At 45.1% G+C, this 62048-nt stretch overlaps 2 protein-coding genes across 2 annotated transcripts; both read left to right on the plus strand.

The window, feature by feature from the left end:
• Positions 1–5048: 5048 nt before the first annotated feature.
• On the plus strand, positions 5049–14959 carry LOC134489900 (vomeronasal type-2 receptor 26-like). Its single transcript, XM_063292772.1, has 5 exons — positions 5049–5339; positions 6393–6602; positions 8761–8988; positions 11194–11320; positions 14049–14959. The coding sequence occupies exons 1-5, from the start codon at positions 5049–5051 to the stop codon at positions 14957–14959; spliced, it is 1767 nt and encodes a 588-aa protein (XP_063148842.1).
• Positions 14960–31618: 16659 nt separating this feature from the next.
• On the plus strand, positions 31619–45191 carry LOC134489901 (vomeronasal type-2 receptor 26-like). Its single transcript, XM_063292773.1, has 8 exons — positions 31619–31682; positions 31838–31903; positions 36889–36904; positions 37169–37460; positions 38315–38377; positions 41769–41996; positions 43286–43412; positions 44281–45191. Exons 1-8 carry the CDS (start codon positions 31619–31621, stop codon positions 45189–45191), a joined length of 1767 nt encoding a protein of 588 aa, XP_063148843.1.
• Positions 45192–62048: the final 16857 nt, after the last annotated feature.

Genomic DNA, 62048 nt, shown 5'->3' on the forward strand with positions numbered 1-62048 from the left:
CTCTACAAGAGGACCTAAGTTGCACTCCATGTAGTAATTCATCCCATTTGAGTTCCAGTGTCATGGCCCAGGACTCAGAATCTGAAGCTGACTCTGAAGAAGCTGCTCCAGATGAACCTGTGGAATGTCAGCCAATCTCTCATTCTCCCTTCTAGGAACATGTGCCAGGACGATCAGACAAGTTTCGTTGTGATTTTCTTTTCTCAGATAACAAGCCTTACGTTACCCGTAATGTAGCTAAGTGCAAAGAAATAGCCACAGAATTAGATCTAAGTTAATGAAGAATAAATATTATGCCCATGGTGAGTTGGTTACATGCAATGTCATTAGAATTTTATGTAAGGTTTTCAATCAGTTTTTATATTATATTATATTATATTATATTATATTATATTATATTATATTATATTATATTATATATTATTATTATATTTATATTTATACAATAAAATACTAGAGCCAGTTTGGTCTAGTGGTTAAGGCAACTGGCTAGGATCCAGGAGACTGAGAGTTCTAGTCCCGCCTTAGGCCTGAAAGCCGGCTGGGTGACCTTGGGCCACTCCCTCTCTCTCAGCCCAAGAGCCAATCAGGCGTGGTACAAGAGTTCTAGTCCCGCCTGAGGCATGAAAGCCGGCTGGGTGACCTTGGGCCAGTCACTCTCTCTCAGCCCAACCCACCTCACAGGGTTGCTGTTGTGAGGAAAATAGGAGGAGGAAGGAGTGTTAGGGATGTTTGCCACCTCGAGTTATTTATAAAAATAATAAAGGCAGGATAAAAAAACAAAGTTTATTGTAATACAATTTTGTGATCCAACTCTTTTTATATTTCTGATCATTGATCGAAGGAATGTTTGTCCAGCATAGTGATCTCATTGCTCCAGTAAGAATCTGTCAGCATTCCTGAGCACGACATCCTATAGTAGACGAAGGCTGACTCTGCTGGACAGGGAGCTTGAAGAAGAAAGCCTAGACGTCACGGTGACCGTAAACTAAGTGTTGATTGTCTGCCATGGACATGGTTATTCTGGCGTATGAGCCCAGAATTTAGGGGGGAATTAGACTGGTTCCTCTGGATATATGGTTCAGCTTTATCAGTGCGCCCCAAGGTTGCAGTGAAGTTGCATGTAAGGCAAAAATGGGGAAAGTTGTTAATGGCAGAAGGTATCCTTTAAGATGGGTAGTTAGGTAAAGAGAAATATACATCACGGGAAGAGATGAAGGGGGCCTTCCTGCCTGTGAGACTTGCTCACTGTAGGTGGTGGTTCTCCTAGTCCCAGCCATAAAGGTCAGGCATTGGGAGGAGGGACAGTGTGGAGGGGAAGAAGCCCATTTTGGGTGGGGGCAGAGAGAGATCACATATAGAAGACCTGACCTTTGTTGTTCTGGGGGATCGGACTTGAGTTTAGGAAGGTGCCTCAACTTTACCAAAACAGGGTAGGAAGGAATTCAGATCTTCCCACTGATAGTGAAAGCAGTTCAGTTGTCTTAGCATATTGCAAATTTAGCATCCAAGATATAAGTTTGGCAAGTAGAAGCAAGTCAACCATTCTTTTACTAGTCCCTTGAGGGAATAAATAAACCCAGTGGAATTATACCTACGGTCACACAAATTTATTTTCCCCGCTGCCCATCTACTTAGCTCTGCTGGGAGCCCAGTATATACTGCATGCATGTAAATAAAATTATGTTGTATATTCAATGTGATTTGGTTGCTTTAGCTTAGCCACATTTTGACCACAACAGTTCACATGATGCCGTGGCCCCCAGACTCTCAAAGATCCCCCCCCCCAGAGGTAAGGAGGGCACCCACCCTCCCGGGGTTCCCAAAAGCCCTGAAAACCTGGCTTTGGTCCCAGGCCTGAGGTTAATATGTTGGGCGGGGGGGCTGTTATGCTGAGTTGTAATGGCTGCTTTTAGGCTGTTTTCTTTGTTTTTAATTCTTTTATCTTGTATTAGATTTTGTTAGCCCCCCAAAGTCTATTGGAGTGGACAGTTGTTTTCTTTTTTGTTGTAATTTTTATCAAAAGAAGATTTTACAAGTCTTTCAGAAACGACAGAAACATAAAAGGAGAAAGCGAAAAAGAAAGCAAGGGTAAAAGGGTAAAAGAAAAAGTGAAAGATAGTCAAAAGGAAAGAAAAAGAAAGATATCTAAAGAAGCAACTTCCGATCTTCTTGCAGCAGTTACCAACATTAGCAATTGCCATCTCTACCCTCCCATATTGCAGTTCCCATATCATAGTTCCCTTCTTCCCACAGACAAATCCAACACTATCCAAGGGTAGATTCGAGATGTGCAAAAACAGATGTATTTCTCTTTCAGTGTCGTTGCAGGAAATGGGGTTACAATCCTTTTCCCATGATCTTGAAGGGAAATGACTGGGAACAGATACGAGTGAGAGAAGACAGAGACCACATGTTTCCTGGTGAAATTCAAGGGAGACTGAAAGGGGGAAAGGCCCTTCGATTTCAGCATTCATTTTTCTCCCTAGAAGCAGGACAATCACCCATCCTTTCTATTTCATCTTAGATCAGCTATGGGGTCATCAGCCACATTCCTGAGCAGAAACAGCATTTCCCTTTCTTCCACCGGCTGAGTCCAAAACAAGAGCCTCCTCACTTGGCAATTGTCAAACTGCTCCTGCATTTCTGGTGGATGTGGATCGGCCTCTTTGCTCCGGACAATGAAAGCAGAGAAAGGTTCAGGAGTTCCTTTGTGCCTCTGGCCATCAAGAAAGGGGTTTGTGTTGCCTTCTCAGAAAGCCTCCCTTCAGTGAATAAAGTGAAAAGAAAGCCCATCTTTCCAAATTTTAGCAACACTAAAGTAAAACTTGTCATTTGTCAGTTGGACTTGCAACTGTGGTCATAAGCGAGGACTACCTATATTATTTTATTTGTTTGTTTGTTTGTTTGTTTGTTTATTTATTTATTTATCCCTGCCCATCTCCTCCCATTGGAGGAACTCTGGCCGGTTATATTATAACCTTTAATGTTTTAAGAATAAGTTTCTCAAGTAAAGATCAAACTTTCCTAAATTGTTCCCTGGTTGACTCTTAAAGTAGAACTATGCCCATGAGTCCCACAAAGATATTCCTCCAACTGTGCATCCACAGATAAAGTTAAAAAATTAGCTGTGATTCTGTACTTTGCTTATAATTATCACAATCATGTTAATTTAGTCTACTTCCACCAATACATGTGGGATTCCTCCCTCTTCCCCTAGGACACTTTTCTGAGAAACATTTACTAACTCCTCATACTCAAAACCTGAAAATCTGGTCCATAAGTACCACCGCCTCTGCAGAGATGAGCGGGTGGGATTAGAGAAGGGAGGGACTATGCCTGTTTGAAATATGTGGCCCCTTCTAGATCTGGTGCCAGGCCGGACTCCATCTCTACTGATAAAGTCAGAGTAGCTGGGCTGTTTGGTGAGAGGTTTTTGTGCCCAGTGAGCGAGCTCTGACATTAACGGCAGAGGCGTCTGTGTCTACCTACAGCAAGTACTTCCATCATGGCATGTCAAGTGCTGCTGCCTCTGTTTCTACTGGTGTCCCATTTTCCCTGTGGGATGCTGAAAATCAGATGTCCCTTGAATGTGGTCAGAGAGGAAAAATCCAATTTCTACAAGCCTGGAGACTACCTGATTAGCGGAATCATATCTACAGTCAATACTCTATTTCAACCATATGTTTTTTTCATGCCACCAACCAACAGGTTTAAAAGGTGATTATTGTGGGGCACTTGGCTCTGTAATTGATTTTGTCCTCTCCATGTCCTTCTTCAAGTAGGGAAAGATCCTTATTTCCTAATTCCTGGCCTTTCTCAAACAGGTCATTCTTTTGTTTTTTCCTCCCAGTTTGATTTAGGAACAAAGCATTTGGGTCACATAATGCACTTTCAAATATTGCATTTAGATCTCTCCCCCCCTCCCTCCCTCTATCTATCTATCCATCATCTATCTATCATATCTCTCCACCTCTCCACCTTTTCCATGTATGTTTGCAGTTTCCTGGTTAATTCAATTTTGTTTAAATTAAAGGAATACTTTAAAATGCGTCAAGGAAGACAGGATGCTCAGCAGGCCCCAGGGATGTTGTGTGTCAAGACTATGACAGAGGCAGCACCATCAGACTTAGAAGAGGCTGCTGCTGAACTGAATGCATGCACTTGCCTAAGAAAGAGCAATTTACCGTATAAGCAGAGTAATGTGCAGAGAAGGCCTCTGGAGCTGTAGAGCTGACAATTATAGAGCAATAAGGTAGAGCTATCACGCAGCAAAGCATTCTCCTACTTTGTTTTATTTATATTCACCTCCAATCAGTTTAAATATTTAAGGCAGTTAACAAGAAATAAAATCACAATTACAAGCCTATTTTGCATAATGATTCCTACAGCTAGCTATCCACAAAAAAGGGATTAATGTAACCAGAAGAATTCATGTAGCATCAGAGAAATCTGTTTAGATATGTGGGAATGGTTGGTTGTACAAACATGAATCTGAAACACAGGTAACCTGCATTGACTAAGAAGCTTGTCCACTTGGATATTTTTTCCTTTGCCTTTGAAATGAATTTGTTCCTTTTTCTGGAAGGGCTATTTTCCACATTATCTCCCTAACTCATAGTTTTGAGGAAAAATCAGCTCTGGGGCTTTCTGTGAGGATCCTTTTGCCCGATATAAAGAAGATCTCTACCTGCTCTTTGTTTGGGGAAGAAGCCCCGCTGATGTCAAGGGGACTCTACTTGTAGTAGGGCAATCCAGAGAAGACGGCTCCTAAAAAGGGCTTGTAAATAAATGATGGAGCGTGTTCATTCTTTTATAACAGAGGAAGCAATAGCTGACAATATTTCCTGCACTGCAGTATAGCAAGTAGGAGGTACTTCACCATAACTTTTCCACTGATGTTTCAGGCTGTGATTTCTGAGGCCTCCTGGGTATAGTTCTCAGACTGAAATCCAGTTGAATGCTGATAAGGGGCCTAAGGGACAACCTGCAGAAAGTATCAAATCCAAATGAAGAAGACAATCTACTGGTATCCCTTATGTTGCAGGATGCAGGATGCAAGCTACTGGCACGTCTTGCCCTTCTTCTTTGCCATTCATGAAATCAACCAGAATCCAAGGCTGTTACCCAACATAACCCTGGGCTACAACATCTATGAGAATTATTTCAATGAAAGAATAACCTATGAAGCCATGCTGGATTTGCTCTCTGTGGGGCAACAGACGATCCCAAACTACAGGTGCGGAAGGCAAAAGAGTTTGCTGGCCGTTCTGGAAGAGACTGATTCTGAGCTCTTTCATCACATTGCAGCTATGCTGGGTACCTACAAGATCCCACAGGTATGGATATAAATTGAAGCTAAGTCCATTTTGCAAATTCTCCAGATCTGTCCAGAAACAGACCTTGGTGGATATCACCAAGTAAACCTGGAGGCAGTGGGCAGATATTAAAAGACTTGTAAGAATATTCTTTTCATAATGTTTTGAAGGTTTGCAAGGATAGAAAATATGGGTAGATGTAATGAGTGGGATTGGTGTGACCTACTTGTCACTAAGTTTCCTTTTCTTTTTTTATGTAGTTCTTTAGTCGTTGTTGTTGTTGTTTTTATCTTACAAATTATTGCTCCCTTTCACTGCTTCGCATAATGAAGCTTACCCAGAAAGGGAATAGTATGACGGGCATGTTATGTTCATATAAGTATGTACTGTGCAACCAGCGTCTCTCTCCTTTTTGGCTACTGAATTGGATTCAGTCTAACAACATAAGCACTCTCCACCCTTGAGTTGGCTGAAAAATATATTGGCACAAAATCTGCATCCCCACTGCTTCTGTGGTCTTCCCCTCCAGTCACTGTAATCACTTGTCTCCCCTTCAGAAAAATGGGTGACCAAAGAGCTTCTTCCCTCTTATTCCAACCCAACTAATGACAGCCTGAAGATGTGTAATTGAGAAATAAAGGAGGAACTGCTACTTTAAGAGAGGCTTTCCCAATTTGCATCTAACAGTGAGGAGGAAGGAAGGAAGGAAGGAAGGAGGGAGGGAAGGAGGGAAGGAGGGAAGGAGGGAAGGAGGGAAGGAGGGAAGGAGGGAGGATATTGGCTGTGTTTTCAGGATGCTTCCTTTGTTTCATCCCCACTCCATGATTGATACAGTCTTAAGTTGTCCTTAGATGTCCAATGTTAAAATTGTGTTCTCCTTCTAAGGGTACCTTCAAAGGCATAAAACCGTTACATTTTATCACCCATTTCCCTGGAAGAAACTACACTGACTTGGAAAGGGACCAGCAAGGGGACCTCAAATTTCAAGCTAGTATTGTTTTCTGGAATATTTCTGGCAGTTGATTATTATCTCTAAAAGCAAGACAATCACCCAACTTATCTATTTCATCTTAGATCAGCTATGGGGACATCAGCCACATTCCTGAGCATAAACATCATTTCCCTTTTTCCTATCGGATGAGTCCGAGACAAGAGCCTCCTCACTGGGCAATTGTCAAGCTGCTCCTGCATTTCCGATGGACGTGGATCTGCCTTCTTGCTCCAGACAATGAAAACGGGGAAAAGTTCAGAAAGACGTTTGTCCCTGCAGCCATCAAGAAAGGGGTCTGTGTTGCTTTCTCAGAAAGTATCCCAGTGCTGAATTTTGATAAGGAAAAAAACTTGCTTTTATACTTGAGAAACAGTGAAGTAAATACAATTGTCTGTCAATTGGACTTGAGCACTGTAACAACACTAGGATTAATAATCAAAATAATGGAAAGGAGAGAAAAAATAACTGTAGGGAAGGTGTGGATTACAACAGCTTTGTCAGATGTAAGTGTGAGATGGCTGTACAAGCTAGTTGATCTCCAGCATAAGCATGTTTTTTTATCATTCGTAATCAAGACAAACAAAAGAAGACCATCCAATCACATGCTTTCTGATTTCTTTGCTTTTGAGGGGTTTGCAAAGACAGCATTTCAGTGTTCCTATTCAAGCCCTGTGCTGTCAAAGAAAGTTTGGGGAAGATGCACAGAAAAAGAGAACTGGGAAATCCCACCCCATGATGTGGTCGCAAGAATCTTGTCCGAGGATGCCTACAGTATTCCTGCTGCAATCCAGGCTGTGTCCTGGGCCCTTAATGTTGCCTCTTCCTCCCAACTGAGACAGAGGAGGATGCCGGTTGGACACGATCTGGCACCCCAGGTGGTACAGCCGTGGCAGGTAGGACTTTGCCTCCAAGTTCCACCGATGGTCCCCCTTCAATTCTTCCATTCTCCACTGGGGGTGGGCAGGGCTGGAGAGAAGGGGAGAAATGTTCTGAAGAACGCTTCCCCATCTCTAGGGTTTGTTCTGATGAACCCTGGAGAGAGGAAGAGACTCTGCTGCTTCCCATCTGGAATCCTTTGTGTGGGTTGGGATGTAGTGACAACAGGGATGGACACCTCTACAGAGAGAAAGCTTCTTTCCTCATTTGCAGATTAAAGTGGCACAAGGATGCCACAGCAACCCTCAGGTTCTCCCTCAATCACCCAACCTCGTCTTTTCTAGTCCCCAACCCAAAGAATTAGTTGTCTCTGTGTGCTGGGTTAAGGATAGATTTTTCCCCCTTAAGAGTTCCTGCCAAAGCAAGATGACATCAAACCAATGCAACTTTTCAGCCTTTTGTGGGGGTGGGGGGCAAAAACATAAGGTAAACTGCTTATCTGTGGGGCCAGAAGTGTGGACATATCCAGCAGTGTGATCGAGCCTCCCATATTCCAGTAACATATGGTACTTACCACCACCATTTCAGTTTTCCATTTTCCTACTCAGTTAGGACCAGGTCCCAGGTTCCTTCTCTTTCTCTCCATCCATTCTTCTAAAACCAAATATTGGGACATTTAGTCATATATCAGCTCTGCCACTTCTCCCAGCCTACTTCTCTTTCTCTTCCCTCTCGTTTGGTTTGATAAAGCAATGGGATCCAAAGTTGCTGAACCCAGAAGGAGGGTCTATCCCCAGCATCCTTGAACTGGCAGAAAAGAATCCTGCCATGAACTTTTCTGCCCCCATTGCTAATCCCTAGCCTACCTCTGTTGCCTCTGACCTGATGTGTTCCTAATGATACAATCCGGATTGTGCCTCTAAAAGCATTATGAGCAAAGTAATTGGCTGATCCCTCCTACTTTGCTCTCCTCCTTCTTTTGCATATCACCAGCCTTCCTCCAAGGACAGCATTGCAGCAGGAATGGGGTGGATTTGGATGCAGGACTCTGTCCATCATCTCAGGACTCTGTCCATCATCTGTCAAGGAAATGCATAACATGAGCAGATTAGGCTTAAGCGATGGGATTGGCCTAGCACACATTCATCAGTGATTTCAGACAGCAGGAATCATCCCACAATTTCAGTTTCACTGATTTCATGGGATACCCTGTGTGAGATGGAGATCGTGAAAGATGGAGATTCAAAGAAATTGAAGTATAGCATCAGAAATTACAAAGATCTTATGCGAGAACACTGTACAAAATGGTTTGTATTTTCATATTTATTCTGGGAGAACAAGTTCTCATGGGCGCTAAGCTGCTCAGTGACAAAAGGTAATTCATTCAGGTATCTCACAAGGCATATCTAGACAAGATCTCGCTTTCTTTTCCTGAATCTCTTTCCAAACAGAAGCACTGAACTGAAGATGAGTTAGTCAGACCAATCCCAATCTATAATAATAGTCATAAAAATAGTGGGTCAAAGCTCAGACTGGAATGGGTGAGTTACAGGTGTAAGTTCCATGTCTTTGCAGCTTCATCCATTCCTGAAAAACTTCCAGATTTGCAACCTTTCTGTGCATGGCGTTTATTTGGACAAGAATGGAGATCCTGCTGCTGACTTTGATATCATGCACTGGGTGGTGTTTCCCAACGGATCTACTGCTGGAGTGAAAGTTGGGAGTGTAGAAAGAGAGGCCTCCTCAGACGTCAAGGTCTCTATTAATCAAAGTGCCGTTATATGGCCAACGTCATTTAACAAGGTACCTGATGCTGCTTGCTTTTGGTTTTATTATGTATCTGTATATCTTATATGCATCTGCTTAAAAGATACATTCCACTGAGTTCAGTGGGGATTCTCTCTCTGTAATGGAGCATAAAGCCTCATTAATTCATTAGATATTATGCAGAATTACACTTTCTTGGATACTATGTGTAAGCACTATGCATAATAAATCAAGGGTGTGAAATCTATCTCAATGATTTAAATTAGCTCAGGCAGGAAGCCTAATAAAGTTGTGTAGGGTTGTCTCCTGTTAGTCCAATCACATAGAAAGGTATTTATAAAGCTCCAGTTTAGGAAAGTGATAGAGGTATTTTGCTCTGTCAATCCTTCATCAGGCAAAACAGGCATCTCTATACTATGGGCTATTTTTTCCTGATTCACTCCCAGACATTTTGGCTTTCAGAACACACACACATGCACACACACACTATAGAGAGAGAGACTGCTAGAAAGAGATACTAAAAACTGCTAGAGACTGCTAAACAAAGGCTCACAGCACTGGCTACCAGACTAAGGAGATAGAGAAGCAGAGGCCAAGAAGATAAATGCCCTGTTCGCCAAAGAACCATCCAAAGTGTACTCCCAACTGCAGTGCAACCACACAGTAACAGCAGAGCCACCAACAGCAGAAACTGAACAGTACTGAAAGAACTTATGGGAGAAAAAGAAGACACATAACACCAGTGAAAACTGGCCACAGGGCCTGAACGTAGACCACAGAAATCTCCCAGAGTGGAAACCAGTCACCATCACAGTAGCAGACATCCAACAGTGGGTCAAGAACATGAAGAGCTGGACAGTGCCTGGCCCAGGCATGATCCATATCTACTGGTTAAAGAAACTAACAGCACTTCATGAATGCCTAGAAACACAGATGAACCAGCTGCTAGCAGCAGGCTCCCACCCAGACTGGCTAACTCAAGGAAGGACAGTGCTGACCCTGAAAGACCCCCACAAGGGAACAGCACCATCCAACTACTAGCCAATAACCTGACTCCCCACAATGTGGAAAGTCCTATCAGGCCTCATAGCTGCCAAGCTACAGGACCATGCAGGCCAGTACAAGAGCACAGCTCAGAAGGACATTGGGAACAACACCAGAGGCTCAAAATACCAGTTGCTCATAGATAGAGCAGTCACCTGAGACTCAAGATCTAGACAGACCAATCTGACCACAGCCTGGATTGACTACAGAAAAGCCTACAACTCAATGCCACACACCTGGATCTGTGAATGCTTGGTGCTATAAAACTCAACAGGACACTGAGGACTTTTCTCAAGAACTCAGTGTGACTGTGGAAGACAACACTGGAAGTCTACTGAAGACAACTCACACACGTGGCCATCAAGTGTGGCATATACCAAGGTGATGCACTGTCCCTGCTGCTGTTCTGCGTAGGCTTGAACCCCCTCAGCCAAATAATCACAAGGACTGGATACAGATACAAATTCAAGAGAGGAACTACCATCAGCTATCTCCTCTACATTCAGGAGTTATATTGTAGGAAGAAGGCAGAGGCTTGAGAACAAGCTATGGTAGATGCTATCCTAGCAATTGCTAAGATGGGAACAAGCAACCTTGCTTTGTTCCCACAGTTTATTGCCATTGGCCATTCAAGCTGAAGCTGTTGGTACTTGAAAGCCAAACCACATGTTACCTCTTCTTAGAACAGGAGGAACAAGGCTAAAGGTACCTGGGCAGAGGAGCCATCAGTCTCTCCTAAACTTTAAGAGGACTGTAGAACCAAATCCTGCTGGAATGGGACTACTTCTGGGTTTTTTTTCAGAAAAGGAGAATGATGTTGAAAATGATTTCTGAAAAAAATATATATTTTCACTAAACTTGGAAAGAACCCTTAAAGTATTATTCTTGAGTTTTATGATTGGACATAACTGGCATATAGAATCAGGAGATTTGGCAAGTATAGATCCTGTACCACATTGGGTTAAGTAGGTTAAACATTATTACAGTCAAGAATGAGATGGAATACAGCTTCTTTTTTGCTCCATCCCAAATCCTACTCCCTGAAAGGATCCTGGAATCCCAGGAAGTGAACCCATCAGTTCATTGATTATATTAAGACATTGTGAGATTAGTTTAGCCTAGGGCAGGACCCCACTCTGTGACTCATTTCCATTCATTTAAATAACCTCCTAATTTGCTCTTTATTTTTATGTTTAGAAGGTGCCTTTGTCTAGATGTACTGAAAGTTGTCACCCAGGATACACCAAGGTCACCAGAGAGGGAGCGCCAGTCTGCTGCTATGACTGTTCCTCATGTATAGAAGGAACAATTTCTGTGCAAGAAGGTAGGTTGCTCTAGAGCAAAACAGTGCTTGACAACTACTCATGTTCTTAATGGAAGTCTTAATGGAAGACTTTCAGGAAACAACTTCCTGCTCATCATTATCCCAACACTCCCTGACTAGTGAAAGATTCTAAGCAGATAACACAGGTGGGGTGATGGCAGTGGTTAATGAATTGATGAATCCTTGAGAAAAGGGATGGTCTTCAGGGTATGAGTATGATCCTGCAAAATTTCATAATATTTCATACCGTTGACCTCTGCCTTAAAGTAACAAGATACAGAAAGAAAAGAATTCAGTGTGACCCAATTGTCCTTGAAGCAAAACAAAAACAAAGTTGATAAATCTCTATTTAAATGCAGAGGGAATAGGGAATGGCCTTGAAGGACAGAAGGAAGAGCTGCCATTTGGCTCATTTGGACATTTTATGCATGTTGCTCTTTTGTAACAGTCTTGATGACTAAGCAATTTTCCTATCATATTTGAACTGTTCTTATGTTTACACTGCTTCTAATAAGGAGTTAATTTGAACCTTGCTTTGTTTTTCTAACTGGGCTTTCCATCACACAGCCTCCATTTTACATGAAATTGTACATGAGATTGAAAGTTAAGGGCAAGATGACGTAAGTTGACCCCAACATGATAAGCACAGAGGTATTTGACGTGATTCCCGAGGTTGTCCAGGACCCTGAACATGGTGCTTATTTGGGCCTCACTGGTGGGGCAACCATTTTTAGCCATAGATCATGGTTGGCTCTTAACTGACAAGCCAAGGGATGCAGTCCAAAAAGAAAGTGTAGCCAGGACAAAAGTTAAGATTCAACTTCAGTCCAATTAAAAACAATGTATACAAGTATTCCCCTTGCATTCAAAAACTTCCTTCTTCTTCCAGGTTAAAAATTAGTTTGCTAATTAATTTAGGAGGAGCTTTGAAGCCAAATTTCAAGATTTCAAGGGCAGCTTATAACCCTGGAAGTCCAAAAGATGGGCTCCTAAGGCAGGAATAGGGGCTTTTATTGGGAAGGCCAAGGCTTTACTTTGGGTGAGCTTTGAAGCATGCTGCCTGGGGAACCTTAGGGCTTTTGTCTAACTGACCAAACAGAACTCTATAAATCCTTCAGAGAGGTCCTTCAGAACTCAAAGGAGTGCCAAAAAAGCACCTCTTTTTGAATAATTAAAAATGACATCTTTTTCCAGGCTCTCATGATTGCCTGGGAAGTTGTTCCTGGTTCTAATGCAGGCATGTGAATGCAGCTGGGCAAATCTGGGAGAAGAGGTAGCTACTTTCATGATTCCAAAAGAGGTAGTTGCTCCTTTGTGTTCCACAGCTCCACCTTCAAAGGATTTCTACAGGCCAATGGCAGAACGGTTATGAGAATCAAAGGGGAAAGCTTTATACAGACTCTGTGCTGACTTGTAGAGGAAGGAGAAGATGTAAATATGAAACTGGATCCAGTGTTATCAAATTTAATTTAATTTAATTTAATTTAATTTAATTTAATTTAATTTAATTTAATTTAATTTAATTTAATTTAATTTAATTTAATTTAATTTAATTTAATTTAATTTAATTTACTGTGCCTTCAAGTCAGTTTTTGACACCTGGAGACTGCCTGGACTAGTCCCTGCAGTTTTCTTGGCAAGGTTTTTCAGAAGTGGTTTGCCATTGCCTCCTTCCTATGGCCCAAGGTCACCCAGCTGGCCCAAGGTCACCCAGATGGCTTTGTGCCTAAGGCAGGACTAGAAATCATAGTCTCCCAGTTTCTAGCCTGGTGCCTTGATCACTACACCAAACTGGCTGTCAATGTTAGTAATTAAGTAGGACAAAAGGTTGATGAGAGCCAAACACCGTGACACTGCATTGGAGGGAAAGAATGATGGCTTAACGTAACTAATCAACTAAACAGATGAAGCCTTCTTCTAGTCAAGCTCAACTCCTGGTGATTTCATAGATACATCTGTATTATTTTCTTGGCAAGAGATTTGCCACTGCCTTGTTCCAAGCATTCTCAGAATTCCCAGTCTGACCTATAGTCCTGATCTTCCCTAAAGGTTTCCAATCCAAGAACCAGAAAAGATTAGCCAGGTGTTGTCATCTTCTGAAGGAGTTTCTCTATTTACATCCTGCTAATCTACTACTTTCACAAATACTATCCATAAGATAGACTATTGCACCATCACTGGACTACTGTTTATTTTGCTTGCCAGAGACTTATCCAAATGTCAACAAAAGACTGTCCTGATCTTTCATTTTGAACTGTTTTGTGGATGATTCTGGGATTTTCTGTGTGCAAAACATGTTCTATGACACTGGCCTTACAAGGATCCTTGCTAGATCAGAGCAAAGCCTCCTCTGAGCAAACATACTGGATTCCACCCTGGGCAGCTGGTTACCTCTGCTAAGATTCAGAAACAATGACCAAATTCTATTTTTTCTGGCAGATCATATTAAGCACCACATTGTATCTGAATCTGGATGTTCTATAGCACCTCCTCAATATTACACACTGATTCTTCTTTCCTCCACAAATGTTCCTTATTCTATTTCTCACCAAAATTAGATTCTAATCAAGCACTGTTAAATGTGGGCTTCATCTATTCCTTTCAAAATGTTCTTCTCCAAAAACAGTTTTACATAATGTGGGTGAGATACTTGGGTATATACCAGATAGACTCTTATGACTACAAGATATGTGCTAATTAAACAAAAAAAATGGCTTCTGCTTTTCAGATGCTGCTCATTGTAAAAGGTGTCCAGATGACCAGCATTCCAATAAGAAGCGAGATCAGTGTGTCCCCAAAGTTATAACTTTCCTGTCCTATAAAGAAACCGTGGGTCTCATCCTGGCTATGTCTGCCCTTTTTTTGTCCCTAACCACTGTCTTTGTTCTATACATCTTCATTAAATACCAAGAAACTCCTATAGTCAAAGCCAACAATCGTGACCTCACCTATATCCTCCTGATTGCCCTCCAGCTTTCTTTTTTAACTTCATTTCTATTTATCGGTAGTCCCAAGAAACTGACCTGCCTTCTTCGGCAAACCACTTTCAGTGTTGTTTTCTCTGTTGCTGTGTCTTCCTTGCTGGCCAAGACTATCATGGTGGTGGTGGCCTTTCTGGCCACAAAGCCAGGCAGCAGGATGAGGAAATGGCTGGGAAAGACTCTGGCCAGCTCCATTGTCTTGTCCTGCTCTGGGGTTCAAGTGGGCATCTGTATCATATGGCTGGGAATCTCACCTCCATTCCCAGATGCCGACTTGTATTCCCAACCAGGACATATCCTGCTGCAATGCAATGAAGGTTCAGTCACCATGTTCTATGCTGCATTAGGTTATATGGGCCTTTTGGCTGCCATCTGCTTCTTGGTGGCTTTCCTTGCCAGAAAGCTGCCAGGGAGCTTCAACGAAGCCAAGTGGATCACCTTCAGCATGCTGGTTTTCTGCAGCGTTTGGGTCTCTTTTGTCCCCACCTACCTGAGCACCAAAGGGAAATACATGGTGGCTGTGCAGATCTTCTCCATCCTGGCCTCCAGCCTGGGCTTACTGGGCTGCATCTTTATCCCCAAATGCTACATCATCATCCTAAGACCTGATATGAACAACAAGGAGCATCTCATGATGAAAAAGAATGAGAGGGGCTGAATTTGGTACTTACTTTTTGTACAGTGTACACATTTGAAAATATACCTTAAAAAATTATTATAAACATTTAGTCACTTAACATTTGGGGTGATAATAAAGAATAAAGAATATAGATAATAAATAGTGTGATACTTAAATTAATTTTTTAGAAGCATATAAATGTAAAAATAAAAAAAATCTGGCAAAAATATATTTAGCAAAATTTCACCTTCTCTTCCATTATTCCCAACAATTTACTCCTACTCAGATGTTTATATTTTTCTTTGAAGATTAAAGATTATTGCTTATATCTATTTAAATCATGCCATCTGTTATCTTTCTTCAGTCTCTTAGCTCTTCTTCTTGGAATCTGTATTCTAAATGTTTCCAAAATATGTCCTCTAACAAATCTTTTTTTTTTCTAGCCATGTGAGCTTTGAATTATGGCTCAGTGATGAAACTGAGGTAGCAACAGATCATCTTCTTTTATTTACTTAGCACCCTCTGAATTTAGGTATATTCGTGACATGAAAACCACTGATATGAGTAAGTTTTATGGAACTGTCCTGGGTTGAAATAAGAAATTGAAATAAGAAATTGAATCAATTATACAAATTGATTCAGGTTGAATCAATTTGTATAATTAGTCTTACAAGTGCAGTATTGCTATATGTTTCTTTAAAGTCATACAGTTGTAATCGAAATTATTCAACCCTCTTTGCAAATCAGGTTGATTGTCAAAATGTACAGACTTTCAGCTGTTTGCAATGAACAAATCAAACAAAAGCAATTGAAGTAGCTCAACACAACGAATGCTTCAAGTGGTGTCCCCAAATTCAACTGAAAATGCAACTTATCATGACTTCTTCAGTCTCAAAATTATTCAACACCTTCATGGCAAGCATCTTCAGTACTTAGTGGAGCATCCTTTTGCTGTTATGACCTGCTGCAAATGAGATGCATAGCCAGACACCAGCTTCTGGCAGTGTTCCTGAGGAATCTTAGCCCATTCTTCATGAGCAATGGCCTCCAGTTCAGTAATATTCTTGGGTGTGTGTGTTGCAACTGCCTTCTTCAAATCCCACCAGAGATTTTCTATGGGGTTCAAGTCAGGTGACTGTGATGGCCACTGTAGAATCTTTCAGGACTTCTTCTGCATCCAAGCCTTAGTGGAATTTGAGGTATGCTTGGGATCATTGTCCTGTTGGAAGGGCCAATGATGCCCAAGCTTCAGCTTCCTTACAGATGGCATGACATTTTCTCCTAGGATTTCCTGATACTTCAATGAATCCATCTTGCCGTCCACACGCTGCAGGTTTCCAGTGCCAGAGGATGCAAAGCAGCCCCAGAGCATCACCAAGCCACCACCATACTTACCTGTAGGCAGAATGTTCTTTTCAGCATATGCTTCATTCTTCTTCCTCTAGACATACCACTCTTCCATCAGGCCAAAAAGTTCCATTTTTGTTTTATCACTCCACAGAACAGAATCCCAAAACTTCTGTGGCTTATTTATATGATTTTGAGCATATTGGAGCCAACTTTTCTTGTGCTTTTGGGTCAGTAATGGTGTACGTCTTGGGAGTTCTGGCATGGGAACCTTCTGTGTTTAGCACGTGCCTTACTGTGCTCACTGAAACCTCAGTGCCTGTTGCCACCAAGCCTTGCTGCAGGTCTTTTGCAGTCACTCAAGGGTTTCTCTCCATCTGCCTTCTCAGAAATCTGGTTGCAGCCACTGACAGCTTCCTTTTTCTGCCCCATCCAGGTAGTGTCACCGCTGTTCCTTTAACTTTGAACTTGTGAACTACGCTTTGAATGGTGTCTCTAGGAACATTCAGTGCCTTCGCTATCTTTTTGTATCCTGTTCCTTGTTTGTGAAGGGCGATGATCTCTTCTCTTACCTTTTTGGACCATTCTTTTGACTTAGCCATACTGTATTTCTAACATGCAGTCAGATGTGACAATCAGCAAACCCCTAGCCAGTTCAGGTATTTCATGTGTTTGAGCTCACCTGGTGCAACTACTGAAGCCCTTGATTAGTTGCATCAGGTGTGCTTGAGACAACACCTGTTTTGCATACTGTATGTGTGCCGTTGTGACAGATTCTATTCAGGGGGTTGTATAATTTTGAGACTGGAGGAGTCATGATAAGTTGCATTTTCAGTTGACTTTGGGGACACCACTTGAAGCATTCGTTGCATTGAGCTATTTCAATTGCTTTTGTTTGATTTGTTCATTGCAGACAGCTGAAAGTCTGTACATTTTAACAATCAACCTGATTTGCAATGGGGTTGAATAATTTTGATTACAACTGTAGATGTGTTTAACATCCTTAAGAACTGAGTTTTTATTGTTGTGCCCCTCTGTGCCTATAAGGGACTAATTCACAGTAGACTTCACATCTTAGAGATTCAAGATTTACATTACCAAGGCTCCTTGCCCTTTTCTGCTTTACATGCAGGGCAGTCATTACTAGTAACCATTACTATTTTACTAGAATATATAACCATATAACCATTATTATGATTACTAGAATAACAACACTATTTTTTCATCAATTGGAATTAATGCTGGGATCTGATGGGTATGAAACAGGGGCACTATCACCGAATTACAGGCCTTCCCTTCATCTTGGAAGTTCCAGCAGAGTTTTATAAAATGGGGAGGGAAGGGAATGGATATACACAGCTGGGCTTTGGAGATTGTTTCAGAAACTTCAGCTAGACCAGAATGGCTCATCTGTACTGTTGAATGGACTGTTATATCTGGTATCCACCTCCTTCCTTAAAAGAAGTGAACTGCTTTCTGGTTTCTTTCTAGGTAGAATTTAAAGGGCTGGCATAAAAAGGCCTCTCCAATTTTGAAAGACACCTTCTCCAGCTTCTCCAGAGCTTTGCAGAGGAGGCCCCTCTCTCATTCTCAGCCCCATCAAAGCTACATTTGGTGCAAACACACGGAGTAGCCTTCTTGGTGTGTGGTTTCCACCAGCAGAGAAATATGTTCTGATTTGGAAAGACATTTGGCCTTTAAGCTGGGTCTCAGTGCATTTGGGACTTCTTTGTTTCTTTTTCTCGAGGCATCTTTCTTGAGTTTAATTCCTGTTCAATTGCTTTTGACTTCCTCAGTCCCTCCCTCCCTCCTTGTTATTCCATGCCAAGAAGTAGCAACATTTTGGAAGAAAGAGAGGACATCGATTTAGTAGATGGTTTTCTTGGTTCTTCCTTCTATCGTGTTGCGGCTCTTGGGCTCAGCGTGATGCCCCCATGCTCCGCTGTACGGGTGACACGGGAAAGACTCAGGTGTCTCCCACTTCCTGGCAACCAACCTACGAAAGAAAAGAGCATGTTGAAGGTTAGCTGATTGTCGTACTGCGTCCTGTGAGAAGAAAAGGGGAAAGGCCCGTAGGGAGGAAAGAGGACGTAACTCTTGCAGTTTTGCTTAGCACCCGGCCTACTTACAGACCCAACAGACAGTCTGGTCTTTGATCAATTAAACTGCTACCCCCTTGCCGTGTCTGCCTTAAGCTGCTGGTATCATTCATTTATTTCTGCCTGATGTATCTCCCTGTTAAGGGAGGAGGCTCAGGCTAAACATCAGGAGGAACTTCCTGGGTGTGTAAACCATCAGCCAGTGGAACTGACTACCAGTGAAGTAGAGTTATCCTTCTCTGGAGATCTTCAAAGAGAGGCTAGAGGGTCATCCCTCAGAGATGCTCTAGCGAATTCTGCACTGAGCAGTGGCTGGGCTAGACGCACACTAAAGTCCCATCCCACTCCAAGATTTGATTATTTTAAGAAGCTGAGGAGCAGAAGTTGAAGAAGGAAAACAATTCAAAGATTTCTTCCTGATTGGCCCTGACTCCAGACAACATAGAAAGTCTGTGGTGAGGAGAGGTAATTTGAATGATTGTCATCTCCTGAACGTAGTGTGTCCTCACTTGAAGGAGAAAGACCCTTGCACTGGAAACCTCAAGGTATCACCTTTATGAGGAAGTGCAGCTGGCCCAGAAAGGAGCAGTGCAAGAGGAGTCATCTTGAGATCATCTTGCAGTCCACCCATGGCCTTTGTTGTCTGAGTAACACCAAGAGACCCAGATACCTTCATGACATTCTTCTTCATCATGGGAAAACACTAATTTAGAGTAGCTGCCTATCCATCCTGATCCCAGCCACCTCACTCATGGTCACACAGATAAGCTGTAATAGTTTAGTGGAATGGGCAATACAGGCAGAGCAAATGGAACATCTGGCCACTCAGAAACCCCAAATGCAAGCCATGATCTCCTTGAGCAGTTTGCTGAGGGACAGTCCAAGGCAATTCGTCCAGAGCAGTGGGTGGCGTTGTTGTCAGAAGGCAGTTCCAAGGTCCAAAATGCAAATGTAGATCGTGGTATGGTCAGAAGTCAAAGAGCAAGATTCCAAGAGGCACAGGTTTCCACCCCATGCATATAAGCCATTAGCAGGGCCTTGCAGGGTCACTGAAAAGCAACAATTACAGGACTTTTCTGGGCCTTTATTGGGGAACAAACTGATGCTGAAGCAGGTCCCTCTCATTACCATCCAGGTGGATGCAGCAGGCCTGCTACAGTCTGAGGTCTTTTGTATTCCATTGGCTCCAGCCAGAGGGGTTTGTATTTCTAATGGCATGTGGGAAAGACCTTGGGAGGCAGGGCAAAGAGGTGCTTCCTAGGGAACAGTCAGAGAAGAGAGAACGTAGCCTGCAGCTGGGTAGTGGGTGGAGCAAGAGGCTCAGAAGGGACCCTCCCTAGTTTCTTGGGCTGTAAAGGAGACGAAGGGGGAGGGGGAGGATTGTATTTTCACACTTGCTAGATTCGGTTAATGTAGCTTTACAATCAAGTAGAATGAGCTCATCTGGTTGTGTTTCCTGTCTGGTCTACCAGGTAAAGCTGACAGTATTGGACAGCACTTACACATGCTAAAATGAAATGAAATAATTGGTGTGGCCTAAAGCTCAGTTTTAACTACTTCCTGCTATGTGAACTCCCAGCCGGTCAGCTGAGGCTCCAGAAATTTTCATGAGGAAAAAAGTCCTTGCCTCACCAAATAACAAGGGACTCTGCTCTTCAGAGCAGGGCAGGGAGTAGAAGACCTGACTATGGATGTTGCCTGTACTCTTCAAGGAAGAAGGGTAGCAGATCCTTGGGCAGCTGCCACTTCTGGTCCTCCTCCCATTCCAGGGAAATCTGGCTCATTATGTTGACGACTCCTGGGCGTGCCCTTGATTAACACAAGCAGGCTGGCTTGCAAAGTAAAGTTGTTCTCATGTGTTCTAAGAACTTTTATTTCTCCCTTGTGAACTTCGAATTGTGACTGATAAATGAAACTGGTGTAGTTAAAGGTCATTTTGTTTTGAATTATTACTGAATTTCATCACAATCTATTTTTAGTTAGGATCATAAGCGGTCAAGGACATTCTACGTATTTAATGAAACCAATTTAGAGAACGCTTTGCTGGATCTCCTTTTTGGACGGGATGAAAATCTCAGCCTCCTCTTATCAATATTGTATCAATATATAGGGCATAGACTTGGAATGCCGTCATAGTAAAGCGTTACCATAGCAACAGAAGCAATGCCCTGCTGTATTGGACCCCTGGCCCATCTAGTCTAGCCGTCTGTCCTCACAGCGGTCAACCACCTGCACGAGGAAGTCCTCCAGTCTCCCAGCAGATGTCCTTCAGGGGCAATCCCGTTGTCGGCAGGGCTAGTAGCCGTTGATCCCCCTGGCTTCCGTGAATTGGTCCAACCCTTTTTTGATTGCAGCCAGTTGCACGTCTTGTAGTAGCAAATTCTAACATTTTATTATGTGTTGTGGAAAAAAAAATCCTTTAGTCTGTCCTAATTTTTCCAGCATTCAATCTCACTGGGTGACCTCTGGTTCTAGTGTTTTGGGAAGGGGAAATAGCTCCTCCTTGCCTACTTTATCCACACCATGCATAATTGTGTTTGCCTGGATCATCTCCCCTCTCAGTCCCCTTTCTGGGCTAAAATGCCCCACCTGTCGCAGCCTTTCCACACAAGGAAGCTGCTCCAGCTGGTGATGACCTTGGTTGCCCTCACGTGAACCTCCTCTAGCTCCCCTGGATCCTTTCTGAGACGTGGCAGCCAGAACTGCACACAGTATTCCAGATGCGATGGAATCATTGATTTCCACAGGGGCATTATGATAGGGGCATCTCTACTCACAGTACTGTTTCTTACCACCCCTAACATGCGGTGGACTTTTCTACAGTGGATGCGTCCTGTGTTGCTGCCTTCACTGAACTGTGCAGTACTACTCCAAGATCTTTTTCCACAGCAGTCACTGCTAGCTCTGGTTCCATCGGTCTGCAGGAGTGGTTGGGATTTTTGACCCCAGTGCGCATCCCTTGACGCTTGTTCATGATGAATGACACCTGCCAATTTGATGCCCACTCCCTAATGTGCAGAGATCCTGGGGAGTTCTCTGCTTGGAGTACCTTATTATTTTTACTACTCTGAACAATTTAGGGTCATGACCAAACCTGGCTATTCCACTAGACATGCCCAGTTCCCAATCCTTTCTGTAGATGCCAAAAGAAGCACCGGTCCTAGGGCAGAGCCCCGGGGGATCCCTCCATTGTGAGAAATGTCCATTTACCCCTACCCTTTGTTTTCTCTTCTTGGGCCAGTTGCTTATCCACAGGAAGACCTGCCCGTGGCTCTTAAGCTTACTGAGAAGTCTTCAATAAGGGACTTCATTTAAAGGCTTTTTGAAAATCTAAGGAGATTATGTATGCTGGCTTGCCTTTATTCACATATCTATTTGTTGTTTATTCATTTAGTCGCTTCCGACTCTTCGTGACTTCATGGACCAGCCCACGCCAGAGCTTCCTGTCGGTCGTCGACACCCCCAGCTCCCCCAGGGACAAGTCCGTCACCTCTAGAATATCATCCATCCATCTTGCCTTTGGTCGGCCCCTCTTCCTTTTGCCTTCCACTCTCCCTAGCATCAGCATCTTCTCCAGGGTGTCCTGTCTTCTCATTATGTGGCCAAAGTATTTCAGTTTTGCCTTTAATATCATTCCCTCAAGTGAGCAGTCTGGCTTTATTTCCTGGAGGATGGACTGGTTTGATCTTCTGGCAGTCCAAGGCACTCTCAGAATTTTTCTCCAACACCACAGTTCAAAAGCATCAATCTTCCTTCTCTCAGCCTTCCTTATGGTCCAGCTCTCGCAGCCATATGTTACTACAGGGAACACCATTGCTTTAACTATGCGGGCCTTTGTTGTCAGTGTGATGTCTCTGCTCTTAACTATTTTATCGAGATTTGTCATTGCTCTTCTCCCAAGGATTAAGCGTCTTCTGATTTCCTGAGTGCAGTCAGCATCTGCAGTAATCTTTGCACCTAGGAATACAAAGTCTTTCACTGCTTCTACATTTTCTCCCTCTATTTGCCAGTTATCAATCAAGCTGGTTGCCATAATCTTGGGTTTTTTGAGGTTTAGCTGCAAGCCAGCTTTTGCACTTTCTTCTTTCACCTTCATCATAAGGCTCCTCAGTTCCTCTTCACTTTCAGCCATCAAAGTGGTATCATCTGCATATCTGAGATTGTTAATGTTTCTTCCAGAGATTTTAACTCCAGCCTTGGATTCCTCAAGGCCAGCTTGTCGCATGATGTGTTCGGCATACAAGTTGAATAGGTAGGGTGAGAGTATACAGCCCTGCCGTACTCCTTTCCCAATCTTAAACCAGTCCGTTGTTCCGTGGTCTGTTCTTACTGTTGCTACTTGGTCGTTATACAGATTCTTCAGGAGGCAGACAAGATGACTTGGTATCCCCATACCACTAAGAACTTGCCACAATTTGTTATGGTCCACACAGTCAAGGCTTTAGAATAGTCAATAAAACAGAAATAGATGTTTTTCTGAAACTCCCTGGCTTTTTCCATTATCCAGCGGATATTGGCAATTTGGTCTCTAGTTCCTCTGCCTTTTCTAAACCCAGCTTGTACATCTGGCAATTCTCGCTCCATGAACTGCTGAAGTCTACCTTGCAGGATCTTGAGCATTACCTTACTGGCATGTGAAATGAGTGCCACTGTTCGATAGTTTGAACATTCTTTAGTGTTTCCCTTTTTTGGTATGGGGATATAAGTTGATTTTTTCCAGTCTGATGGCCATTCTTGTGTTTTCCAAATTTGCTGGCATATAGCATGCATTACCTTGACAGCATCATCTTGTAAGATTTTGAACAGTTCAGCTGGGATGCCGTCATCTCCTGCTGCCTTCTTATTAGCAATGCTTCTTAAGGCCCACTCAACCTCACTCTTCAGGATGTCTGGCTCTAGCTCACTGACCACACCGTCAAAGCTATCCCCGATATTGTTATCCTTCCTATACATGTCTTCTGTATATTCTTGCCACCTTTTCTTGATCTCTTCTTCTTCTGTTAGGTCCTTGCCATCTTTGTTTTTGATCATACCCATTTTGGCCTGGAATTTACCTCCGATGTTTCTAATTTTCTGGAAGAGGTCTCTTGTCCTTCCTATTCTATTGTCTTCTTCCACTTCCGCGCATTGCTTGTTTAAAAATAATTCCTTATCACTTCTGGCTAACCTCTGGAATTTTGCATTTAATTGAGCATATCTCCCCCTATCACTGTTGCCTTTTGCTTTCCTTCTTTCTTGGGCTACTTCTAGTGTCTCAGCAGACAGCCATTTTGCCTTCTTGGTTTTCTCTTTCTTTGGGATGTATTTTGTTGCCGCCTCCTGAACAATGCTGTGAACTTCTGTCCAGAGTTCTTCCGGGACCCTATCTACTAAGTCCAGTCCCTTAAATCGATTCTTCACCTCCACTGCATATTCCTTAGGAATATTAGTGAGCTCATATCTAGCTGATCTGTGGGTCTTCCCTAATCTCTTTTGTCTGATCCTAAATTGTGCAAGAAGAAGTTCGTGATCTGAACTACAGTCAGCTCCAGGTCTTGTTTTTACCGACTGTACAGATGTCCGCCACCTTTGGCTGCAAAGGATGTAGTCGATCTGATTTCGGTGTTGTCCATCTGGTGAATTACATGTATAAAGCCGTCTCTTAGGTTGTTGGAAGAGAGTGTTTGTTATGCAGAGTGAATTGTCTTGGCAAAATTCTATCAGCCTATGTCCTGCTTCGTTTTGTTCTCCTAGGCCATACTTACCTGTAATTCGAGGTGTCATTTGACTGCCCACCTTAGCATTCCAGTCTCCTGTGATGAAAATAACATCTCTTTTGGGTGTGTTGTCCAGTAGGTGCTGCAGATCCTCATAGAACTGCTCTACTTCAGCTTCTTCAGCATTTGTGGTTGAGGCGTATCTTTGGATCACTGTGATGTTAGATGGCTTGCCCTGAATTCGAATTGAGATCATTCTGTCGTTTTTTGGATTGTATCCAAGCACTGCTTTAGCCACTTTACTATTAATTATGAAGGGTACTCCATTTCTTCTGTGGTCCTCTTGTCCACAGTAGTAGATCTGGTGGTCATTTGATGTGAAGTGGCCCATTCCAGTCCATTTCAGTTCACTGACGCCCAAAATGTCTATCTTTAATCTTGACATCTCACCAATAACCACATCCAATTTGCCCTGGCTCATAGATCTTACATTCCAGGTTCCAATGGTGTGTTGATCCTTAGAACATCAGATTTGCCATTCACCACCAGCACTGTTGGCCGCTAGCCGTCCTTTCGGCTTTGAGCTAGCTGCGTCATCACGTCTGTGGCTAATTGAACGCATCCTCTGTTCCTCCCCAGTAGCATTTTGACCATCTTCCGACCTGGGGGTCTCATCTTCCGATGCTATACCGACGTATCTCTGGTTGTACTGATCCATGTAGTTTTCATGGCAAGAATACTGGGGTGGGTTGCCATTACCTTCCCCAGGGATCGCATTTAGTCTGACCTCTCTGTCATGACCTTCCCGTCTTGGGTGGCCCTTCACGGTTTAGCTCATGGCATCATTGAGGTGCTCAAGCTCCAGCACCACGACAAGGTAACGATCCTTTGCTGAAGCACATATCTATTAACACCCTCAAAGAACTGGTATATTACTTAGACAGGACCGTCCCTTAGTGAAGTCATGTTGGGTATTTTGAGCGAGGCCTGTGTCTCCAAATGTCTGGTAATTTTATCCATAACAGCAGTTCCCACTCTTCTTCTCTGCAGCAGATATTAAGCTGCAAGCCTATAATTTCCGAGATCTCCCTGTGAACCCTCCTTAGACATGAGAGTTACGGAGGCCATCTTCAAATCCTCAACCGCAGCGGCTGTGTGTAGAGACAGGTTGCATATTTCAGTTAGAAGGTCTACAATCTCAGCTTTGTACCCACATGCTATCTTTGGTCTATTCTTCCTGACTACGAAGGCAATGCCCTTCCTTCCTGTTTCTTTCTTGTCCTGAGTAGGATCTCCTGACTGAAGGAGTCCAATTCCTGTCCATTTCAATCTGCTGATGCCTAGCAGGTCAATGTGTCATTGATTCATTTCATCTTTCACTGTGTTGAGATTTCCCATATTCATACTTGATATATGCCATGTTTCCCTTGTAATTCTGACTGTGCAACCTCACTTTTTCTTTTCCACCTGTCAACGTCAGCAACTAGATGTCATGAAAGCTTTAATCCAGCCATGTCATAAGCACTACTAGTACTCTGAAGGATCCTCAGGTCTTCCTCAATTGCATATTGACTGGCCTTCACCCTGAAGAGCCCATTATCTGCCACTATAGTCTCAATCAGACTATCCATGTGGTTTTCTTGATAAAATATAGGAGTGGCTTACCATTGCCTTTTCCCACCCAGTAAGAAATGAAACCAGCTCCATGAGACACTGGCAGTGACAATAGAGTGAAGTTGATGGGAAGGGGGGTTGGAGAGAATTAGTTGGGTTGCTAGTCTGTTCGCTTAGTATCCTCTCTTGTCTCCATTGTACTGTGTGAATACAGCTCATGGGTTTTTAATGGCTTTTAAGGATATACTGTAAGTCAAAGCTGCTAAAGGTTGACCATTAGAGATGGGCCATTCTTTTTTCTTCGTGGATGCCCCAGGAAGGTGTGAGGTCATCCCATAGAACTTTAAAGTTGGTGGGGGCCATTGAGATTCTGGAATCCAACATAGATATACAGTTAGTGCAGATATCCAACTTAAACCACATTCCAGACCAATATTTGCCTAGCATTTGATATAATGCATCTAATGAAGGGAAGCCTGCTCCTTTCAAGATCCAAGGTCAGAATCTATCTGCCTGTAATATAAATCTATTATTCAAGAGACACGGGGGAAGTTAGCATTGCTGGGGAGTGATTCTGCCATAGTTAGACAAAGGTAGGAGAAGGCCTTTAGTCCTCCAAGAAATACAGATTTTGGGCTTGAGATGTCCTCCATACTAGTCATGCCATAATGGCCTGATTAGTTTCAAACTTCCAAATTTACCCACTGAGCCAAAAGGACATGCACTCTGCCTTGTCCTATATCAACACTTTTGGGAATGGGCCTAGTTGTCAGGGTCAGCTTCGCTTCGCAATAAGGCACAGACTCACTTAATGGGTATTAAGGATTTCTGGTTTATTGGAATGATAGCTGACAGAACGAAAAACGGGAACGGGGGTGGTGGTGCGGAGGTGCCCCCTTTATACCCTCTTGTATTGCCCCGGGCTCCCCCGCCCTGTATTGTCCCGATCCCTCTTGATGGGACCCTTGATGGCTGCCTGGGCGTTTTCCCGGTGTCTTCCTTTGTCTCCCGGTGTCGGTTGGGTCCTCCAGGGCGCCAGGTACAGCTTATCTCCGTTCCTCCGACGCCCTTCTTTTCAGCTGCCTATGGGTTCATGGGTGTGGGTGCTTTTGGGTGCTTGTGTTAATCCCTAGTTTGATTATCTCCTTCCTCTATTTCTTAATGATCATGATCTACGTTGTGAGGCTCTTTGTGCCTTGCAACGAGGTCATGACATGCTGCCCCCCAAAGATGTTCTTATGGTGCTGGTTTCTCTGGGTATGCCTCGGGGAACTGTCTTGCTAGTTGTCTTGCCATGACGTGTCGTGCCTGGACCCACTCTGGGTGTGAGAAATGTTTCCATTTCATGGGGTATTGTAGCGTACCTCTTTGCTTTCTTGAGTCCAGTATTTCTTTTACTTCAAAATGTTGTTGGTTGTCTATCATTATGGGTGGGGGTGGAGGTTCTTCCGTATGCCATTTGGATGTGCTCGTTGGCTTCAGTAGTGCACAATGAAACACTGGGTGGACCCGTCTCAAGTTGTGGGGCAGTTCCAGTTTGAAAGTAACTGGGTTGATTACCTGTGTGATTTTAAAAGGTCCAATGAATTTCGGTGCCAATTTCTTCAAGGGTTGTGAGGTCTTTATGAACTTAGTGGAGAGGTAGACCCTATCTCCCACTTTGTAGTTCGGTGCCTCCGCCCTGTGGTTGTCCGCATATTTTTTGTACGTGGTTTGTGCGTCTGCTAGGGCCGTTTGGATGATTGGCCAGGTTGTTGCCAGCTGTGCCGCCCAGTCGTCTGGTGAGCAGGGCAGGGTTTCAGGTTGCGGCAATTCTGGTATCGGTACAAAGTCCCTTCTGTAGGCCACCTTAAATGGGGTGTGGCCAGTGCTCTGGTGTACCGCATTATTATAGGCCACCTCTGCAAAAGGTAGTAGGTCTACCCAGTTGTCCTGTTGGTAATTTATGAATGCCCTCAGGAACTGTTCAAGTGTTGAGTTTAGGATCTCTGTAGATCCGTCCGTGTGTGGATGCCACGCAGTGGACAGTGCTTGCTTGGTTCCGATTAGTTTTAAAAATTCCCGCCAAAACTTTGACTTGAACTGTGTGCCTCTGTCGGTCACCAACCTGTAGGGGGCGCCGTGGATCCTGTATATGTGTGTTAGGAACAAACGTGCCAGTTGTTGTGCGGAGGGGATAGTTGCGCACGGGATGAAGTGTGCCTGTTTTGAGAAATAGTCTTTTACCACCCATATCACTGTTTTTCTTTGGCTGGGTGGGAGGTCCACAATGAAATCCATGGAAATTTCTTCCCATGGGCAGGAGGGGCTGTCTACTGGCTGCAACAGCCCTTGGGGTTTCCCCCCTTTCCGTTTGGTGGTGGCACATATGGGGCAGTTGGCCACATAGTCTTTTACGTCTTTTCTGAGGTTTGGCCACCAAAATTGCCTCCTCGTTAGGTGAAGGGTTTTTACAATCCCAAAATGCCCCGCAGATTTGTCATCGTGCGATCTATGTAAGATTTCCCCCCGCAGTGATTCGGGCACGTACAAGGCTTTCTCTTTCCAGGCGATGCTGTCTTTAAAAGATACATGGTGTCGGTTGTTTTGCAACCATGTATCTGTTTGTAGTGCTTGTGTGAGTCTTTGTTGCCAGTTCAGTGAAATTGAACGCCGGCTCCAATCGCTCCCTGTCATTCGTGCTGGCATGTGCTGATTCCTTGTCTGGCTGCGCGTGACAGCTGGGCAGCCCAGCTGTTTCTCGGTCCATACTGTCCCCACGATGTCTGAGGCTTGCATGTTGTCCTGTGGCCGTTGGGAGAGGGCATCTGCCAAGAAGTTCTTCTTGCCTGGTATTAATTTCAGCGTGAAATTGAACCGGCTGAAGAACTGAGCCCAGCGCACCTGCTTCGGGCTGAGCCGTTTTGGCGTGCTGAGTGCCTCCAGGTTCTTGTGGTCTGTCCAGACCTCGAAGGGGCAAGTGGCCCCTTCCAGCAGGTGCCTCCATGTTTCCAGAGCTGTCTTTACTGCAAACGCCTCCTTTTCCCATACGTGCCATCTCCGCTCTGTTTCGGAGAATTTGCGGGAAAGGTAGGCGCAGGGTTTTAGGTGGTTGTCAGAGTCCTTTTGAAGCAGGATGGCTCCGATGGAAAAGTCGGAGGCATCTGCCTGCACCACAAAAGGCTTGGTGGGGTCGGGGTGTTGTAGCACTGGCTCAGCTGTGAAGAGGTTTTTTAGTCTCTCGAATGCCGTTTGACAATCAGCTGTCCAGTTTAGTAGCGCCCCCGGGTTTCTTGATTTGCGCATGTCCCCCAAGCCCTTAGTCTTAAGCAGGTTAGTTAGGGGCAAAATAGTCTCTGCCAGCCTTGGCGTGAACCCCCTGTAAAAGTTAGTGAATCTGAGGAGGCTTTGCAGTTGTCTCCTTGTGCGTGGGCGCTCCCACACCAATATGGCTTGGACCTTGCCTGGGTCCATTTCTATTCCCTTAGCTGAAATCCTATACCCTAGATAGTCAATTTGGTTCTTATGAAACTCGCACTTGGAGAGCTTAACAAACAGCTCTGCTTTGCGGAGTTTCCTGAGCACTTCTTTTACCAAGCGTTCGTGCTCACGTTCCGTTTTCGTGTAGATCAATACATCGTTGAGGTAAACCAAAACCCCCTTAAAAAGGTGGTCACGCAGGACCTCATTAATTAACTGCATAAATACCCCCGGTGCTCCCGCCAGTCCGAATGGGAGCACCTTATATTGAAACGCCCCCAATGGGCAGTTGAAAGCAGTTTTCCACTCATCCCCCTCCCGTATCCGTATGCGGTAATAGGCTTCCCTTATGTCCAGTTTAGAGAATACCCTACCCTTCGCCAGGTGGGACAAGATGTCCTTTATTAAGGGTAGGGGGTATTTATTTGAAATGCTTGCTGCATTTAATCCACGGTAGTCTGTACAGAGCCGCAGTGACCCGTCCTTTTTCTCCCGAAAGAGGACTGGCGCTCCTACTGGAGAGTTTGCAGGCTCAATAAAACCTCTCGCCAAGTTTTCGTCCACAAAGTCCCATAATGCTGCCAGCTCCCGCTGGGTCATGGCATATATTTTGGGTTTGGGTAAGGGTACCCCCGGGACCAGTTCAATGGTACAGTCCATTTTCCTGTGGGGGGGGAGTTTGTCCGCCTCTTTCTCGCCGAAAACGTTGGCGAAATCTGCGTATTTGATTGGCAGTCCCTCTGGCATTGCCGTTTCTCTGTGCTCCGCCGTCGTTGTTGCCCCCCCCATGGCCGCTCGAGGGACCCTGTTCCCAGAAGGTGCTTGGTAACGCCCATCAGCAAACTTAATCTCTCTGGTTCTCCAGTTGATGACTGGGTTTTGCTGCACGAGCCATGGGATCCCCAGTATGAGTAGGGGTTGCCCCACCGGTGCCACGATGAAAGCCAATTTTTCCTCGTGGCTGCCGAGCCTCAGCGCGGTTTCTCCGGTGTATTGGGTGACCGGGCCCCCTCCCGCTGCAGATCCATCGAGCTGCGAGAACACCAATTGGTGCTGAAGTGGATAGCAGCGGAGGTTAAGCGCGGCTGCCAGGTCTGGGTGCATTAGGCTTTTGGAGCAGCCCGAGTCAATTAGTGCCCAGACCTTTTCAGTTTTATCCCCATGGGTGAGGGTGACACGGACGTAGAGGGTGGGGCATTCCTCACTCACCCCTGTGTCGTTGCGCCTGTCGCTGTCCTCCACCTGTCCTTCGGCGCCCCTTAGGCCAGGTGGTTGTCATTTCCCGTCGGCTCATCAGGGTTGCTTCCCTCCTCCTCTGAGCTGTAGGGGAAGTGTCTGCGTCGATACTCCCCCTTCGCTGCTGGTCGCTTTCTTGGCGCTGGGGATGGTGCGGTTTGTGCCCTCCTCGGGCTCTCTCTGGATGTCAATTTGGGGCATGCTGCTGCTCTGTGATCTTCCTTGCCGCACGTGAAGCACTGCCCTTTAGCGAAGCATCTGTCCCGTTCCTCCTTCCATGGTTGGGGTCTCACCTTCCCCTGCCTTGCGCTGTTGCATGGGGGTCTCACTGCCTCCGTCTGCTGCGTTTCCCTCTTTGCGTGGAGGAACGTGTCGTGAGCGTTCTCCGCTTCCCCCGCCAGCCGGATCCATCCCGTCAGGGAGTTGGGGTTGTCACGGCCAAGTGCCCACCAGAGGACGTTTAAGTTGAGTCCGTGTTTGAATTTGTCAATCAGAGTCGATTGAGACCAGGTGTCCACTTTTCCGGCCAGGGCTTGGAACTCCATGGCGTACTCTGCCACGGAGCGCGGGCTTTGTCTAAGTGTTTCCAGTGCCCTTTTCACCTTTTCTTGCTCCAGGGGGTCCCTGAAGTGTAGCTCCAGCACCTGCAGGAATTCTGTGCTGTCCTGCAGCACCCGGGCACCTGATTGGCACAACTGGACGTACCAATTGGCAGCCCGACCTTTTAGCTTAATGGCTAGGGCATTGACTTTGCCCCTTTCCATTCTGAAACAGGGACCCCATTCGTCGAGGTAGTACCTTGCGTTAGTCAAGAAAAAGGAGAATTTGGAGGGGTCCCCATCAAACTTTATGCCAAAGTCCTTGGCAGCTGTCCTGGTTTGGCTCCCGATGCCCTCTGTGCCATGTCTCGGGCTCTGCGGGGGCTGATGCGGGTCGGATTGTCTCCAGTCTTCTTGCGGTGTTTGTGCCTCTCTCTGGGTCTCCTCGCAAGTTCGTTGACCTGTCGCCCGGGGGGAAGGGCGGGGTGTTCTCCCTCGGTTGGTCTCCTGGATCCAGGCTCCGCTGTCGCCGCCGCCATACGCCGGGTCGTCCCTCCGCCTCTCATCCTGGTGCATCTCCAGTTGTCAGGTGGGTTCCTGGGACCGAGCTCCGCCACCGCTGCTGCCGCCACCGCCAAGGTTGTCCCGCCGTCTCATGTCCGGGTGCGCCTCCGATCGGTGGGTGGGCTCATGGGGTCGGGCTCCGCCATGGTCGCCCCCGTCCGCTGGGTATCCGCTCCGTCTCTCATCCCGGTGTGCCTCCGGTCGTCGGGTGAGCTCCTTGGGCCGGGTTCCGCCGTCGCCGCCGCCCCGCTCACCCCACCACCACTCGTCCGGGGGTGCCTCTGCGCTGCTTCCGCTGCGGGGTCCCTGCGCTGCCGTCAGTTGTTGCAGCATTAGCCGCATCGCCTGCATCCCTTCCTCCAGCGCGTCGAGCCTCGCCGCCGTCCACGGCCTCCCGCTGGGGTGCTCGCCGCTCCACTCACCCTCACCGTAGGCCATTGTGGAGGACAGATCTTCCCTTAGTCCCTCCGTGGTGCCAGGCACGCCCTCGCCTCCGTGCGCCCAGGGTGGTGGTTCATCTCGCGCTTCCTCCGGGGTTGCCTGCGAGCCTGGAGAGGGTCCCCTCGTCTCGCCCCCAGTGCCCTGCAGGCTCCGGAGCGCTGGGGTGGGTCCCTCCCCCACCGCTTCCCCCCAGCTGGGTCCCATACTTACCGGGGCGTTACATCGCCCGGACCTCAGCTGCATCCAGCCCTGTGGGAGCGGGGCTTCGTCGCTGGGCACCGAAGGGTTGCGCCACCTCGTTTCCTGGGTTTCCATACCAAGCTGGGTCCCTCACAAGCTTGTTGGATGGGTGCTAGGTGAAAAAAAAATTTCGGTTCCTGTTTTTATGTCAGGGTCAGCCTCGCTTCGCAATAAGACACAGACTTAATGGGTATTAAGGATTTCTGGTTTATTGGAATGATAGCTGACAGAACGAAAAACGGGAACGGGGGTGGTGGTGCGGAGGTGCCCCTTTTATACCCTCTTGTATTGCCCCAGCTCCCCCACCCTGTATTGTCCCGATCCCTCTTGATGGGACCCTTGATGGCTGCCTGGGCGTTTTCCCGGTGTCTTCCTTTGTCTCCCGGCATCGGTTGGGTCCTCCAGGGCACCAGGTGCGGCTTATCTCCGTTCCTCCGATGCCCTTCTTTTCAGCTGCCTATGGGTTCATGGGTGTGGGTGCTTTTGGGTGCTTGTGTTAATCCCTAGTTTGATTATCTCCTTCCTCTATTTCTTAATGATCATGATCTACGTTGTGAGGCTCTTTGTGCCTTGCAATGAGGTCATGACACTAGTTTTCATGGTGAGCACAGACATACCGTAAATGTTAGTGGTCTTCTCTTTTGCAGAAGAAAGACTTGGTAACAAGTGACCTCTGATGGTTCGTCAGGTTATCTCCCATACTGCATACACAGTACTGATTCTGGGGTATCTGACCTGAATGTAGGAAGGGGTCTCATCCCTACCAGGACAGGGTGGGAAGGAATTCCAGTGTTCTCACTAGAATAAGTTGGGTGAGTAAAAGGAAATCAGACCTTCAGAACTGTTCCCTTGATGGAATAATCCAACTGGAATTATGTCCATGGTAACAAAAACGTGTCTCTCTAGCTGAGCATCTGCAGATCAAATCATACTGAGAGTCCACTGTGATTCTATCTCCCTTTATAATTATTGAAATCATGGTAATTTATTCTATTTCCAGCAGGGCCTATGGGATGCCCACCCTCCCCAGTTCCCAGCCATCCTTGAAACCATAATAAGGAATACTTAGAAACTCCCAATCAAGCAGCTTGATAAATATTTGGCATCTTCTCGTATAAAATCTTCAAAATGTGTAATGGTATATGGGAAAGACCTTGAGAGATGGGGCAAGGAGTTGCTGTGCAGGGAATGGTCAGATAAGAGAGGGCATCGCCCACAGCTGGTAGTTGGCAGAGCCACAGGCTCAGAAGGGAGCCTCCCTCGTTTCTCGGGCTGCAAATGAGACGGGGGAGATTTGTATGTTCCGGCTTGCAAGATTCTGTTAATGTAAAAGGTAAAGGTAAAGGAGAATTAGCTCATCTGCTCATGTTTCTTGTTTGGTCTAACTTGGAAGGCTGACAAACGGAGAGCATATGATGGGGCACCTGTAGGAAGGACTGTGCAAGTCTGAAAGTCAATGCTGCCCCTTCAACGTGCCAGGCTGCATTTCGTCTCCCTTGACAAAGTCAGTGTTGCTGTGCTCTTTGCCGAGAGAATTGTGCTTCTCCTTAGACAGCTTGGAGACCAAAGACAGTGGCGCTTGTCTCAGAAACGGTAGCAGATCTCCACTATGAGTCCAGAGTCGCTCTTTGGCTGAGACGGGTGGTGACCAAATTCAAAATAAAAATAGATAACGAAATATGAAATCCCGGGTGCTGCGGCTGCTTCTGCTTCTCTTGGTGTCCCATCTTCCTTGTGGGACGTTGAAGACCAAATGTTTATTGAATGTACAAAATGAAGAAGAAAGCATGATTACTTACTACAGGTCTGGAGACTTCCTGCTTAGTGGAATGATATCTACATGCAGTACAATATTCCACCCGTACATTTTTTCCTTGCCCCCAAGAAATAGGTTTAAAAGGTAATTGCTGATGTGTACTTAACCATGCTATTTGATTTTATCCTTTCCACTCCCTTCTTTTCAAGAAGGAGTTATTCCTGTTTCCTGGTAGCTGGGCACTCTTGATCTGCTCATCCTTTTTTCTCCTGTTTGGTTTAAGGAAAAGGCTAAAGGGTTGTGTGGCCTTGGTGGACTCTCTGGGATACCAGGGAGAGTCACCAAATGTCCTTTTGGCAGATGGCATTCCCTACAATGGTCTCTATGTCTACTGTGATCTAACTGTATCTCTCATCTCTATCTATCTCTACCTACCTACCTACCTACCTACCTACCTACCTATCTATATCTATCATCTATCTATCAATCATCTCTGTCTTTCTATCTTTCTATCATCTGTCTATCATCTCCATCCATCCATCTATACATTCATCCATCTTTTCCCTCTCCTGGGCTAGTGAGCACAGTCCTCAACAATTGGCTTTTAGTTTTTCTATTTCAGCTCCTTTTTATTAAGTGGTTACTTTTACAATCGTTGAGGTATAAAATGTGTTACTAATCTGATGATATGGCTGTGATATCCTACTTCTATAATATTATTTCATGTACTTTATTTCAGTCAATGACCCGTGTAATCTAACATTCAAACTAAAATGCACCACCTGCTCATATAAAAATTGCTTCCAAATTACGCTGAAAGTAACAAAAAGATTAATATGAATGTTAATAGCCGAGAACTACAGAATCCTTGCAAGGTTATAGCAGTTGGTTATAACGAATATGAAATGTAAAACTACAAATAGCATAGAAGTTTTTGCATGTAAGACAATAGCCATTCTCGTTGAAAAGATATTGTTATTTTGCTACAGAAATGTTATAGGATATATTTCTATACCCTCTGAGAAGAAGACAAAATAGGAAGTAAAATCTTATTGTCTGCCGAAGGTACATTGAGACGGAGCCCTAAAAGGACCAATTCTAAGTCACTGAAAGTAACTAAGCGAAACAGTTAAGAATCCAGCAGTGCAAGGGTGTTAAAGCCAAAGCAAATGCTTGCTGCTGGCCATCTTCCTCTTCTCTTTCCTTCCACCCTTCCCAGCGTTAGAGTCTTCTCCAGAGAGCCAGGTCATCGCATAACATGCCTGTAGTAGGATGGTTTGAGCTTGGTCATTTGTCCCTCAAGGGAGAAGGCTGGGTTGATTTGTTTGATGATCTGTTGGCTTGTTTTCTTGACTGCCTGCAGTATTCACCAACACCAAAGTTCAGGAGGGCAACACTCTTCCTATCCTGCTTCCTCAAAGTCCAACTTTCACTTGCATTGTGTGTCACAAGGAATACCGTGACTTGCAGAATTCTGATCTCTGTAGGTATAGGCACATCGTGGTATTTTATATTTTCCAAGGACTTTGTGGCTGCTCTTTCAAGCTATTCTGTGGTGTATGTCTTGACTGTTAGTTCCTTTACTGATGACGGTTGATCCTAAAAGGCAGAAGCTATCCACCACTTTGATTTCTTCATTGTCTGGTTGTTCTATCTGTTTTCATTAGTTTGGTCTTCTTTATATGTTAATTTTAATCCCATGTTTTCACTGTGTTCCTTGACTTTTATTACGAGAGCTTGCAGATCCTTTGCATTTTCTCATCAGCAGCAAAGCACAGGTTTTTGATCTGTCTTCCTCCCATTTTAAAACTATGCTCATCTTCTTCCAATCCAGCTTCCCTGACCACAGTGTATCAATTCAGCACCTAGTCTGAATAAATAAGGGGAAAACAGACAGCCTTGTCACAGTGTCTTGCCAATGCCATGTCCTACCTATGCCATGCCTTCCTGATCTGTATATCAGGTGCTCAGGAGGTCAGTGAGATGTTCCGGGACTGGAGAGATCAGAGTTATTTGAATCTCCTTATCAAATGGCCAATGACGTGGGGCAAGCTGGAGTGTCTCAATCCACCCAGATCACCCAGGATATTATTCTGGAACAGATCTTTCTTTATCTTCCATCAAGAACAGCCAAAGAGAGAACATTACAGCATGCCAGGCTGAAGCCTCATGTAGCCATGGGAACTTCTAGCTGTGTAAAATTGGGGGGAGTAACTACCGCATACGTTTGATTGCTGGTGACAGGGAGATTATTGTTATTAAGGGCAGTCAGATCAGTGCTACCTCTAAGTGACCACACAGATTGACTTTCTTTAAGATGATCTGTCGTCTGCCTGGCCTTTTATGCCTCTCACTACGAAGGTTAGGAACCCTATTTTAAAAACAAACCGTTTGGTAGGTTTGTGATTCAGGGCATTGAGCAAATTCCCGAAAATTCAGTAACCAAGTTAAGTCTGCTGTAGCAACTGGCCCAAACACGTATGAAAGAGGACCACAGGAGAACCTTTTGAATAGAAGCATGCAAATGGGAACATGTAAGTTTTTGCCAGAATATTTCCTTTGAATATATTTTGTAGAAACTTCTTTGTAGTGCTGGGGATGGGTTTTGAAAGGTAATTTTACACAAATGCATCTGGTTGCTGAGGTACCTGGTGCAGTTGTACCCATTTGGATCCTTCATGTAAATGTATTAATTTTGCTAGAGGTGTTTTCTTCTAAGGCATCATTTAGAGAAAACAGTGGTTTGGATCAGCTCTAGAGCTTCTGGTGAGGATCACCTTGAGCCTGATATAACAGCATTTCTTCCTGCTATTTGTCTTGGGAAGAAGCTCCCAGGGGTGTCAATGAAACTGTGATCTAATGAGAACATCCAGAAAATTTTGTGACCTAGAAAAGCCCTGGAAATAAATGGTCAGGGATTTGGTATTGTTTCACTGAGCAAAGGATGTCTGATTACATTTCCTGTCTTCCAATGTAGTGAGACTGGCCTTCAGGTAAACTCCTGCCCTTCTTCGCCATTCATGAGATGAAGACCTACTAATCTACTGTAGATTTACTAATGTACTAATGTACTAATCTTCATTAGATCAGTTTGTATCTTTTTAAGGTGATCCATTACATCAACATTCCACAAAAATAAAGTGTGGATTTCTACTATCCAGAGTACAGCCATAAGAAAAGAATCCACTTCATTTTATGAACTGAAGATGAAAATCCAAACTGAAGATGACGGCCTTTTAATATCTCTTATCTTGCAGTATAAAAAGTATGAGCTTCTCCCATATTCTGCCCTTCCTCTTTGCCATTCATGAGATCAACCAGAATCCAAGGCTCTTGCCCAACATCACCCTGGGCTACAACCTCTATGAGAACTTTTTCAATGCAAGGATGACCTATGAGGCCATGATGGACCTGCTGTCGACAGGGCAGGAGAATGTCCCAAACTACAGTTGCGGAACACCCAAACATCTGCTGGCAGCGCTTGAAGGAACCCATTCTGAGCTCTTTCATGATGTTACCACTATGTTGGGCATTTACAAAATCCCACAGGTATGAATGGGCATTGCAGTTAATTCCATTTTGTGACATCTCCAGATATTTAGAAGGTGGAACTGGTAGGTTTCACCAAATAAAATCAATCAGATGATTCAGCTTAAAGGTCAGGTTAAATAGCATTGTTGCCATAAAGTAGGCACATATTTTTTCTGTCTCTGGCATCGGTACGCAAATTATTTTTTTTGAAAATTACACTGGCATTGTGGAGTCCCCCAGTTTTGCTTTTGAATTGCTGAACTGGATTCTGACTAAAGGCCTTTTTCCACATCTCAGCTGAAGCGCTCCCATCCTACTCTCTCCGTGATATTTGCGTCCCACCGGCAATCCCTCCCCTGCCTCTTTTCTCTCTCTTTCAGTCACTCCAATCACCTGACTTCCCTCCAAGAGAGTGGAGGACAAAAATGTATGGTCCCCCGTATTCCAACCACATCCAAGGGAGCCGGAGGATTGCTGTGGAGGAAAAAGAGGGGAAAGATCCCTTTAAGAGGGTCTGTCCCCACTTACCCCTAAAGACAATACAGGTTCCCTGACATCTTTTTTCTATAGAGTTCCCATAATGTTCCACATCCCCAATCCACAAGACACATTTAGCTGAACAGCATATTAGTAGCATTTTGCACTTTTTTCTGGCACTGTCCATGGTGTATACAATCTACTAGTCTTCTACTCCTTTGACCTTGGATAGAATGTAGGTAGCTATCAATGAGAAGACAGACAAGTGAGACACAGCAAAAGTCAAGGCTAGGTGTGAAGAATTTCTCTGCTGTGGGGAAAGTGCCTTAGGTTTAAGCACTGATTTTTTTTCTTTGAAATTGGGACAATAACCCAACTTTTCCATGTCATTGTAGGTCAATTATGGGGTCATCAGCCACATTCCTGAGCAAAAACAGTATTTTCCTTTTTTCTACCGGGTGAGTCCAAAACAAGAGCCTCCTCACTTGGCAATTGTCAAGCTCCTCCTGCATTTCCGATGGACATGGATCAGCCTCTTTGCTCTGGAAAATGAAAGCGGAGAAAAGTTTAGAAGAAACTTTGAGCTTGTGGCCATCAAGAACGGGGTTTGTGTTGCCTTCTCAGAAAGCGTCTCAGTGCTAAATAGAGAGAAAAGAAAGGATTTCCTTTTATATTTTAGCAACAGTGACGTAAAAGTTATTGTTTGCCAGTTGGACTTTCAGGCCACATTAATGCTAGCAGTGCTAATACTGAAAATTGAAAAAGCTAAAAAAGAGTTTGGGGAGAAAGTGTGGATTGCAACAACTTTGTCAGACATATCTGTGAGGTTTTTTTATCAAATGATGGATCTCCAGCATAAACACCTTTTGTTATCTTTCTTAACTCTGGCAAACAAGAGGACACAAAATTATGATTTTAATACCTATTTCTCTGCCAGTGAGAAGTTTGGGGAGACAGCATTTCAGTGTTCCTCTTCACGCCTTATTTTATCTAAGAAAGTGTGGAAAAGATGCACAGAAAGAGAGAACTGGGAAATCCCTCCCCGTGATGTGGTTGCAAGAATTCTGTCTGAGGACGCCTCCAGTATTTCCACTTCAGTCCAGGCTGTGGCCAGAGTCCTCCATGCTGTCTCTTCCTCCCGCCTGACCCGGAGGAGAATCAGGGTTGGAGACCATCTCATTCCCCTGGAGGTACAGCCATGGCAAGTAAGACTTTTCTCTGAATTTCTGCTAATGATCCCCCTTTAATTCTTTCGTATTTCTTAAAAATGGGCAGCGTTGGACATGAGTTGGGATAGTCCCCGCAGCAATTGCCCAAGTTTGGGTGTTTGTTCTGACCAAATGTGGAGGCTTGGAGAGAAAGAAGGAGAGATTCTGCTACTAGATCTCCCAAAGTGAAGGGATGTGCTGGTTTGGGAAGGTGGGAGAAGAAGGAGTGAAGAGGAAGGCTCTTTCCTTATTTGCAAAATAAATCAGCACCAGGATGTTACAGAAACCATCAAGTTTCTTGACTATCCAACATGGGCCTGATTTAGATTCTAGATCAGGGAACTTTTCCTCAGTTCCTGCCCTGCCGCCTTAAGAGGATGTGAAGTCTGTGCCCTTTCCAGGGTCTTCAGAGGACACCCAGGTCAGCTTTAGACTGCAGCTTCCTAATCATTGTGCAGCAACTTTTTCTTCTCTGTTGGTCCTCTCACTTAGGACTTGACACTGATACATTTTCCTGGCTCTTTCTCCTCCTTTCAAAGTTAAGTCTTAGAATTTGTAGCCCAATCTTTTCCCCCAACCCTTCCCATCACCACCTCTTGGGTTCATGAAGTGACGAGGTAACAAGTTGTAGAACCCAGAAAGACCACAAGATGCTATACTGTCATGACATTTGTGTCCTCCGTTGCCTTTATTTATTTATTTATTTATTTATTTATTTATTATCTCACCTTTATTATTTTATAAATAACTCAAGGCAGGAAACATACCTATTACTCCTTCCTCCTCCTATTTTCCCCACAACAATAACCCTGTAGGTGAGTTGGGCTGAGAGACAGGGACTGGCCCAAGGTCACCCAGCTGGCTTTCAGGCCCAAGGCAGGACTAGAACTCCCAGTCTCCTGGTTTCTTCTCAACTCACCTTTTATCTCTGCTCAGTACTTCTTAGAACTAAGATAAACAGCAGATGTGATAATGGACAACCTTGTCTGTTTCTCTTTTGTATCTCACATGCTTCCATTTGTTAAATTGCTCTTAATGATAATTTGTGCCTTTTCAGAGGTATAAATTGATTTTACCCCCTTTATGAAATTCTCTCTAAAGTTCATATTCTCTACAAAACAATAAATAAGATGGACCAATTCAGATTGTGAAACTCTATAATGTATTGTCCAATACTCTTCTAACATTTTCTTTCAATTGTCTTTCAGGTAGAGATCCACATTGGTCCTCCTGAATAAATTCCTGTAGAATTCTCTTTAATCCGTCTGCTAAAATCTCTGTAAACAGTTTATAGTCATTATTCAATAGAGTATATATAGTCACTATATTCAATAGTGATATTGTGATATTGTGTGTGTGTGTGTGTGCGCGCTTGTACACACACACACACACATACATACATATATCAATATAGTGATATTGGTCTATAATTTTAGCTCTCCCTTATGGGGGAGATGGGCAGTGATACAAATTTGAAAAACAAACAAACAAAGAAATAAATTTGAGTCTTGCCCCTCCTGGTTTCTAGCCCAGCACCTTAACCACTAGACCAAACTGGCTCTTTTACCTTCTATTTTTTTCTTCATCTATTTTTTTTTTAATTTTATTTTTATTTCTATTTTTTTATTCTTCTATTTTTGTGAACTTCCAAATGGCCTGTTGTGTTTCTGCATCCCCAGCATCTAAAAAAGGAAGCAACCTCTCGGGTTTTGCTGACTTCCATTTTCAGGGCATCAATCCATCTTACTCACCAAAAACACAAATTTTAGGTGGTGCACCTGAGGTTCACCTGAGGCGTTCTCACTCAAGAGCTGCAGAAGAGATGAAGGCAGTGTGGTGGGGACAAGGCGCAAAAAGGGGATTGCCAAGGCTGGTTTCTGACAGGCTTAGGTGCAAGTAAGGAAAGGCCCAGAAAAGCACTTTCACACACATTTCCAAATCCCAAGACTTCTTGTCCATTTCATGGATTTTCTGTAACAGTAGTCAACTTCACCTTCCGGTCTGCTCCCCATATTCAGTACCACAAGATCCTAATCTTAAAACACAGAAGAAGGACATTTACGCAAAGCTGAAGCGCTGCAAAGGTGAAATGGTACAAATCAGAAATGTCCCCAAGAGAGATGCTGCAGCCAAACTTGTTTTTCCTGCTGCACCCAGATAGTTGGATGTTTCCTTCTAGAAGATGACATGGCCAAAAGTAGGACGTGGGGGGGGTAACAATTGCACAGTGGAGGAGAGGCAAGAAGATTGCATTCAAAGATGCACCCAAGGAAAGAAAACAATTCAGCACTAGGCTTCTCCAGACTGTCCAAGGCTGAGGTGAAGTTGATGTTGCAGACAAGCAAATTTGGGAGATGGGTGTTTTTGCTGAGCACAGGGAGAGGTTGGAATTTTACACCAATAGTAGGGAAACAGCCCTAGTGAGATAGCCATGTTATACAACATTGGTTGCTGGAGTCAAAATATTTTTGTGACTTCAGAGTAACAATTTCACAAAACAGAGCAGGTCAGAGAACCTTTGGTAGACATAAAGGACATCAAGAGTAAACCCTTAACTAGAGTTCTCCCAAACACTGGATAAAGAGAAACTGAGCTGAAGTAGCCCAGTTTTACTTAGGGGTGATTCTCCATGTCTTTCTAGCTTCATCCGTTCCTAAGAAACTTCCAGCTTTACAATCTTTCAGGGGATGAGGTTTATTTGGATGAGAATGGAGATCCTGCTACTGACTTCGACATCATGGATTGGGCAGTATTTCCCAACAAAACTGCTGCTGGGGTGACAATCGGAAAGATAGAAAGGGAGGCCTCTTCCGAAGTCAAGCTCTCCATCGATCAGAGGGCCATCATATGGCCAAGTTCATTTCACCAGGTAGCTAAGGATGCTTGTTTGGGGGTGGGGGCGGTATCACCTTCCTGATCACCTCTGTTCATCTGAGTTTGCAGCTTACCAGCCTGGCCACAACAATGGATGGTCTGTGCTGAGGGCACATAGAAGGACACTCTATTATTTCTCTTGAACCTCAAAAGGTCTACTACTGAATGTGGGAATGCCAAAAGGGAAATGTGGGAAATTGTGTGGTAGGTCAGCTCAATGCATCTGGCAGCCTGCAAAGAAGGTAAGCAGGCTAGCAAAGCCCTTTGACATAGGAGGGACCTATTCTAGGGCATCTTAACCATGGCTCTTTTGGTGCTGGAGCCTACCTCTAGACTGAGCTGGTAGGAAGCTGAGATTCAAAGAAACACTTAGAATAAGGCACAGACTTGAGGAAGGTATTGGAGATGCTGTCCTACCAGGAATGAAGCAAGGAACCTTCTGCATTCCCTGCTTTGGACTACTTTTCCAGCCATTTTTTACTAGTACTGATTGAGCTGACACTGATAGGACTTGAAGTCCAAAGCACCTGCTGCCACTTCCTGGAAGGACAGAAACTGTTGGCTAAAGATGCCCAGCCACAGGAGCCATCAGCCTTCCATGAACGTTGAGGGTATTCTGGGACCAAATCATGCTGAAATGAGATTAGTACGGGGAATTTTCACCAAATGAAGTGATGTTGAAAATGAGTTATTGAAAAAAAAAATCTTAGACAGAGAAAAGACCTTGATGGTACATTTCTTGGGTTTTAAGAACTGGATGTAACAGGAATTTAGACTTTTGATTCTTTAGTACTGAAGGTCAGGAACAGTGATGGCAAACCTATGACACGGGTATCAAAGGAGACACACCACAACGTTTTGGGTGATATGCCAGTGGTCACCAACATCTGAGAACAACTATTCTCCCTGTCTGAGTTACCAAAGAAACTGAACAAACAAAAGGCACTGCAACTCTCCCCACCCTCCTATCCCATCTCAGCCCTTTTGGCTGCCCAAAATTGGATTGTATTTTTTAAAAATAAATTAATATGTAAAGAATTGCTTCCCTTTTATTCAGGGTGGGGAGAGGATGATATTCCAGCAGAGTCAAGTTAGGCATTTCTGACTTTTTGACATGCTGACCCGAAAAGGTTTGCCATCACTGGTGAAGAACCTGCTTGAGACAGCTTCTCTTTCTGCTCATTGCAAATCCTGCTCTTAAAAAGGAGCCAAGGGTTGTAGGATGATAATGCCACCTGAGTGATTGAGTTCATTAAGATTTCCCCACATTTTCTTTCTGTTTAGAAAATGCCTTTCTCGAGGTGTACTGAAAGTTGTCTCCCAGGATACACCAAGCTCACAAGAGAGGGAGCCCCAGTTTGCTGCTACGACTGTTCTCCGTGTGTGGAAGGAACCATCTCCACGGAGGAAGGTAGATGCCCCCAGAGCAAAGAAGGAGCCCCATCCAAGTTCAACCTGGATCTCATCCTGCTTACTTCCCAAGCCCAACAAAGTCTGTCAAATGCTGCCACCTGCTACGGGACCTAGCCTACTAGTAATCAATCCATTTCTCTCAAAATGCCCCAGAAGGCAGATCATTATTGTAATGGTTGCCTATTCTAAAACACCATCAGACTCATAAGTAGGGATTCAGAGATATCTGATTTATTAAATAACAGTATGCAGGATCACAGAGAAAGCTGAGAATGATGAAAGCATGCCAAATTCAAACTAAAAACCCTCAGTGCAAATGAAATCCCTCCCCCCATAGAATCTTCTCAAGTCCACAATCCCAGGTGCTCCTAACGGTTTCTGATGGTCTCCGGGAAAAGTCCTTGAGCAGAGAAAATAACCCAAGCACATTCCATTGTCCTGATTTCACATACTGAGCTTGGTACAAGGTCTCACAGCAGCTCCCTCCCAAACAGAAATGCACGTCAGCACCATGGCATGTGAAACATTACGATGTATAAACTACATTGAATCAGTGAACATGACAATTACATTTGAGGTCTGTAAGGATGTTCCCAAGAGCAGGAATCCGGTCTTAGCAATGATTAGGAAAACAGGATTTATAAGAAAAACACAAAGGCAATTCATTTACAGAAAATACATTATATGGATAGGCAATCCTACTAATCTTTTAGACAAAGACCAAATGGTGTGACAAAGGAGGAACACAGAGTAAATCCTTAATGTTTTACCTACATCCAACTGGCCCCTTTTGGTTAATAGATCATGAGTTGTTGAATACCACTGAAATCACCAGTTGAAAAAAAAAAACTGCTTATGTTTTTCAGATGCAGCCCACTGTAGAAAGTGTCCAGATGACCAGCATTCCAATAAGAAGCGGGATCAATGTGTCCCCAAAGTTATAAGCTTCCTGTCTTATGAAGAAATCTTAGGTCTGCTCCTGGCTCTCTTTTCCTCCTTTTTGTCTCTAACCACTGCCTTCATTCTGGGAATCTTCATTAAATACCGAGAAACACCCCTAGTCAAAGCCAACAACCGGGACCTCACCTACATTCTCCTGGTTTCCCTCCTGCTTTCCTTCTTGACCCCCTTTCTATTCATTGGACACCCCAGGAAAGTGACCTGCCTTCTTCGACAAACCGCCTTCAGTGTTGTTTTCTCTGTTGCTGTGTCTTCATTGCTGGCCAAGACTGTCATGGTAGTGGTAGCCTTTCTGGCCACAAAGCCAGGCAGCAGGATGAGGAAATGGCTGGGGAAGAGTCTCGCCAACTCCATTGTCTTGTCCTGCTCTGGGGTTCAGGTGGGCATTTGCATTATATGGCTGGGAATCTCCCCTCCATTCCCAGATGCCGACCTGTATTCCCAACCAGGACATATCTTGCTGCAGTGCAACGAAGTTTCAGTCACCATGTTCTATGCTGCATTGGGTTATATGGGTCTTCTGGCTGCCATCTGCTTCTTGGTGGCTTTCCCAGCTCGGAAGCTGCCAGGGACCTTCAATGAAGCCAAGTGGATCACCTTCAGCATGTTGGTTTTCTACAGCGTTTGGGTCTCCTTTGTCCCTACCTACCTGAGCACCAAAGGGAAATACATGGTGGCCGTGCAGATCTTCTCCATCCTGGCCTCCAGCCTGGGCTTACTGGGCTGCATCTTTATCCCCAAATGCTACATCATCATCCTGAGACCTGACATGAACACCAAGGAGCATCTAATGATGAAAATTAATGTGGGCTCCTGATTTTAATCCCTTTTTTAAAACTAGCTGATTGTAAATACAAAACAAGATAGCATGGAAATCAACTCTTTTCATGTGTTCTGTGGAATGTTACTTCCTTCTTTCTCAGCTTTGAATTATGCTGACCAATGAAGGGTAAACCCCAACTTAGGCCAATCCTTGCCTGCCTCGTAAACCTGACTGAAACTATGTGTAGCTGTTTTTACAGAACAGGCCTCAGACCCTTTGCCCTTGGTGGGACTCAGGACATGAAACCATGTGGCCCAGTAGGGAACTGGGCCCTTGAAGTGCTGACTCTTGCTGACAATGTGTCTGCTAATATTTGACCATGCAAAAGGACTCTTGGCTGCTAAGGGAGGGGGGCTGTTTCTATTGGACATCGTTATCTGACCCAGCTTGTGGCCTGCAATAGAGAACTTGCTTCCGAACCCTTGCTAAACAGTGCAGAATCTTGTATTCTCCCCCTGCCTGGTTACACTAAACTTAACTCAAAGCAGAGTGTGAGGTCTCTGCTCACTAAAAAGGGGAGGAGGCTACAAATTATCCCCTTCACTAAATAATAAAACCAAAGCAGCAAAAGATCATCTTCTTCTAGATAATTGCATTCTTTCTTTTTTTCACCATCTGCAATCAAGGAGAATCATGAGAATAATGAATGACATAAATAAATTTTCTGAAACTGGTGTAGATGAATAGTCAGCAGAGCAGCTTTGCTTGATCTCATTTTTAGATGAAAGACGGTTTTTATTCATTTATTTAGTCACTGCCCATCTCACTCGAAGAATGATTCTATGTGGTTTAAAATAAAGCAGGAATAAATATATTTTGAACCAGCTGTAGGTTCCAGATGCTCTTCAAGGGTAGCCCCCATGTAGTGCGCATTGCAATAGTCTATATGGGAGATGATTAGGGCATGAGTGACTGAACGGAGGGTCTCCCAATCCAAGAAGGGGTGTAACCGGCACACAACACGGAGCTGTGCAGTGGCCCTCCTGGTCGCGACTGCCACCTGCTCCTCAAGCAGGAATCGTGAGTCCAGGAGGACCCCCAGAACCTGCACTGGGTCTGTCTGGGGCAGTGCAACTGCCCGTTGCTAATGATGATGGATCCTGCTGCTGTAGATTGTGATTGTGGATTGAGCATTTTTTTTCCCTCAAGCTAGACTGTGCTTGAGGAAAAAATTGATGCTACTGTGCTTTTTTTAAATGTTACTTTTTCAATATCAAATGTATATTCCCTTGGTCTGTTCTAACTAACTTTGGAAATCTATTGAAAGTAAATAAAATATCTGACTGATTGATTGATTGATTGATTGATCTGAGTGGTAGTCAAATCAAAATGACTTTCATCCTTTCTCACACATTCCAAAAGGAGGGCTGCAGTGTGACTCTATTAGTTCTTTTAACTTTCTGTTTCAAATGCGATTGACCAAACACAATCAATCTGTAGAAGCGTTGCACTCAGGGCTCCCTCCCATGCTGGCAAGCAACCCAGTGATCATTGTAAGCGCATTCCAATCAAGTATGCTTTGTTGCTTCTGTCTCCAAAGGCTTTGGCTTCTAACGCACGGGACCAGATTCCTCACAACAGTAACACAAGAAAGGATCTGCTGTGGGACGTATTTCGAAGCGGAGGGCCCCCACTGAGAAGGCCAGCTTATGAGCCACCACCTCCCTTATCTCATGAAAATGGCAGGACATGAACTTATTCTGTCCAGACCTTTGAGCTGGGTGGGCTGAAACTGGGCCAAGAGAGTGTTCCTGTCAGGACTCCACTGCCAAGCCAAGGTCAAAACCAACACTTTGAATTGCAATGAGAAGCTATTAGGGAGCCAGTGCAAGGCCTGCTGACATGTGACAACTATGCTGGGCATCTACAAAATCCCACAAGTACGAATAGACATGGAAATTAATTCAATTCTGCAAAATCTCCAGATAGTTTAGGAAGTGGAACTGGTACATTTCCCCAAATAAAACCATATATAATCATCGCTTGCTTTACAAATTTAGTCCAAACCAAATAAAAAGCTTTTTCTGCATCTAGAGACACTTGTATAATAGAATCCATTCCATCATTAGCGATATCGAATATAACAGGTAATAAGCATAGATTTATTTATTTGTTTATTTATTTATTTATTAAATTTGTATCACTGCCCATCTCCCCCCAAAGGAGGGACTCTGGGCGGTTTACAATAAAAACCAAGTTAAAATTCAATACAATTATAAAACCATAAATATAAATATAGATTATCTGATGCATCTCCAGATATTTAGAAGGTGGAACTGGTAGATTTCACCAAATAAAATCTATCAGATGATTCAGCTTAAAGGTCAGGTTAAATAGTATTGTTTCCATAAAGTAGGCACATATTTTTTCTGTCTCTGGCATCGGTACGCAAATTATTTTTTTGAAAATTACACTGGCATTGTGGAGTCCCCCAGTTTTGCTTTTGAATTGCTGAACTGGATTCTGACTAAAGGCCTTTTTCCACATCTCAGCTGAAGCGCTCCCATCCTACTCTCTCCGTGATATTTGCGTCCCACCGGCAATCCCTTCCCTGCCTCTTTTCTCTCTCTTCCAGGCACTCCAATCACCTGACTTCCCTCCAAGAGAGTGGAGGACAAAAATGTATGGTCCCCCGTATTCCAACCACATCCAAGGGAGCCGGAGGATTGCTATGGAGGAAAAAGAGGGGAAAGTTTCCTTTAAGAGGGTCTGTCCCCACTTACCCCTAAAGACAATACAGGCTCCCTGACATCTTTTTTCTACAGAGTTCCCATAATGTTCAACTCCCCAATCCACAAGACACATTTAGCTGAACAGCATATTAGTAGCATTTTGCACTTTCTTCTGGCAGTGTTCAAAGTGGGAGGAATAGACAGCATTTAGGACTCTGGCCACAGCCGGGATTGAAGTGGAAATACTGGAGGCATCCTCAGACAGAATTTTTGCAACAACATCATGGGGTATTTATTTATTAATAAATAAAAAAAATATTTATTAATAAATAAATAAATAAATAATATCTACTATTCCTCTCCTCCTGGGACCTTGGAGGGAATGCAGGTAGCTCTCCGTGATTGAGAAGACAGACGAGTGAGACACAGCATAGATCAAGGCTGGGTGTAAAGAAATTCTCTGCTGTGGGGAAAAGGCCTTATGATTAAGCACTGATTTTTGTCACTGAAATCAGGACAATAACCCAAGTTTTCTATTTCATTGTAAATCAGTTATGGGGTCATCAGCCACATTCCTGAGCAAAAACATCATTTTCCCTTTCTCTACCGGCTGAGTCCAAAACAAGAGGCTCCTCACTTGGCGATTGGCAAGCTGCTCCTGCATTTCCAATGGACACAGATCGGTCTTGCTGCTCCAGACAATGAAAGTGGAGAAAAGTTCAGAAGAAATTTTGAGCTTGTGGCCATGAAGAAAGGGGTTTGTGTTGCCTTCTCAGAAAGCCTCCCAGTACTAGATCAAGTGGAAGGAAAGAACTTCCTTTCATATTTTAGCAACAGTGAAATAAAAATGATTGTTTGTCAATTGGACTTTCCAGCCACATTAATTTTAGTGTTAATACTAGGAATTCAAGGAGCCAAAAAAGTGTTTGGAGAGAAAGTGTGGGTTGCAGCATCTTTGCCAGACATGAGTGTGAGTTATTTGTATCATACGATTGATCTTCAGCATAAACATATTTTGTTATCTTTCTTAACTCTGGCAAACAAAAGGACACAAAATTATGATTTTGATTCATACATCTCTACTAGTGAGAAGTTTGGGAAGACAGCATTTCAGTGTTCCTCTTCACGCCCTATTTTATCTACAAAAATTTGGGAAAGTTGCACAGAAACAGAGAACTGGGAGATCCCTCCCCGTGATGTTGTTGCAAGAATTCTGTCCGAGGACACCTCCAGTATTTCCACTTCAGTCCAGGCTGTGGCCAGAGTCCTAAATGCTGTCTATTCCTCCCGCCTGAGTCAGAGGAGAATCAGGGTTGGAGACCGTCTCAGACCCCAGGTGGTACAGCCATGGCACGTAAGACTTTTCTCTGACGTTTCACTAACGATCCCCCCTAAATTCCTTGGTGTTTCTCAGAAATGGGCAGGGCTGGACATGAGTGGAATATTCCCCACAGCAATTGCCCAAATTTGAGTATTTGTTCAGGCCAAATGTGGAGGCTTGGAGAGAATGAAGGAGAAAGAGATTCTGCTTCTAGATCCTCCGAAGTGAACAGTTGTGCTGGTTTGGGAAGGTGGGAGAAGAAGGAATGAAGAGGAAGGCTCCTTCCCTATTCGCAGAATAAATCAGCACCAGGATGTTACAGAAACCATCAAGTTTCTTGACCATCCAACATGGGCCTGATTTAGCTTCTAGACCAGGGAATTTTTTCTCACTTCCTGTCCTGCCACCTTAAGAGGATGTGAAGTCTGTGCCCTTTCTAGTGTCTTCAGGGAACACCCAGGTCAGTTAATTTGCTTTAGACTGCAGCTTTCTAATCATTGTTCAGCAACATGTTCTTCTCTATTGCTCCTTTCACTTAGGACTCGATACGAAGACCCTTTCCTGGCTCTTTCTTTTCTTTTCAAAGTCAAATCTTTGAATTTGTAGCCTAATCTTTACTCCCAACCCTTCCCATCACCACCTCTTGGTTTCATAATATGATGAGGTATGAAGTTGCAGAACCCAGAAAGACCAGAACATAATATACTGTCAAGTCATTTCCTGCCTCCACTGCCTTTATTTTTGTGAATTTCCAAATGGCCTGTTGAGTTTCTGCATCCCCAGCATCTGAGAAAGGAAGGAACCTCTCTGGTTTTGCTGCCTTCCATTTTCAGGGCATAATCAGTCAAAGGAACGTACATCCTCCAATCGTAGCACAGCAGAAGGAATGGGGCAGGTCTGGCAGCAGGACTGTCTGCCATCTCTGGACTCCTTGTGTGGCCTTCTTCTACACCCAGGTCTTAGCTGTATAAAACCAAACACCAAGATCAGAGTTCCTTAGGATGTGTCTCCTCTTCCAAACTGGATGTTTGAAGCCCTGCCCATTTTCCATGTGTTTCTACCTCCCAGTCATTCCTCCCTTTTTGATATCTTCAGGCCTCAAAGATTGGATGCATAGTCCATTCAGCATTAAAGGGACATGTAGGTTTGGCCACCACTGTTGTGCAGCTCTGTTGGACCACGCCCCACAGCTGCTGTCTCCGACTATTTAGAAAGACAACAGCAGAACGGCAACCGCTGACCAGTGACCAATGCAGAGGGGGCATATCCACTTCAGCCTGAAATAGTCACTATCCCACCCCTGCTGGCCACATCAAGTACCTGCCCCGTACTTCAGCTCTCACTCACCAAAAACACTACTTTTATGGGGTGCAGCTCTCCAATAACCCACGGCTTTCCTACAGCAGCCAGATGGTTGGATGTTTTCTTCTAGAAAATGGCATGGCCAAAAGCAGGAGGTGGTGGCAACAATTGCACAGTGGAGGGGAGGCAAGAAGATTGCATTCAGGGATGCACCAAAGGAGATAGAAGAATTCAGGACGAGGCTGCTCCAGATTGTCCAAGGCTGAGGTGAAGTTGAGGTTGCAGACAAGCAAATTTGGGAGACTGGGGTCTTTGCTGAATACAAATAGAGGTTGGAATTTTAAACCAGTAGTAGGGAAACAGTCATGGCGAGATACCCATGTTACCCATCATCTGATTGCTGCAGTCACAATATCTTTGTGACTTGAGCGTAGAAATTTCATAAAACTGAGCAGGCCAGAGTTCTTTTGATAGACAGAGAGCACCTTGAAAGTAAATCCCTAACTAGATTTCTCCCAAACACTGGAGAAAGAGGAACTGAGCTTAAGTACCCATTTGAACTTAGGGATCAAATAAGAACGTAGAGGGTACAGAGGTGATTCTCCATGTCTTTCTAGCTTCATCCTTTTCTAAGAAACTTCCAGCTTTACAATCTTACTGAGGATGGTGTTTATTTGGATGAGAATGGAGATCCTGCTGGAGTGGGCGGTATTTCCCAACAAGTCTGCTGCTGGAGTAAAAATTGGGAATATAGAAAGACAGGCCTCTTCAGAAGTCAAGCTCTCCATTGATCAGAGGGCCATCATATGGCCAAGTTCATTTCACCAGGTAGCTAAGGATGCTTGTTTGGGGGTGGGGGTGGGGGTGGTATCACCTTCCTGATCACCTATGTTCATCTGAGTTTGCAGCTTACCAGCCTGGCCACAACAATGGATGGTCTGTGCTGAGGGCACATAGAAGGACACTCTATTATTTCTCTTGAACCTCAAAAGGTCTACTGCTGAATGTGGGAATGCCAAAAGGGAAATGTGGGAAATTGTGTGGTAGGTCAGCTCAATGCATCTGGTAGCCTGCAAGGAAGGTAAGCAGGCTAGCAAAGCCCTTTGACATAGGAGGACTTATTGTAGGGCACCTTACCCATGACCTCCTTGGTGCTGGAGCCTACATCTAGACTGAGCTTGTAGGAAGTTGAGAAATGCATTAGAATAAGACAGAGACTCCAGGAAGTTATGGGAGATGCTGTCCTACCAAGAATGAAGCAAGGAACCTTTTGCATCCTCTGCTTTGGACTACTTTTCCAACCATTTTGTATTAGTAGTATTTGAGCTGACAGTGACAAGACATGAAGTCCAAAGCATTTGCTGCCACTTCCTGGAAGGACAGAAACTGTTGGCTAAAGATGCTCAACCACAGCCTTTCATGAACGTTGAGGGTATTCTGGGACCAAATCATGCTGAAATGAGATTAATCCTGGGAATTTTTCACCAAAAGAGTGTGATGTTGAAAATGAGTTACTGGGGAAAAATCTTAGACTTAGAAAAGGCCTTGATTGTATATGCTTGTGTTTTAAGAACTGGATGTAACAGGAATTTAGACATTTGGCAGCTTCTCTTTCTGCTCATTGCAAATCCTGCCTTCAGAAAGATGCCAAGGAGCTCAGTGAGTGGGTTCATTAAGATTTGCCTGGATTTTCTTTCTGTTTAGAATGTGCCTTTTTCAAGATGTACCGAAAGTTGTGTTCTAGAGAGTGGGAACCTGACTTTGGATTGGTAAAAATCAGGGTGTATAGCAGAGAGGAGAATTATTTACAGGAAAGGCATGATAGAGAGAGGCAAAGCTAGCTAACGGCTTCTTCGCAGGAGGAGAGGCCAAGTGCAGGCACACCATGTAGGCAGAACATAGGCAGAAGGAAGAGACCAATATCACCAATTTTTTAACAAAGTCCGATCAGCTTGACAAAGAGGGAATACAGAGGAAATCCTTACTGCTCTATGTATACCCACCTGTCCCCTTGGGTCAGTTTGTCCTCAGCTGCTGAATACCACTGAATTCACTAGCTAAAAAAACAACTGCTTGCTTTTCAGATGCAGCCCATTGTGAAAAGTGTCCAGATGACCAGCATTCCAATAAGAAGCGAGATCAATGTGTCCCCAAGATGATAATTTTCCTTTCTTATCAAGAAATGTTGGGTCTCATCCTGACTCTCTTTGCACTTGGGTTGTCCCTAACCGCTGCCTTTGTTCTAGGAATCTTCATTAAATACCGAGAAACTCTCATAGTCAAAGCCAACAACTGGGACCTCACCTACATTCTCCTGGTCTCCCTCCTGCTTTCCTTCTTGACCTCCCTGCTGTTCATTGGTCGCCCCAAGAAAGCGACTTGCCTCCTTCGACAAAGCACCTTCAGTGTTGTTTTCTCTGTTGCCATGTCTTCCTTGCTGGCCAAGACTGTCATGGTGGTGGTGGCCTTTCTGGCCACAAAGCCAGGCAGCAGGATGAGGAAATGGCTGGGGAAAAGTCTGGCTAATTCCATTGTCTTGTCCTGCTCTGGGGTTCAGGTGGGCATCTGCATCATCTGGCTAGGAATCTCTCCGCCATTCCCAGATGCTGACCTACATTCCCAGTCAGGACAGATCCTGCTGCAATGCAATGAAGGCTCAGTCACCATGTTCTACACTGCCCTTGGCTACATGGGCTTTCTGGCTGCCATCTGCTTCTTGGTGGCTTTCCTGGCCCGAAAGCTGCCAGGGACCTTCAATGAAGCCAAGTGGATCACCTTCAGCATGTTGGTTTTCTACAGCGTTTGGGTCTCCTTTGTCCCCACCTACCTGAGCACCAAAGGGAAATTCATGGTGGCTGTGCAGATCTTCTCCATCCTGGTCTCCAACCTGGGCTTACTGGGCTGTATCTTTATCCCCAAATGCTACATCATTATCTTGAGACCTAACATGAACACCAAGGAGCATCTGATAGTGAAAAACAATGAGGGCTCTTGATTTGGGTCCTTTTTGTTTTTTGTATAACTTACTTTCTGGTAATATAAAATATATGGCAATATCAAATCTATGGTATATATTTTTGGTAATATAAAATATATGGCACCCAAGAACCCACACTGTGAGTGCGTTTTCCCCCCTGGAAGGCTCCTCCTCCTTCCTCGCCTGTGATCTCCATAACAGGGTTCCTCTGTATCTGGGAATTTACCATCTTTGGTTCTGTTGTTGCACTGCCCCAGACAGACCCAGAGAGGAACTTGGGGGTCCTCAAAGAGCAGGTGGCAGTTGTGGCCAGGAGGGCCTCTGCTCAGCTTCATGTTGTGTGTCAGTTACAGAAATCAGGAAGCCCTCCAGTCAGTCACTCATACCCAGTCCTCTCCCATATAGACTACTGCAAGGTGCTTTATACAGGGCTGTCCTAACAGTCAGGAATCACGCTGAGACGAGGAGTAGGTCTCTAGTGTTTATTACTGCTACATAAAACAGAATCCTAACAAACTGAAGAAGCGTGGGAAAAACCCAGACATATAAACCCCAAAAGCTAAGGCGGGCCTGATCTGTGTCTCTTTGAATGGCTGCTGAATTCCTCAGTACTACGCATGCATTTTCCCCCCTGGATAGAGGCCCCTTCCAGCTCGCCATCAGTACTCATGACATGGGCTACCCTTTGCTGCAGGAGCTTCACTGGGTGCCAGTTTGCTTCTGGGTCCAATTCAAGGTGTTAGTTATCACTAATCTCATCCCCATTACATTGACCCATCCCTCCCAATCACGCAGAGAAGGCATGTTACGGATCCTGTCCATGAAAGACAGGCTATTGCTGGGGCCCAGGAAGACAGCCTTCATTGCTGTGCCCCCCCCCTCCATGGAATACTCTTCCCCAGAGGTGAGGAAGGCCCTTACTCTCCCCGCCTTCTGGAAAGGGGTGAAGGCCTGGGTCTGCCACCTCGCTTGGGGTGAGAAGAGGGGTAATCAATCCTTGGCATGGTTAGCGCCTTGAAGAGGCTCCCATGAATTAAATGAATTTAACTTAAGAAAGTTTAACATCTCTCTCTTGGATTTTATATTTATATTTTTGTTTAAGAATATTGTTTTTATTGGAATTAAGTCTTTATTTATTCCAGTTTTATTGTAAACTGCCCAGAGTCGCCCTTTGAGTGAGATGGGTGGTGACGAAATTTGAAAAACAAACCAATAAATAAATATCACTAATGTTAATGTATTTTCTGAAACAATTTGGAGAAAGCATTATAAGCAGCTCTGCCCGATCTCATTTTCAGATTGGATGAAAATCTTAGCCTCCTCTTCTCCTGTATCAATGTATGGGGCATAGACTTGGAATACCATCATAGTAAAGTGTTACCATAACAACACATGAACATAAGCAATGCTCTGCTGGATCGGACCCTGGCCCATCTAGGCAATCAGTCTGTTCTCACAGCGGTCAACCAACTGCACAAGGAAGCCCTCTCCACTCCCAGGAGATGTCCTTCAGAGGCAATCCCGCTGCCAGCAGGGCTAATAGCCATTGATCCCCTTGGCTTCCATGAACTGGTCCAACCCCCTTTTGATGCCAGCAAAGCTGGTAGCCAGCTGCACATTTTGTGGTAGCAAATTCCAACATTTTATTATGTGTTATGTAAAAAATACATTTCGCTTTGTCTGTCCTGATACTTGCAGCATTCAATCTCACTGGGTGACCTCTGGTTCTAGTGTTTTGGGAAGGGGAAATAGCTCCTCCTTGCCTACTTTATCCACACCATGCATAATGTTGCTTGCCTGGATCATCTCCCCTCTCAGTCGCCACCTTTCTAGGCTAAAACGCCCAACATGTTGCAACCTTTCCTCACAGGGAAGCTGTTCCAGCTGGTGATGACCTTGGTTGCCGTCACGTGAACCTCCTCTAGCTTCCCTGGATCCTTTCTGAGACGTGGCAACCAGAACTGCACACAGTATTCCAGATGCGATGGGACCATTGATTTCCACAGGGGCATGATGGGGGCGTCTCTACTCACAGTACTGTTTCTTACCACCCCTAACATGCGGTGGACTTTTCTACAGTGGATGCATCCTGTGTTCCTGCCTTCACTGAACTGTGCAGTACTACTCCAAGATCGTTTCCCACAGGAGTCACTGCTAGCTCTGGTTCCATCGGTCTGTAGGAGTGGTTGGGATTTTTGGCACCCGTGCGCATCCCTTGATGCTTGTCCATGTTGAATGACACCTGCCACTTTGATGCCCACTCCCTAATGTGCAGAGATCCTGGGGAGTTCTCTGCTTGGAGTACCTTATTATTGTTACTGCTCTGAACAATGTAGTGTCATCAGCAAAGCTGGCTATTCCACTGGTCATGCCCAGTTCCCAATCCTTTCTGTACATGCCAAGAAAAGCACCGGTCCTAAGGCAGAGCCCCGGGGGATCCCTGCATTGTGAGGAATGTCCATTTACCGCTACCCTTTGTTTTCTCCTCTTTGGCCAGTTGCTTATCCACAGGAAGACCTGCCCGTGGCTCTTACGCTTCCTGAGAAGTCTTCAATAAGGGACTTCATTTAAAGCCTTTTTCAAAATCTAAGGAGATTACGTATGCTGGCTTGCCTTTATTCACATATCTATTAACACCCTCAAAGAACTGGTAGATTACTTAGACAGGACCGTCCCTTAGTGAAGTCATGTTGGGTATTTTGAGCGAGGCCTGTGTCTCCAAATGTCTGGTAATTTTATCCATAACAGCAGTTCCCACTCTTCTTCTCTGCAGCAGATATTAAGCTGCAGGCCGATAATTTCCGAGATCTCCCTGTGAACCCTCCTTAGACATGAGAGTTATGGAGGCCACCTTCGAATCCTCAACCGCAGCGGCTGTGTGTAGAGACAGGTTGCATATTTCAGTTAGAAGGTCTACAATCTCAGCTTTGTACCCACATGCTATCTTTGGTCTATTCTTCCTGACTACGAAGGCAATGCCCTTCCTTCCTGTTTCTTTCTTGTCCTGAGTAGGATCTCCTGACTGAAGGAGTCCAATTCCTGTCCATTTCAATTTGCTGATGCCTAGCAGGTCAATGTGTCATTGATTCATTTCATCTTTCACTGTGTTGAGATTTCCCATATTCATACTTGATATATGCCATGTTTCCCTTGTAATTCTGACTGTGCAACCTCACTTTTTCTTTTCCACCTGTCAACGTCAGCAACTAGATGTCATGAAAGCTTTAATCCAGCTATGTCATAAGCACTACTAGTACTCTGAAGGATCCTCAGGTCTTCCTCAATTGCATATTGACTGGCCTTCACCCTGAAGAGCCCATTATCTGCCACTATAGTCTCAATCAGACTATCCATGTGGTTTTCTTGATAAAATATAGGAGTGGCTTACCATTGCCTTTTCCCACCCAGTAAGAAATGAAACCAGCTCCATGAGACACTGGCAATGACAATAGAGTGAAGTTGATGGGAAGGGGGGTTGGAGAGAATTAGTTGGGTTGCTAGTCTGTTCGCTTAGTATCCTCTCTTGTCTCCATTGTACTGTGTGAATACAGCTCATGGGTTTTTAATGGCTTTTAAGGATATACTGTAAGTCAAAGCTGCTAAAGGTTGACCATTAGAGATGGGCCATTCTTTTTTCTTCGTGGATGCCCCAGGAAGGTGTGAGGTCATCCCATAGAACTTTAAAGTTGGTGGGGGCCATTGAGATTCTGGAATCCAACATAGATATACAGTTAGTGCAGATATCCAACTTAAACCACATTCCAGACCAATATTTGCCTAGCATTTGATATAATGCATCTAATGAAGGGAAGCCTGCTCCTTTCAAGATCCAAGGTCAGAATCTATCTGCCTGTAATATAAATCTATTATTCAAGAGACACGGGGGAAGTTAGCATTGCTGGGGAGTGATTCTGCCATAGTTAGACAAAGGTAGGAGAAGGCCTTTAGTCCTCCAAGAAATACAGATTTTGGGCTTGAGATGTCCTCCATACTAGTCATGCCATAATGGCCTGATTAGTTTCAAACTTCCAAATTTACCCACTGAGCCAAAAGGACATGCACTCTGCCTTGTCCTATATCAACACTTTTGGGAATGGGCCTAGTTGTCAGGGTCAGCTTCGCTTCGCATAAAGGCACAGACTCACTTAATGGGTATTAAGGATTTCTGGTTTATTGGAATGATAGCTGACAGAACGAAAAACGGGAACGGGGGTGGTGGTGCGGAGGTGCCCCCTTTATACCCTCTTGTATTGCCCCGGGCTCCCCCGCCCTGTATTGTCCCGATCCCTCTTGATGGGACCCTTGATGGCTGCCTGGGCGTTTTCCCGGTGTCTTCCTTTGTCTCCCAGTGTCGGTTGGGTCCTCCAGGGCGCCAGGTACGGCTTATCTCCGTTCCTCCGACGCCCTTCTTTTCAGCTGCCTATGGGTCCATGGGTGTGGGTGCTTTTGGGTGCTTGTGTTAATCCCTAGTTTGATTATCTCCTTCCTCTATTTCTTAATGATCATGATCCACGTTGTGAGGCTCTTTGTGCCTTGCAACGAGGTCATGACATGCTGCCCCCCCAAAGATGTTCTTATGGTGCTGGTTTCTCTGGGTATGCCTCATGGAACTGTCTTGTTAGTTGTCTTGCCATTACGTGTCGTGCCTGGACCCACTCTGGGTGTGAGAAATGTTTCCATTTCACGGGGTATTGTAGCGTACCTCTTTGCTTTCTTGAGTCCAGTATTTCTTTTACTTCAAAATGTTGTTGGTTGTCTATCATTATGGGTGGGGGTGGAGGTTCTTCCGTATGCCATTTGGATGTGCTTGTTGACTTCAGTAGTGCACAGTGAAACACTGGGTGGACCCGTCTCAAGTTGTAGGGCAGTTCCAGTTTGAAAGTAACTGGGTTGATTACCTGTGTGATTTTAAAAGGTCCAATGAATTTCGGTGCCAATTTCTTCGAGGGTTGTGAGGCCTTTATGAACTTAGTGGAGAGGTAGACCCTATCTCCCACTTTGTAGTTCGGTGCCTCCGCCCTGTGGTTGTCCGCATATTTTTTGTACGTGGTTTGTGCTTCTGCTAGGGCCATTTGGATGATTGGCCAGGTTGTTGCCAGCTGTGCCGCCCAGTCGTCTGGTGAGCAGGGCAGGGTTTCAGGTTGCGGCAATTCTGGTATCGGTACAAAGTCCCTTCTGTAGGCCACCTTAAATGGGGTGTGGCCAGTGCTCTGGTGTACCGCATTATTATAGGCCACCTCTGCAAAAGGTAGTAGGTCTACCCAGTTGTCCTGTTGGTAATTTATGAATGCCCTCAGGAACTGTTCAAGTGTTGAGTTTAGGATCTCTGTAGATCTGTCCGTGTGTGGATGCCACGCAGTGGACAGTGCTTGCTTGGTTCCGATTAGTTTTAAAAATTCCCACCAAAACTTTGACTTGAACTGTGTGCCTCTGTCGGTCACCAACCTGTAGGGGGCGCCGTGGATCCTGTATATGTGTGTTAGGAACAAACGTGCCAGTTGTTCTGCGGAGGGGATAGTTGCGCACGGGATGAAGTGTGCCTGTTTTGAGAAATAGTCTTTTACCACCCATATCACTGTTTTTCTTTGGCTGGGTGGGAGGTCCACAATGAAATCCATGGAAATTTCTTCCCATGGGCGGGAGGGGCTGTCTACTGGCTGCAACAGCCCTTGGGGTTTCCCCCCTTTCCGTTTGGTGGTGGCACATATGGGGCAGTTGGCCACATAGTCTTTTACGTCTTTTCTGAGGTTTGGCCACCAAAATTGCCTCCTCGTTAGATGAAGGGTTTTTACAATCCCAAAATGCCCCGCAGATTTGTCATCGTGCGATCTATGTAAGATTTCCCCCCGCAGTGATTCGGGCACGCACAAGGCTTTCTCTTTCCAGGCGATGCTGTCTTTAAAAGATACATGGTGTCGGTTGTTTTGCAACCATGTATCTGTTTGTAGTGCTTGTGTGAGTCTTTGTTGCCAGTTCAGTGAAATTGAACGCCGGCTCCAATCGCTCCCTGTCATTCGTGCTGGCATGTGCTGATTCCTTGTCTGGCTGCGCGTGACAGCTGGGCAGCCCAGCTGTTTCTCGGTCCATACTGTCCCCACGATGTCTGAGGCTTGCATGTTGTCCTGTGGCCGTTGGGAGAGGGCATCTGCCAAGAAGTTCTTCTTGCCTGGTATGAATTTCAGCGTGAAATTGAACCGGCTGAAGAACTGAGCCCAGCGCACCTGCTTCGGGCTGAGCCGTTTTGGCGTGCTGAGTGCCTCCAGGTTCTTGTGGTCTGTCCAGACCTCGAAGGGGCAAGTGGCCCCTTCCAGCAGGTGCCTCCATGTTTCCAGAGCTGTCTTTACTGCAAACGCCTCCTTTTCCCATACGTGCCATCTCCGCTCTGTTTCGGAGAATTTGCGGGAAAGGTAGGCGCAGGGTTTTAGGTGGTTGTCAGAGTCCTTTTGAAGCAGGATGGCTCCGATGGAAAAGTCGGAGGCATCTGCCTGCACCACAAAAGGCTTGGTGGGGTCGGGGTGTTGTAGCACTGGCTCAGCTGTGAAGAGGTTTTTTAGTCTCTCGAATGCCGTTTGACAATCAGCTGTCCAGTTTAGTAGCGCCCCCGGGTTTCTTGATTTGCGCATGTCCCCCAAGCCCTTAGTCTTAAGCAGGTTAGTTAGGGGCAAAATAGTCTCTGCCAGCCTTGGCGTGAACCCCCTGTAAAAGTTAGTGAATCTGAGGAGGCTTTGCAGTTGTCTCCTCGTGCGTGGGCGCTCCCACGCCAATATGGCTTGGACCTTGCCTGGGTCCATTTCTATTCCCTTAGCTGAAATCCTATACCCTAGATAGTCAATTTGGTTCTTATGAAACTCGCACTTGGAGAGCTTAACAAACAGCTCTGCTTTGCGGAGTTTCCTGAGCACTTCTTTTACCAAGCGTTCGTGCTCACGTTCCGTTTCCGTGTAGATCAATACATCGTCGAGGTAAACCAAAACCCCCTTAAAAAGGTGGTCACGCAGGACCTCATTAATTAACTGCATAAATACCCCCGGTGCTCCTGCCAGTCCGAATGGGAGCACCTTATATTGAAACGCCCCCAATGGGCAGTTGAAAGCAGTTTTCCACTCATCCCCCTCCCGTATCCGTATGCGGTAATAGGCTTCCCTTATGTCCAGTTTAGAGAATACCCTACCCTTCGCCAGGTGGGACAAGATGTCCTTTATTAAGGGTAGGGGGTATTTATTTGAAATGCTTGCTGCATTTAATCCGCGGTAGTCTGTACAGAGCCGCAGTGACCCGTCCTTTTTCTCCCGAAAGAGGACTGGCGCTCCTACTGGAGAGTTTGCAGGCTCAATAAAACCTCTCGCCAAGTTTTCGTCCACAAAGTCCCATAATGCTGCCAGCTCCCGCTGGGTCATGGCATATATTTTGGGTTTGGGTAAGGGTACCCCCGGGACCAGTTCAATGGTACAGTCCATTTTCCTGTGGGGGGGGAGTTTGTCCGCCTCTTTCTCGCCGAAAACGTTGGCGAAATCTGCGTATTTGATTGGCAGTCCCTCTGGCATTGCCGTTTCTCTGTGCTCCGCCGTCGTTGTTGCCCCCCCCATGGCCGCTCGAGGGACCCTGTTCCCAGAAGGTGCTTGGTAACGCCCATCAGCAAACTTAATCTCTCTGGTTCTCCAGTTGATGACTGGGTTTTGCTGCACGAGCCATGGGATCCCCAGTATGAGTAGGGGTTGCCCCACCGGTGCCACGATGAAAGCCAATTTTTCCTCGTGGCTGCCGAGCCTCAGCGCGGTTTCTCCGGTGTATTGGGTGACCGGGCCCCCTCCCGCTGCAGATCCATCGAGCTGCGAGAACACCAATTGGTGCTGAAGTGGATAGCAGCGGAGGTTAAGCGCGGCTGCCAGGTCTGGGTGCATTAGGCTTTTGGAGCAGCCCGAGTCAATTAGTGCCCAGACCTTTTCAGTTTTATCCCCATGGGTGAGGGTGACACGGACGTAGAGGGTGGGGCATTCCTCACTCACCCCTGTGTCGTTGCGCCTGTCGCTGTCCTCCACCTGTCCTTTGGCGCCCCTTAGGCCAGGTGGTTGTCATTTCCCGTCGGCTCATCGGGGTTGCTTCCCTCCTCCTCTGAGCTGTAGGGGAAGTGTCTGCGTCGATACTCCCCCTTCGCTGCTGGTCGCTTTCTTGGCGCTGGGGATGGTGCGGTTTGTGCCCTCCTCGGGCTCTCTCTGGATGTCAATTTGGGGCATGCTGCTGCTCTGTGATCTTCCTTGCCGCACGTGAAGCACTGCCCTTTAGCGAAGCATCTGTCCCGTTCCTCCTTCCATGGTTGGGGTCTCACCTTCCCCTGCCTTGCGCTGTTGCATGGGGGTCTCACTGCCTCCGTCTGCTGCGTTTCCCTCTTTGTGTGGAGGAACGTGTCGTGAGCGTTCTCCGCTTCCCCCGCCAGCCGGATCCATCCCGTCAGGGAGTTGGGGTTGTCGCGGCCAAGTGCCCACCAGAGGACGTTTAAGTTGAGTCCGTGTTTGAATTTGTCAATCAGAGTCGATTGAGACCAGGTGTCCACTTTTCCGGCCAGGGCTTGGAACTCCATG

The sequence above is a fragment of the Candoia aspera genome, chromosome 2 (genome assembly GCF_035149785.1).
Source record: "Candoia aspera isolate rCanAsp1 chromosome 2, rCanAsp1.hap2, whole genome shotgun sequence".
NCBI lineage: Eukaryota > Metazoa > Chordata > Lepidosauria > Squamata > Boidae > Candoia > Candoia aspera.

Excerpts from the sequence above, each read along its gene's own strand:
- LOC134489900 (XM_063292772.1), top strand. The coding sequence starts at position 5,049 with ATGCAGGATGCAAGCTACTGGCACGTCTTGCCCTTCTTCTTTGCCATT. Across the intron at positions 6,603-8,760 it reads CTGCAGCCATCAAGAAAGGG|CTTCATCCATTCCTGAAAAA; the intron begins GTCTGTGTTGCT and ends ATGTCTTTGCAG. Across the intron at positions 8,989-11,193 it reads GGCCAACGTCATTTAACAAG|AAGGTGCCTTTGTCTAGATG; the intron begins GTACCTGATGCT and ends TTTTATGTTTAG.
- LOC134489901 (XM_063292773.1), top strand. The coding sequence starts at position 31,619 with ATGGTCGCCCCCGTCCGCTGGGTATCCGCTCCGTCTCTCATCCCGGTG. Across the intron at positions 37,461-38,314 it reads GCATTTACAAAATCCCACAG|GTCAATTATGGGGTCATCAG; the intron begins GTATGAATGGGC and ends ATGTCATTGTAG. Across the intron at positions 38,378-41,768 it reads ATTTTCCTTTTTTCTACCGG|CTTCATCCGTTCCTAAGAAA; the intron begins GTGAGTCCAAAA and ends ATGTCTTTCTAG.